The following is a 65,908-nucleotide window of genomic DNA, read 5'->3' as shown; positions in this document are numbered from 1 at the left end:
CCAACCCATTCCCTCCCAGCCCCCACCCCTTCTACCCCCCACCCCCTCCAACCCCCACCCCTTCTACCCCCACCCCCTCCAACCCCCACCCCTTCTACCCCCCCCACCCCTCCAACCCCATTCCCTCCAGCCCCCTCCGCACATCCCCCTCCTTCGCCAGCCCCCACCCCCTCCACCCCAACCCCCTTCACCCCCAGCCCCCATTCCCTCCATTCCCCTCCACCCCCAGCCCCTCTCTACCCCACTCTGTGCCCCCCTCCACCCCAACCCCCTTCACCCCCAGCCCCCATTCCCTTCACACCCCTCCACCCCCCCCCCCCAGCCCCTCTCTACCCCACTCTGTGCCCCCCTCCACCCCTCTCCCCCTTCACCCCCTCCACCCCCTCCCCAAGACAAAGATCCCCCGTGTAGCCTTAACAAACTTTCGTGTCAAGTGCTGTTAGCGAGCACCTATGAAGGCCGGCACGGCCTGCGGCAGGGTTGGGCGATTGATGGCCAGAAACTCCACGCCCGGCCGCTTCTTGCAATTCCTCGTGTCCGATGTTTTACACAGCAGGAACTCGACCTAAGGGGGAAGACCCCAGCAGCGGTTCAGATCTTCGTCGCTGGTGTTGGCCGTGAGCGGGAATCGAACTCGTTTGACCGTGGTTCGTGACCGCTACAATACCGACCTTTAACCTCCACCCTGGCTGGGCCAACACGTGGCCCGGCCAGCCAGCCAGTCTCTCTCTCTCTGTGCATCATCGACTTGTAACATCTGTTATCATAATTACACTTTTAATATAAATGTAGTTTATTTATACGCCTTAATCGTTTTAAGGGTGTGTCTGTTACTCAATAGCCGCTATTAGTGTAACTATTCATATGGCTATTAAAATAACTGGTCTTCAGCAAACTTGTTTAAATGTAATCTTTAGACTCCACGGTGGAACGTGTTGTCTATTATGTCCCACTCTATCTCGCTGGCCTCTCTATGTGCTAGACAGAAGGGCCATTGCCCGAAACGTCTATGCTTTATTGTAAGATCACATTGTTATTGGGGAATGTTGTTGTTTCTATGCATATCTGTTGCTCTTCCAAAAACACTTCAGTCCATAACGCTGACCTTAAAATAAAAAAAATACTTTTTTTGTTAATTGTGCACCACTGCTAATGCAGTATTACGACATAGTTTGTTTAATAAAAAAAACACCTGCTTATCTGCAACAGGCCACCAATCTACCAGACTGACTGGTTCGCCTCATCCATTCTGTGTACTATCTCACCCATAATATCCATACTGCCTGTGTTCAACTACAATGGGGGCCATCCATTGAGCAGGGACGCACAAATCTGTCAAAACTTGACCCCGGCTAGCACCGGCTAGCATTCCAAAAACAATCGGGGACGATTGTGTAACGCTGAGTCCTTGTCCCCTTCCATACCACGCGGCTGGCTGAGCTGGCTGGGACACCTTCACAAAGAGGGACCACGAGTGGCTCTTTTAATGGCAACACTTTATTCAAAAGTGCTCTTCTGGGTTGCTTTCGTATCTCTGCAAGGGACCAAGAGACACGACATCAGCCCACACGCCGCACAACGCAACACTGCTTACTCAATCCCCTCCGTCTTTAGTGTTGCCAACTCTGAAGAGAGCTCCAAAACACGAATCTTTATACAGCTGCCCTAATGTGCGCGTGTGGCTTAGAGTCCAATCCCCGAGTCGCTATTGCGTTACTCTGGCTGCAACATGCTGGTTCGTGCACAATTGTAAAGATCTCTAAAGTCCCCTTAATAAATCAATAATCGGCACAGTGGGGACGCAGAGGATTTGTTGAGAGATTCAGGAAGGGTAAAGAGCTGTAAAATGGGTGAGGAGGGTGGTTCGGAGGAGCTGAGAGGGAGCGTGCGACGCGATTGGTGAGAGGGAGGGGGGGCCTTGGAAAACCTGAAAGGTTTTATAGCCCCCAATCGAGGATAGGGTGTGAACACGAAGTTTTTCGGTGGAGAATATTCCACCTAGTTTGTGTTGTGTGGCTTAAACAATAAATCTCCCTTGCCAGGAAGACTCGTGTGGACTCCGTTTCACAATTACACGTGAGATTCATCACGTAATTTATTTATGATTATGGGTCAGTTCACTGAATATACCCTTTCACGTCCGTAAACCACTCTGGTGTTAATACACGTTCACTCTTGTAACACTGATTCGCCGTGTGCTTAACATATATAAAAGACTGAAATTCTATAGGCCCGACTTTTTTTATTTGATTGTTGGAAAAAAGTGTACTTAGTCTCCATTACCAAACATGGGGCAAGTTGCCAAGGCCATGTTTTGATGTAAAGCTGGCCCAGCATTGTCTTAAACGCAGTCTATAACCACACTGGTAAAGTCTAAATAACACGAGTAATAATAATAATACATTTGCACTGAAAATAAATCAAGGTGACCTGTGTACATAAACACATTCCTGCGGAGGGAGCTGGTAGGAACGTTGGGTTGCTCGGTCAATGGCCAGGGTCAACGGCGGCGTGGTGTATTCCGCAAATATGCCCGACTGTGAGGGCGGGCACAAGCCGGCGTGAGTAGGTTAAACGTTGAGTTTTATAAGGGCACCACGGGGTGACCAGCCCCTCCCCACCCCCCACCGAGCCCCGCCCTCCCCACCCAGCCCCGCCCTCCCCACCCTCCCCACCCAGCCCCTCCCCTCTCCACCCAGCCCCTCCCCACCCTCCCAACCCAGCCCCTCCCCACCAGCCCCTCTCCACCCAGCCCCACCCCTCCCATTTTTGTATGAACGACGGACGGACACAATAATCCCCTGTGGGCTGGTGGAACCAGGTGGTTCCTACCAGTAAAAATGTTATCGACAACAGTTCCACTGACCACTTCCCACCACGGCCTTGTGGACCATCAGTGATTCGCGGGCCACTGGTTGGGAGCCCCACCGAGTTCGACCACGCTCCTATTTGATTCGTTACCCTATGACTTTTATTTCTCTGTGGTCAAAATGCTCCATTGAATACACTCCAGAATGCCTCAAGGTGTTGAGTTGTCTTTCTGACCCTTTTAAAATAGACATTCATTTTCTTTTCTTTTAGCGGAGAGACTGATATATAGAGATGTTGCAACAGTAGTTGACTGATTCACCGTGGAAAAAAATCCGCGCCTCTGATTAGCACGGTTGGCTACGTACGGTGCAAAAGAAGTTGTACATCATAGCTATTTATATTCTCCACATTGACGCGAATTATTGTTTTGAGTTAAGTATTAGGATATACATTTGTGTGGAACTTGGACCCATTTACAGACCGGGTCTTTGCCTCTAAAATAGGAAGTGAATCGGCATTTATTCATGAAAACCTGGCTTTGCTGATTACTTTATTTCACCTTTATTAAACCAGGTAAAAAAAAACCTTGAGGTTAAAAACCTCTTTTGCGATGAGACACTGCATGTCAAAACTGGTCCACAGTACTTGAATAATTGCTGCTAAAAGTATGCACTACATGAAGGCCATGAGACTGTGTTAAAATACGCGAATTATTGTTTACGTCAAGACACGGATGTACGAAGGAGACGTTGTCCATACTCTTTGTTTTTTTCGATAAAGTCACGTAGGTAAAAAATAAAATAAATTAAATCAAATCACGACGTTTTGGAGGCAACACAAGCTTCCGTTTTCAGGTGGAACCGTCACAGCCACGACAGCTGTATCAAGTAAATGAGAGATTACCCTGCAGTCACGAAAACTTCAAATCGTGACGTTGTTTCCCTAGCAAGGGGAAAGGATGGGAGATACATATACTGCACGAATACATCACTGTCGGTGGTTTATGCGCATGTTTCGAGGCTGGTTGACGTTAAGCACGTGTCGGGCATCGAGACAAGTTAGCAATGATAACAATCTTCATTGCTGAAAGCGCCTTTGATGCCTCCCAAGGTTCTAGGCCACTTCGCACAAGTTGAGATAAAACCAAGCGGTGATGCGTTCATTATGTCAGGAGTGCACCGCGTGTACTTTTGGGAAGCGACCAAAAGGAGTGAGAATTGTGTGTTAAAGGACACAGAAGTAGATTAGGAAGCTGTGAATTATAAAAAGGTTACGAGCTACAGAGAGTATTAGAATAGGATGTTTTAGAAAATGTATACACTGAATACGAGATTGTTTCAAGTATGCTTCACACGTTTTTTGAAGTTGTACATTTTTTTCGACAGACTATAGTTTAAAGTTAAAGTAGAGCATTACATAAAAGCAATTACACTTAGCTCGATCTCTTTATTAGATAACTTTTTATTGATCAGTTTGTATCACACGTAACATTTGAACGAGATCAGAACGCAACAGACCAAGTTCGTCCCATTTGCAAGAGTGACCGGGGGCATTATCCTGCCAGTAGGGGGCGATGCCTGCTCCTGTGTATAATCCCAACTGAGTAATGTGGTGTCATTTAATTTGGCATGTTTAGACCCTGGCGCTGGTACACTACGTGCCCCGTGGTTCACACACACACACGCATGGCCAAACGTGTGAGGGTTCCGCCGACTCCCCGACGTCGCTGCGCTCGCCTAACCTGACATCAACTGTTCCGTCCCCAGGTGCAACAGGAGTGACGGGTCCACACCCGCCAACCCCTCCCGGAGGGGTCGGGGGTCACTCGGCAGCGACGCCTGACTCTCTTGCACCCGGACCGTCAACAACCGCCACTGAGCGTGCCGGGACGGGCCCTTGTGACGGGCCCGCCGCGAGAACGCGCGCCAAAACGCGCAGACTATTGTGAGGTCGGCCGTTGGGGGGCCTTGCGGACAGTGTGAGGGGTGGCGTCCGGAGTGTGTGTATATATGTTGGTTTTGGGGTGTTTATTCGGGGGGGTGCGTCGGGTTATTTTTTTTCTCTCTCTCTCTCTCTCTTCCTGTTGTTGTTCTTGTTAAGGTTCTCTTTGTTCTTGTTAAAAATTACGCGAGGCACACACACACGGTTTTCGTGAGGGATGCACCTTTATTTTGATTTTTTTGCAGCCGGGGACGGCTGCGAGCTGTACAGGGGGGGGGGTGATGTAGAGGTGTAATTGCGCATGGCTACGGATGTTGAGGTGTAATTATGCATGGCCACGGATGGCCAACAAACACAAGGGGCGGGGTTACGGCCGTACACAAGGGTGGCGCTCGCACCGACGTCCGCATGTGCATCCCCCACGGGCCCCCCCTCGGGGCCGAGCCCTATAAAAGGTGATGAGCTCGAGGGCTCGAGGTCGGGGCTCAGCTTTAACCAGAGAAGAAGGAAGACCTGCTAGAAGAGGCCCCAGAGCTCCCCTGGCTCGCTGTCCTTATAAGGGCCGACCAGGGCAAGCCGGTGGCGTGGCCCCGAGAGCCCAGACTAAGCTGGTCTGGAGACTCAGGGTGCCGGGATCCCAGCTTAACCAGGCTGGGACAGATAGCCTCCCCTAGCCCCGTAGTGGAGGGATTGGCATAGGTTAGCGGGGTTAGCTGTTGTGCATCCCTGTAGCCAAGTGACCCGTGATTACTGTGTTGGTGTAATAAACAAGTGTGCCTCCGATCCTGTCGTCAAGCCTCCTACATACTTTTAGTGTGTTCTGTCTCCCTCTAAGCCTGCTTACCTTACTCCCCTCCCTTCGTACTCATTGACATGTAAATGTTTTCCCTACCCCCTCCCTCTCTCTGCCTCCGCCCCCCTCTTGTCTATTTAAGGCCACCCCACAGAGACGATCACCTCTCTCTGTACCTGGGTTGCTCTCTCTATGTATCTTGGCGATATCTGTCTGCTTCTATGTCTGTCTATAGTTTTCTGGTTATATTCTATGTCGCTATTTCATTATACCTGATGATTGCTTGTGTTGCAATCGAAACGTCGTATGCTATTATTTAATTTATTATTTTATTTTTATACGTGACTTTACCGAAAAAACCAAAGAATAATACTCACTACAGTTGTAAGCAGATGCGTGCGGCGGTAGCGAGATGTTAACTACCTCGCCAGGTATACAGGTGGTAGTGGGTTCGATCCCGACCCTGACGCCTGCTGCTGTATATTTGGAGTTTGCGGTGCCTCTCTCTCTCTGTGGTCGCGTGGATATTTCTCCGGGCCCTCCAGACTTTCTCTCCGCATTTAGAAACACGCGTTTAAGAGTATTTAGCTGCTATACATTTCCACATAAGCCACTTTGTTGAGCTATCATTTGTGATAGCCAGGTCGCTACTGAAAATGTGCTATTTAGCTCAGTGGGCATACCTAGTAAAAGAAAATAATTAAGTTTAAAAAAATTGTTATTAAACCCGCACAAATAATCAGACCGGTTGCTGGATTCGTACCGCAAGCCTCTACAGCAAGCGGAGAACGTGCTGCCGCACTGCTGTGGTCGTTCATTTCTATTCCTTGCAAAGGGATCAATTGACATTGTCTTCTAAAATTGGCTGACTCCACGTTGTCACCACTCCCCCATCCATCGTCCGCCAATGGGACAATCCAACTCGCGCCTGCACATATGCCAATCTCATCAGTCCACGCTGGTCGCCCTCTCGGATGATCCTTACATAACATTGCTGCCCACTCTGTTACCAGTCTCGTCCAATAACCAACACCTTTCAGAAGTATACCAATGGTGATGCTGCTGGTTGCGTTGGCAGTGGTGCATAAACACAGTACAAAAAGTCAATACATGGCAAAGGAGGTCTAATGATGATCAATACATTCATCAATAACACTGCCTTAAAAAATTATATATGAGGCGACGTTTCTGGAAATGGGTCTTCTTCATGGGACACCACGTACTCTGACGCGTGTGCTATGAAGGACCATTGCCTGAAACGTCGCCACGGTTTTTATTTTTTAAGGCAGTGTCATATTTTGCTGAGTCTTGCAGAAATGTGTCCTACGCAAGTCGATTTTTCTGAACAGTCACTGCCATGTGTCCGATTTGCATTTCTTCTCCGATTCATGAATGATGCTTTCCAAAAAAAAACCTGGATTGTAAAAACAAAGCCATTCCTAGTATTAACTCCACATATAAACTATAGAACTCTTGCTGCATTACAATAGCTCTTCTCAATGAAAGACAGCACAAGAACCCTATCCAGTTAGAATACATCCGTTTTGTCCTCAAATTAACCCCATATACGGTACTGTATAACCCTTATCAAATAACACGTGCACATTTACTGTACTGTATCTCAATACACCCATCACATACAACCAATAGCATGTGGTGTAATCCAGCAGACTTTGTTTAAACAAGTCTGACCTTGCCAATAGGCTGAATCAAATATATACTCAAATGTTAAGAGACATCACAGAGTTCTGCTCGTTACAATTCACCCATCACAGTATATTACTGTACCTACATCCAGTCCACGTGCTGTAGAACCCTAAGAACCCTAGCTGAGGGAGAGGGGGCGGGGCATCCGGCACCCCCCCCCCCACACAAAACCTCAGACCCCTCCCCCCGCGCCCGTCTCCGACGTCACATCCGCCCGGCGGACCACCACTTCCGGCTGCCCGTGCCCCCCCTCCGCGTTTGGACTTTGGGCGCCAAAGCGAAGGCGCCTTGCTGAGGCGCGAGTGGCCGAGTCGGTGAGCGCGGCGGTGAGCGGCGGAGGCGGCGGCGAGACGCGGCGGAGGAGAGGCGACGACCTCCATGGCGCTCTGCAATGGCGAGACGAAGGTGCTGAAGCGAGCGGGCGCTAGCCGCGGCCTGCTGGCGGAGGCTCGCGGCGGTGCGTCGATTCCACGTGCGCGAGTTTAGGATGCGGAATCGATTCTTGACGTCTACGGGGGGGAGAATCGTGTTTGTGTCGAACAGCGCGATTCCGATTCCTAGCGATTGTGAGTGTGTTCGTCTTGTAGCGTTCACGCGTGCTGCTGCTGCTTTGCGTTGAGGACGCCCGACGAAGAGACCCTTCCTTGTTCGCAACACGAGGGCTCAGTTATTTATACGTCGATTCGAGAATCTTAAGGTGCGAGAGTTTGCATCTTTTTGTTAAAGGAATCGGATCGACGACGGGGCGATTCGCCTGTGCGAGAAGTCCATGTAAAAGACCCCCATCCCCATCTCCACTTCAACCGGCAATGACCAGCTTGGTGAAGTATGGTCAAACCTCCAACACCCCCCTGCCCCCCCACGGCCGACACGGCGTGGGGAGAAGGGGGCCTTCGTCCTGCAGTCGATTGGCCATGCACACAGTCCAAGTTAAAGCTCTTGCACGAGATATCGGGAGCCTGTGGACATTTTCTTAAATGCGCCTTAAATCCTACTTATACGCTTCCGCTTATTAAACTTTTGGTTATTTTAGTAAATTAATTTTAAAATGTATTTATACTATAATTTGTATGCTGAGTGTCTGCTGCTGCTGTGGCCTGCACAGCGCTTTGAGATCCCTGATGAAAAGCCGCTACATTAATGTAATTATTATTATGTCCACGCGATAACGATTAGAACATTCGTGTCGTGTTTTCCTTTGGGTGTCACGAAGCCAAGATGCGTCGGCACTGACCACTCGGACGAATCTGGCGAGAGGTGCTCTTCCGACATCAGTGCAGAGCCAGGAGTGGGAAATTACACGTTACTAGGGCGGGATTTGGGATGGTGGGACCCGTGACGATGTTTCGTTACTTCGCTGCGCTGTGACCTCGGCCCAACCATAGGGTCGATTCCCGGACACCGGCAAATAGTAACAGACGATATCTTGAACTGATGATTGAGATCCTCTTCCTCCACCAAGTCGCACTGACAATGTTGGTGGCGTTTGGTAAAAACAAACACCTAATGTACGACACGGCGTGTTGTCGAAGCCTTTAATCCAGCGGTGGAGTGGCACGAGGGCTGTGAAAACAAAAAAATTGTGGAGATATTCTTAACCACTGACTGATGTTGAATTCTTGCCGTAGTGCGACTGATCAAACATTTATTGACCACAATACCTTAGGTCAAAAATTCCACAGTATTGGACTTCACTACAGCCTAGTACAGTGTAGTATCTTGGTTTTTAAAGTTATATTTTACACGCAGTTGCATTGTTGACGATGATGCCGAAAACGTCCCGACATATATATGGGTGAGCCGGACCTTTGCGCTGGATAATTTTGCCTGCAGAGTAATATTTATCACATGGATGGTTACTCATGTGTACGTTTTGAAGCCTTCAAATCTTAACGAGGATAACACCGATATATTTTGCTCTCCTATTATATTTCACAACAAAATAAAATAAACATCCGCTGAAGACGTTTTGTTTTGGTGACAGCGGCTTAATCACTCTCAAATGGTCCAGAATTTTTACTTAAATAACAAACAAGAAAATGTGAAAAAAATGTTTTACCAGGTAAGGCCCCACTGAGCTATATAGTTCTTCAGAATTGACTTGGCCACAAATAATAGCTCAACGAAGTGGCTTATGTGGAAATTTATAGCAGCCAAATACTCAAAATGTATGTTTCTAAATATGGAGGGAAATTCCGGAAGACCCGGAGAAAAATCCACGCGACCACGGGGAGAGAGACATGCAGCGTTGGGATGGAACCCACAACATCCTGTATACCAGGCGAGGTAGTTAACATCTCACCCTAACCTCGCACTTGTGACGAATGCAAACTCTCTGTTTCAGAGTTGAACTTGGAGCGTGTAAATGGGGCCGCAAGAGAGTCAGTCTCGTGTGCTTTTTAAGGGTTGCGGGTGTCTGCAGCGCGTGATGGAGCTGCGTGAAATCGTTTTCGCTTCGTGTTTATTTTTAAGCGATCGCTTAAATTACAGCAGCGATTATACGGCTGCCGTCAGCCCTCTAGCAGCAGCCGGGCGCACACGCTCGCAGGATAAATTGTCTTTCTATTGTGAAGGAATGGACGTTTAGTGCTTATCGTGATGGTATCGGGTGACCTGTGTTAAGTGCTTTGTATCTCAAATGATTTACTATTTGTCTGAACTCGGCAGTGTGTGTCTGTTGTGTGTGCTTGTCTCAGACTTTTGGATGTGGGCTCTGTCTGTGTCTGTCTCATATTACTTATGGTTTGCACTGTGCCCATCTCAGACGATTTTGTGTGCATTCCGCATGTATATATGAGTCACATTGGTGTGCTGTGTAGTCCTGTCTCAAACGATGTGTGTGCTGTGTAACTGTCTCAGATGGTTTGGTGTGTGTGCTTTTGCGTAAGGATTAAAGGTCACCTATGTGCTAAATCAAGAGGGCATGTTTTGAGTACAGTATGTTCTGTAACACCACGCGTTTTCATAACGCGAATTGGATATAGTACGATGAATTTATGAGAGAACATTTTTTTATCACGCGGATGCGAATTTCGATATAACGCGATCGAGTGAACGGAACTACATCGCAGAGCGAGTAGGAATAAGCAGTTGTACGGCTGTCTCAGAGTAGCATCGCACAAGGCATTGGGATGCTGCTGGATGCTTCTAGATGCTACCCATGCGCCTCAGTCTTTGTTTAGCCTGCGTTACGCATCTCACGTGTTATTGCGGACTGTGCTTTAACTATATTATTTATTATAACGTGATTTTTCCATAACGCGGAGTTCTTCAGGAATGCAACAACTCCCGCCGCATTATAGAAGACCACAAATGTATTGCTGAACGTTTTGTGTTGCTGTGTTATCATCCCTCAAGTAGTAATAAAGTCCAAGCGTCTCTCTTCTCAAAGAAGCATTGGGGTGGTGCTCATCTCCATTGAAAGCCCCTGAACCTGTGGTGCTAACTCCATATTTTCTTGGTGAGGGCAAGTCATCAAAAACTGTGGACTTACGTGAAAGGGCTATAATTGTGGCCTGAGCTGGCATTCAAACTGGTAAACCTCATGATTGCAAATCAAATGCCTAACCATCGTGTGCGAAGTCAGTTATGGTTGTTGTATGGAATTTCCACCACCAATGCGGGCGAGCGCTATCCATCATCACTTGATCTAGCGGGGAATGAATTAATAATAAATACGTGACATGAAAATAACTCGGTTGGGAGTTCCATTGTCCTACACCCATTATGATGCGCACATTAGGGTAGTTGTAGGTCATTGGTGGTAACACTGGCAGAGTCAGTGGGGGGTGGGGTGGCACGTGCCCCCCTAATGATCTGATCGAAATCCCTAATTTAGATCAGATAATTGGGGTTTGTTAGTAATAAATCGGCATTTTGCGACCCCCACTGCCACTGTTTAGCATATTAGTATGTGCCAGGGACTCTATGAGATGATAGGACAATAGTCTGAGTCGATAATTGGCAATAAGTAACGGCAAAGCAGTTATAAGTGACTCAGAATTGTGCGCAGTTGCGTATACAGTACACGACTTCCCTGAAGGCATATCTTCAGCGAGCGCGATGCCGATCACACACTGTTCGAATTCGACCCTCGATCGATGGCTGCGCCATCGCCGCACATGTGTCGAATAAAAAGCAAGGGACAAGTCCTTACTTGCTAACAACTCCTATCATTCTTCATTGCTGGAGGGGTTGCCCCCACTACCTGAAAATCCTGGCTACGCCATTGGGTGGTAAGTGTTATTCATTTTATCATTTGTTTTTCAAAATATGGATTTTGAAAAAACAAGACGGATATATTTTTTATTCTAAGCATTCTGATGTCGCAGCGCTTGTTTAAATTACTGCTGGATTTTTTTGGACCGAACAACTCATTCCATTTAAACAAAAAAAACACATTCAAGTTGAAAAGGTTTCGATTTAAAGCTTTCGTGACTGCAGGGATTCATCTTCTTGGTTCTTTCGGTAAAGTCACGGAGAAGGGAAATAATAAAAAGAAACCATATATTTTTTATTTTATTATTTCCCTTCTACGTGACTTTATTTCCCTTCTACGTGACTTTACCGAAAGAACCAAGAAGTTGAAAAGGTTTCTAAACATTGAAAAACTATTACTTCTCACCTCTCTTAGACAACTCCCTTTCTTCCCTAATTTTATGTTTTATGATGCTAATTATATTTTAGTTCGAGGCTTTTCTCTGGCCCCCTAAGGGGTTATGACCTGCATCTGGGAAAATGTCTTTATTGTAAAGGGGACACAAAGTAGGTGTATGTCACCTCCAGTACAAAAGCCAAAGGATAGTGATCTCCTATTGTAATGCTAATCTTGCCGCTCAACTCGCAATCACAAGGTCACGAGTTGAAATACCAGGCACAGGTCATCGTCATTCCCATGCGGGACCGAGGTGGAGCCTGGTGTGATGGTGTGTTGATGCCTTCCAATGCTTTGGAGGCAGCGGTTGGTGGGTCACGCAGATATGTAAAGCGCTCGAGGCTGTTGGTTATCTATGAGCTTATAGTGTGTTCTTTAGACCTTTTGAAAGGCGATCCCCTCATATGTGTTTGCTTTTCTATGGTATTCTGGATTCCTTCCCCATGCAAAATAATTGTTTAAAAGCAATTGATCAAACTTTCAAGTGCAGGTTCCTCCTGAAAATTAGTACCACTTTGTAAGAAGTCTGTGTTTATTTGGTTTAACTGCCTCCTGTCATCGAAATGTGGAATTTCCATCACTATCTGAACAATGTAGATGAACTCCGCCCAACATCATTTTCATAGACTTTGGCTTGTAATAATAATCCGGCAAAATAGCAAATTTTTATATTGCACTTCCATTTTACTTCAGACCCATACATAGTTGCTCATTATGGCATTGCTTTTGCACAGTAAATATATATTGCATACATAATGTTTGGCTTGTGGGGGACACACATTTTAGTTCCCTGCAATCGTCTGCAGTTCTATTAATGTTGATTGCCTTTAAATGTCAGTTGAATTTCTGCCACACATTGTAATTCGCTGTTGATCCCTGGCTTAAATTGTTGCTAGTTGTTCAACAGGTAAGTGCTGGAAAATGTACGTGCCGTCGATAGGAATAATAATGCCATTTGTAACAAGCACATAATTTCACGGAGATAAATGAATTTAACCCTGAGGTGCAGAGCCTAATCCCGTGTCACTCGAAAGACCGGCGAAGGAAGTGAGCATTTAAGTGTCTCTTAAGAGTAGATATAGATTGAATGATGTGAATGTGAAGTTGGATGAGGTTACAAATGGCAGAGCTACCCTGGAGAAAACGACACCTTGGTGTAGAGAGGAGGTTGCGAGTGTCTGTGCGGAGAGTTCTACCATGAGCTGTAATGGGGTGAAGGGAGCGAAGAGCCATACGGTGGACGACCGAAAAGTAGAGGCATGGTGGCACAAGCAGCATATCTTGTAACACCCTGCCGGCGATGGGACGCCAGTGGAAGGAGTGAAGCGAAAGTGACGGTGCTGTGGATGACGCAGGCGAGCATGGTTTTACAACCATTGGAGTTTATTGAGGTTACTTGATGAAGATACAATAAGGATGGAGTTGAAAGGTGAGATCTGACTGCTGCAGGAAATGGTATTGCGAATTCAGTGGTGATGAGTGGACATCAATGACGAAGGGCGCTCAGGTGATAGATCCAACATCTGATGATGTGGTTGGTGTAGCTGTCAAAATGATAATGCGGATTTGAGAGTGATGCCAAGGAACTTTGGATGCAGTTGGAGAAATGGATTGCGGAGCCGGCGATCAATATACTAGAAGGGAGTGTGGACATGGCGAGACTGCCTGGGGCTGACGAGGATGGCTTTGTATTTGAAAGCATTCAAGGTGTGATAGTGGGCCAAGAACCACTGCTGTAAGGCAGTGGTGTACTCTTGAGAACCTCTGGAATCCAGAGGCGCCTGTCAAATTGGTTAGAGTGAGAATGGGGGTGGTGAAGGACTTAGCGTGTCAATGTAGCAATGGGAATAATGCAGGAAATTGTGACATTGTGAAGGGAAGGATATTTATATGTACTGCGTGAAATACTTTGGAATGGCAGAGAGACCAACTTTAGTGTGAATATACAGATGTTTGAGGCAGGAGTAATGTCTGACTTGAGACACAATGTATTGGCTGATAAGACATTGAAAGCGGGCTTAGGTGGGCAATGTCTCTTGAAGAAATGATGGTCCACAGTTGAGAATAATGAGTGTGTCAGCCAAAGGAGGGAACATGTTCGAGGGGACATCAACTGCAGAAATGGAGGGATCAGCTCTTGTCAAGGAGTTAAGTAGATTTTTTGCGTCAAGAGACCATTAGAAATACTGACGGTTTGGGGGAGACGTACATCCAGCAGTGTAAGACCACGGCTTATGATGATGTTGGTTTAATACCACATTTACACTTATGCAACACTACAGCGGGCTCACAGATGAGTGAGTATGGCGTCATCATAGTGTAACCGGCACTGCAGCTCGGAGGCACCTCGGTCCATTTATTTGTGAGGCACAAATCCATGCTTGTTTGACATCTCGCCTAAGCTACGGAGATTGCTCGATTGAGCAGAGGGGGAGGGGTGGGATCATGCTGGCACGACCCTTACTCGACTACTATACTAACTTCCTCGGTTCCAAATGCCCACTGTTAGCTAGATTCCAACAATGCTGATCTCAGCAAGCCAAACCGCCTCGGGACGCTACTTAGAATGTGGTGGCGTTGTGGTGAAAACGATTTCTAGTCAGAAACGCATCGAATCAACTGCTTTGTAACGTCGGGTTACGTTATTCTGGGAAAACTCGTGACCTCTCGTGTCAGCGCTTCACAAGCTTGTGAATCCACTAGTGTGCACTGACGAGATCTGGGCAGTCAGCGGCTGCTTCTACACAACACGTGTTGTCTGTTAACTCCTGCAACGATGATACGGAGTCTCAAATGGATACGTTTGAGATCTGCCAATATTTGTCTAGTTTTGCCTCCATCCAGCAGTGGATTTATCGTGGCTGATTGTGGTGATGAATATTTGGCTTTTATAATATGGAATGAAGTGTATAATTTATACAATACAGCTTTTATTTTTAGTGTGAAATTGCTCCTTCATTAGTATGTTGTACATAACAGTGGAATATGGATAAAATATATGTCTATATATGTATATATACAGGCTTCCTGCGCTTTGTGGGTTTGGTTGGTGCGATTTCACGTAAATGTAGCTAACCTATTTATAACCGTAGTTGGCTGTATGCGGTCGGACGCGAGACAATGTGCGTACTGTATGCGCTACTCGGCAGACAGATGTCTCTCATGCGGTTTCGCTTTGTCTTCTTAGTTGGGCGACTGGTCTCTGCTACGTATTTTTGCTTTGTGCGCTCTTCTCTTTCGAATGCATTTACCGCATAAAGTGAGGGAAACCTGTATACACAAACGTGTATAGAGGAGAAGATGAGATGGTCTTGAGCCTGAAGTTGGAACATGTGTAGTGAGTCCAACTGAGTCGCAGACGTTACTCTTTAGAGGCAACACATTTATTGTAACACGTACATACAAAGGGGTAACTGCCCCTTTACCAGATGCAGCCTGGGGTGGTGACCACCCAGCTAACTACACTATACGTAGGGGTTACAGCTACGAAGGGTCGGACCCTCACTCGGGTCCCTGGTCATGTGTTGATGGCTCGTAGGATGTAGAGCTTCCAGCTTGTAGACGTGGAGCTTCCAGCTTGTAGACTGCAGCGACCTCGATCCCTCTCAGGGACCCACCTTATATCCTCTCGGGTCGGGGCCGGCTCCGCCCAGGCCCTGCCCACCTTCTCGAGCGTTCTAGCTCCCTCTCTATCCCCCTCAAGTGCTCTCCCTGGACACGTGATCACCCCTTAGCCCCCCTACCTGGGGCCTTCTCTGTGGACACTCCAGATCACGTGTCTACAGAGTCAACCAGAGTGCCATGGCCCGGGGCAACCCTGTCCCTGGGCTGCCACTCTCCCGCTCCCCCTTGTGGGAGGCCGCACTACACGCTATGCGTGGTGCCCGCGCTATCCCAGCGCTCACCAAGCCCCACTAGGGCTGGTACTACACTCGCCTACGGGGTGTACGCGATGTCGGTGCATCGCACGCCGTGCTGTGCTAAAGCCGGCATCACACAGCAACCCACCCGGTGCTGCCCTGCGACGTAAGACCATCGCACGCCACGGCCCACCCAGGCCGGCGCCATACAGTGACATCCCTGATGTCACTACACATAACGGATGTTCACTAGGCCAGGGGTGGCCGACCTGTAATAGACCAAGAGCCAAAAAGTACCCATGAGTTCTGCAAAGAGCCAAGTGTATATATGTAGAAGTGTGTCGATATTTTTACAGTTTTTGCCATCGTACGGGAGACGTTCATTATCCTTTGCTACTATTGGGATAGTGCGTTTGACGTGCCCCTTCGATAGAGCCGCACGTGGTGGATTAAAGACCCTCATGTGGTTCGGGAGACACCGGTTGGCCACCGCTGCTCTCGGGGTTTGTTGGTTATCCATTCTGAACCAATCGAAAACACTTTTCAAAATTGATTCACAGGTGGCCCGTATGTGACAAACAGTTTGTCTTTATTCCTAATTGCTTCTCACGCAATTCAGTGCATGTACAGTGATACCTCGGTTCACGAACGCTTCGGTTCACGAACAACTCGGTTCACGAACAGAAAATTTCATAAAAATATGCTCCGGTTCACGAACTCCGCTTCGGTTCACGAACAGGAGCCGCGGCGATTTTTATGCCAATTCCAGGCTGTCACATGGTCGTTACTTCCTGTAGGAAGATCGTGGAGAGAAGCAGAGACACAGAAAGAAGTACTGTGAAGACACTTTCAGTGACTTTTTGATTTTTGGTGTGCTTTTTAGCACATACAGTACTGTACTGTACTACTGTACTGTACAATACTGTACTTACTGTATTGTACAGTTCACCCGTTTGAGTGCTTACTGTCTCCCACCCGCCTCCCACCTGCCTTCCTCCATGCCAGAAGTCATCTCAAGCAAGGTTAGTGTTCTCTCTTTATACATTACTATACTGTACAGTACTACAGTAATGTGTATTGTCATTTGTTTCATATTTTTGTGCTTCAAAAACCAAAAAAAAAGGTCAGAACGGATTAACCGGATTTACATTGAACCCTATGGGAAAATGTGCCTCGGTTCACGACCAATTCGGTTCACGACCAGAGTCAGTTCACGAATTAAGTTCGTGAACCGAGGTATCACTGTATATGGGAGCATAATCATCCGACTGAATTGATGAATCTGTGAATCGTTAAGGGCCCAATGTCAGGCGGTGGGGGGGGGGGTTGGCATATTATTTTTCTCGGGCACCACATTGTATATCTAAAGTGTGATCACCAACCGCTTAGTCACTCAATCTGGCTGTTCCCCCCTGCTCTGAAGTGGGGTCCTTTGTCTGAAATTGTATCCTATTATGTGTAGTGTTTCTTCTGTTATAAGGCACTGCTTAATGAATGGGGAGGTGAGATTGATTTTAAATGGAGCACGACTGGGGAGGGGTTCTCATTAGTACGCCCCGCAACTCGGGCACATACAGTGCGCTTTTCACTGCCGCACCCGCCCAGGATTTCTGCAGCCGCTTTGGAGTGCGTTAAATTGTGCGTGTAGAAGTGTCCAAGGCGTCTGCTTTATTCGTGGCACCAGGCAGCCTTGGGCACTTAAGAGGGGGGAGGTGGGGGAACAAGACTGGATTGTGCTCAACACAGCACACTGCTGGGTCACGGCTTCGCTTAATCTCCAGCTAGGAAGTAAAAAACGTCTACTTGCTCGAACGAATGTCGGGCGGTACTCTTGTCAGCCACCCCGAGCTTGCAGGGGGGGGGGGGATTCCACGTTAACATGACGGAGGCAGTTTCTCTGCCTGACAAGACAACCCCGCTGTTCGTTTTCTACAAGGTAGTGCTCTGTTTTACAACCCCCGAAGGAGTGATGGGTTTAGTCGACCCCCAACTGGGAAAGTAAACTCGTGTCCTTCTGATTGTGGATTGAGTAGTAGGTTAACCACAGGGCTGCACATAGTGATGTGCCTTGCAGCAGGCAGTCCAGCAAATAGGAAACATATATTTACAGAGTTCGTTTTTTTGTTTACGTGTACTTCTGACATATTAGGCGTAAACATCTCAAATTGTGACTGTCCCGTGATAGAGTCGAGAAAACTGTGATGTTCTCCAGGCTAAAATAGTGAACACGACTCCTCAGTCTTAATTGATCAATCTTGCATGTATCTGTGGAGTGTATTGCCAATCCTTTTTAGCAACTAGAGCAAGCACCAGGCCCATACCTGCTAGGTGTATGTCTCTGGGGTGGCGGTATTTAAACCACACTCTCTCAAAAACTTGTGAATGACTTTATATTTCTAACCTGTTACCTTGAAATGCGCAAACAGATTTTCAGCACTTGCACAGTTTTTGTAAACAGCGTTTACATCCGTTATTACTAGTTGAATTCCAGCTACACGAATTATAGGCGTCAGTGGAATATTGCCAAATCCATTCCTGTATGTGACTGGCTCCCACCATAGGAATGTGGAGTTTCCACCACCCTCACAGTGCCACTTGTAAAGATAATCACCACCCGACACTAAGCTTGAGAAAGGAGAGATTTTGACTTTTACATGTCAAAGAGGAGTCGTCAGGACCCGGTGTGTGAAGCTTTCTGGGTTGAACATCATCAGTTCTCCTCCACCGCCCTGGTGGATTAGGGTTTCCGCACACACCATGCAGTCATTTACCATACTTCACCATGCTTGTAAGTGCGGGTTATTGAAGGAAGCGGAGAGGTGCGTTACAACAATGGATTTTGCTGCACTGCCCACCACGTAGCCTTGCAGCCTATAGCGCCTGTTGTGCATAGTGGTCAGCCATCAAGCGCAAACCATGCTCAACCCCGTTTAGCTGCCGAAATCTGACGAGATTGGACACATTTCGGGCGAATTGATAACAGGCCTTCCTTTAATAGACCATCAAAAGTACACGCCCAATGGTACCTTTGGGTGCGCTGCTGTGTGGCGCTGTCTCGCAACTCTGTGGTTCTGAGAGCCACCGCCTTCCACAGTGGAGCTTGACATTAAGCACGCAAATGGGCAGCACTTTGATGCTTTCGGTCAGTGGAAGTCTGCCCCTACAGTCCTCTGCACGGCTGCGATGCAACCTCAAACCCATGCGCCGGATGAGGGGTTGGGATCAATTATCTCGATAGTCCAATTTAAGGCAAGGTGGGTCCCTTGCCCCAACAAGCGAAGAGGCAGTGATAATTTTTGTTGATGGTCAACGGTCACAATTTGACATTCCCATCGTAGGGATCAGTTTGTACATCTGACAACCACTGCTGACTTCACACAATCATGTGATTCAGTGGAAGTTATTTTTTTATTAACTGTGGAGAACACATGGCTGACTCGACTGTTGTCCTAGATTTGAACATGATGCAACCTTCCGATTGTGGGTCAAGCACTCTCACAGCTCCACCAGCAGCCATGTTCATAGGTGAGGGAGTAACGATGAAGCTCATGCCACCGGGATAATTACATTTTCTCTCATATTGTTAGTCGTGCGGCCTGCGCAATTCTGAACTGCTGCACTGCACATCTCACGTCATGCTCTTCGCTGCCCACAGCCGATCAAAGCCGGTTTATACAGAAGGCAAAGGTTACTTGTAGATAAATTGTGTTGGAACTCACTGTGTCGTGCGCTTCTGTCACAGTGTGTTCCACCCGTGTAAACAGTTGGTGTTGGAGATTGATGTTTGCCACAGGAGACTGTTCTATCCCATTGTGTGTAAATCGCTTTATAATGCGGTGAAAACTTGCTTGAACAATTTATCCAGTCCAGTTTTATCGGCAGTGGTCATCCTAAAGAGAGACTGGCCCCTGCCATGGGAATGTGGAATTTACACTGATATCCCAGTGTCACCAGTGGTGATGGAATTGACCCATTCTCCCGTTTTAAGAAGAGAGACACTGATATAAGTTATGTTAAATTAGCATTTTTTTTTGCCAACAAATGACAAAAAAATATGAATCTGGAAGGGACTTTTTATATATAATAACTAGTGGGAAGTACCCCGGCGTTGCCCGGGTCTTAAAAATATTTCAAAACTACTCTTAAAAATCTAACAGCAGTGCGTACTGACTGTGGTGGTACCTGCTATGATTAGAGCAGTGCATACCGACTGGTGGTACCTGCTATGATTACAGCAGTGCATACCGACTGGTGGTACCTGCTATGATTACAGCAGTGCATACTGACTGTGGTGGTACCTGCTATGATTACAGCAGTGCGTACCGACTTCATAGCAGTATTTATCGACTGTATAGCACAAAGTACTCACCTGACAGAGTGGTGTAGTGAGGCCTAGTCCCATGCAGAGCCTCTGGCCTCGCCTAGATTGTTCAGCTGGCCGAGGTGGCACCTTGGCAGGCTGGGGCTGAGCTGCTACCACTGACCCCCCCGCCCTAGCGATGATGTCCCCGGCCGCTCTGCAGTAATATCTACGGCCTATAGTGGTAGCATCTAGCGACTGTATAGTAGTGTCGTGGGTTCCAGGGAGACCGGAGAGGGAGCGCTTGAGGCAACGCTTTTATTCAATATAGCTGCGGGATACACAGATCCCTAACACAGAGGGGTGGCGGCCCCTCTTCCCGATACCCACCGAGGTATAGCTTCGGGCTAGCGTGTCCTAATCACTGGGACTACCCTCATGTTCCTCCGGCTAAAGGGGACCGAGGGGGAGGCTATCTGACCCGACCCAGCCAAGGTCCTCGGGTCCCGACCACTGGCCCACTCGGTCCCGGCCCTTAGAAGGACGTCGGGTCCCGGGGCTTCCCAGGGTCGACTACTGGCCCACTACAGTCCCGGCCCTTAGAAGGACGGTGGGTCTGGGGGTTCCCAGGGTCCTAGCCTAGCTGGTCTTCTTTCTTCAGCTTGACGAAGACGGCCAGACTCGTCCAGAGGTCCGGCTTTTATACCCGTGGCCGGGTCTCCCCGCCCCTGGCCACGCCCCCCTTCTGGAACTCTCTAGGGGGCTCTGGAATATCTCCCCCAACCCCTCTATTGGGGTTGTGTGAGCTGAGTGTCCCAATGGCCCGGCTCATCCTGCCTATCCTGGATTACCATCCCCTATGGACACGTGTGCTACTACAGGTAAGTGTGCATAACAATTCTATATACAATGCCTGACACCGACGCTACAGTAGTAATAACTGCACGCATCGGGGTGGGGGGGACATCACACAGTGAAGAATTAACGTCAGCGTTTAGTGTATTTTTATAGCATTTTTTTACGCGAAAGAAAATGTCCCCCTCACTCCCATCGAAGTCGTGCGACTTGGCATGGGCCATCTCCCCCACCAAAGGCGCGTGAGTTGGTATGGTCGTGCACGCGTCATAAATAAATAAAAGGGAAGCGCACAAAAATTGCACTAAATCGCTAATTAAACAAATTAATAGTTGACGGATGTGAAAAAGGAATGGCACTTGCTCACCGCGGGGCTTACGGCGTGGTACCTGGCTATTTATTTTTACGTTAACCCCACCGTTGGAGAGGCAAATCGTTCACAAGCACACAAACACATACAAACCCACAAACAGACAATTTTCGACTTTTTTCTATATAGATAGATTAGTCCACTCACAGCCCTGAGCCAGCTTATGACAATTCCTATTACTTTGGCAGGTACCAGTGATTATTTGACCAACCACTGTCAACTTCCTACAAGAGTCAGAATTTCTCTGCTTAACCGTGCATGGGCCAGTATCCGTCTCTTCACGGTTATGTTCCAGTGGTTGAAATTAAAAATTTCTGTGGTGGGGACCAGTCTAAAATTGTCCATGGAAATTTTTGGTTGATTCACACAGCGACACCTATTTTATGACTACTGTATAAAAAAAACTAAACATTACATTTTTTTATGAAGATTGGAGAGCCGTGCTTGTAGGCAATTGTTTTCAGATGATCTTTTCATGAAATTTGGCCTCATTTAAATAGTCCCCCCATCACGTCTTTCATGTAAATTAACTCATTGATTTTTGGGAGTTATTGGAAAGCAGGTCAGGCTAATCGCTGTACACCACAATGCAACCATTGTGTGAGAAAGTGGCAAAACTGTGCAGGAAAAATGTATTAATTACTTAGTGAAATGAAAATAATGTATATAAAACTATAAACGCTTCATTTCTTGGCTGCAGCTCCTCTGGAGGAATTAGATAAATGAAACATTTTATCCGATTTATTTTTGCATCATCGAGGTACAGAGCCAGTTGTGGAAATTCCACATTCCCTCGGCAGTGGGCGGTTCCTATCGAACAACCGCTGTTGATTTTGCGCAAAGTAAAGTCGGAGCGTCTCCCGGCTCAATCTTGCACTGGGCCGCTCATATCCATTGACGGCCCTAGCAAGTGCCAGAAATTCCACATTGCTGTAGCAGGAGCCATTCCCTCCAAATTACCACCACACCATTGACTTCCCACGAAGCGCTTCACATTTCATCATCCCCACGGCCCGTGGATGATATTTTCCGAGTCGACCCCCCCCTCTTCCCCCCCCCCACCAATTGAGACAAGAACCCAGGACCCTCCAACCTGCCAGTTTGAGCACTCCAACCACAGCGTGCCACTTTGCTTCGCCAATAAAACGCTTGTGCGTCGAAACCTCTCGAGCAGACGAAATCCTGAGTCAGTCCTCTGACGATCGGGATGCACTTTTCATGGCAAAAGAGAGCGAGAGGAGAGAGAGCATGGACGCCAGCCAACGGCAGTCATGCGCCTCCGCAAACCGATTAGGCGCGGGTCGGTATTTGCGTCTTTTGTGGACACTCGTGTAGTTGTTTGGAGAAAACAGGCGTGCGCTTAACCCCCCGCCAGCCACGATGGGAGTGGGGTTGGCGTGGGGCTGCGTTGATCCGCCTCCACTACGGCCTCTCTTAAAACGGCGGCCAGGAAAGCACACTGGGCACTCGACGAGGAGTCCCGCTCAGTTTATCCTTTCACCACGAGCCCGGAGTTCGGGTGGGGGGTGACGGTGTTCACTCAACGGCAGCTGTTTTGGCGTAGGGTAAGCAAAACGTGGGAGGTGTGATATAGAATAGCGATCGAATAGTCATAGAATGTGGGTCAAGAAACTGTAAATATTTTCACGAAGGGAGAAGGTTTTGATTGTTGGGCGATGTGTGCAGGATAGAAGAGGAGGGCAAGTTACTGAGACGGGCTTTGGAGGGACACCAAGAAGTCAGCGACCAAGGGGAAGACCTAAAGCCAGATAGCAGCGGTGGTGGCGGTGGTGGCGGTAGTGGTGGTGAGACTGGAAGAGCGGCCCTTGGAGATTCGGTGTCGACACTGGAACAGCTAAAGGATCTAGACCAGGGGTCAGCAACCTGCAGCTACAGAGCCCCATGCGGCTCTTTAAGGACCGTCTCGTGGCGTTATTTATTTATTGTGACCACCGTCTCATATTCACGTGCGCTGCGGCTCTTAGAATGTTGGGTTTTTTACCGAATTTGAGAAAAATGGCTGCTCTTGTTTTGGTTGCCGTCCCCATGATCTTAACAGAAGGAAGGAAACGTCCGTGAGGTGTGGTGGGATGAACGTCATTGACCCCCGATGAACCTCTTCCCTTAGTTTAATTTCGTTACTTGTTTAATTCCTCAATTCAATAAAAAATGTTGTATATTTTTTATTTATAATATATGCAGTTATCCTACTCGCACTCTGTAATTAAATTAAACACTTGGAGCTGTCCAATGCTGAGTCGAGCTCTAACACACCCGCGAGAAGTTGACAGCACTGTTTTTATGGAGAGACTCATCCTTTCCATGGCAAGGTGGATCTTCCACCACCTGATAAGTGCTGCTCATAGGGGATGAACGACGAACGATGCTCGTTTGTTCAAGGAGACTTTCATAAGTATCTGTCTGGAAGTGTCTCTTGTGGAATAAGTGGAAGAGGAGGAGGAGGAACAGTGGCGGAAAGGCAGATACCACACGAGTAGAAATCACAGTATTCTCTCGTTGTTCGCGAGGGATACATTTTGGACAGGCTCGTGAATAGCAAATGTCGCAGATAATGATATTTTCATGAATTACCTAAAATAATGATGTAAATAAGCTTTCTATTTCATCACTATCTCATCATTCTGTCTCGTCACATTCTCTCTCATCACTTTTTAATCACTTTTTTCATCACTTCATCACTTTTATCATCACTTTTTTCACCACTTTATCTCATCAATTTCTCTCTCTCACGATGCAGTCATGTAGAGTTCCAGATGCGATTCACAGATAGCCAATATCGTGAATAGCCAAGTTCGTGAATAACGAGGAAATGCTGTATATTCACACGAGTGGAAATAACGTGAATTTTACAAACCCAATTTCGTCGACCTGCATTACTCGTGCCAACGTGGACAATTAAAGTAATTCGGGAAAAAAGAAGCACGATACGATTTCTTGTGAAAGGATTGTATAACGCGGCTCTGCGGTTTATTTTTGTCTCGATGACCTCCATTTCATCTGCTGTTGTGTTCTGTTTGTTCGTTCGTTTCTCAGTCCGCTTGTCATGGTGAGGGTCGCGGCAGCAGCATGTTGAGTAGGGCGGTCCAGACCTCCTTTTCCCAGGCGTCCCCAGGCCAGCTGAGCGACATAGTCCCGCCAGCATGTTCCTGGGCCGGCCCCGGGGTCTTCGTACAGTGTTGTGTTTTTGTGCACCCAGGAAAGCATCGTTGCTGCGTTGGCCACTGGAGCCTTCAAATGTGGCCGGTGTGCTTAAGTTACAACGCGAGTGGCAGCAGCGGGAAGGGTAGAGTATGACCTGCGAAAAATGCCGTAATCGTCATACAGAGCCACCCGTGTATAGTCTGAATCCTAACCTATAAGCTCTAACCCAAAATCAAAGGCTGGTTCCCAGGTCTTAATACGTATGTATATTGAACTTCTTTCGCACTGTTCTTAAGAAATTAGTTTTCAATACAGAGCTCTAATATCAGAAGGAAGAGCATTGCCAACGGCCGCAGAAGCGCTTGAGAAAGCGCGCGATGCAGTGACCTTGTAAATACATCCTGAGCTCGAACTTGAGCCTCGTCCCTATTGGGAGATTTGCATTACCTTGTGGCTATCTCTGTTCACGCTTTTGTTCCCTTCGTTTTCCTGTTTCGCCACCGCCTATTTCTTCATCGAGCAGCGTTTGCTCGCATCGATTTTTCTCCCATTGAGAGTCTGGCTGGCGCTCGTGGTTTTTTAGGGTATTAATGTGTGTCATGCATGACAATGTGTTTGCCACGCTTATGTATTTGTTTACATGACCAGGTATACCTATGTGCAAGGGCTCCTGCTAGAGGGGGTCCCAGACAATGAATGCCTGTGGCCGGGCAATAATGCCACATGCTCGTATTGCAGCACTGTGGAGGAGGACATCAGGGTTGGTGGATCGCACAAATGTCGTGAAATTCCCTTCCCTTGGGCACCGAGGTGCCATACCCTGGCGGTACAGCTAATGTGGACCCCCCCCCCACCTGTTCCATCAGTATGGGAAAGAGTATTGCCCCCTTGCACAAATCGTTTATTTTTTCTAGGAGTTCCAGATTACAGAACTTGGGGGTAAATTTGGTGCTGGATCTCCGCGGAGCTGCCTTACCCCCTTGCCTATTGTTTTTCACGCCTCTGAGTCTGTCTCTGAGAACGGGCCAATACTGTGTGCTTGTTTTGTTCGAGTTGAAGTTATTATTTATAAACTCTGCGCTGCACAATATTTATGTACCTCATTTCGTTATGCTTAAAAGGCCACGTTGACCGTACATGAGTTAATGCGTGGTTCTGTGTCTCCATATTCGGGAGACAACATCACCGTTCGTAGCTAGACCCACGTCTCAACCAGTCGGGAGTTGACTCTACTTGGATAAAATGAGTGCCCACTTTGTGGGTCGTGAACAGCTATTGTCTTATGGACAAAAAACTGGACCTTGGCATGGGTCAGTGGGATTTCCACCGTTGCCTGAGAATCACCAGTCGAGGCGAGCACCACGCCGTGGTCTTGATCATTTGAGAAGTGAGATCAAGTCGAGTGTAGGGCAGGGAAACCTTCAGAGCGGCTGCCTTACAAGCAAAACGTTATCGGCTTGTATCTCGCAGCGGATCTGCTTTCAGCGACCATAACCAAAAGCATGGCTCCGTTTGCCTGCAGGTGGGTTTTGTGCAGATAGACGAGTGGACCCTTGCTCTTTGCTTTTCATACGTTTCCCTGCAACTTGCTCACATCGGAATCCTGTGTGAGAGTCACAGGTGTTGGGAGTTTACGATTATTGGCTTGCTGGCTACGTCCGGCCAATCACAGGTTCCGGGCAGAAATGTCGTAAGTGTATTGGCAACGTTGTTAGCATTACCACATTTCTGTTTATAGCGACACGTTGCCCCTTGGGTGATATCACATGTACCCCTTCACAAGAGTTGCCACTGGTGTTAAAGCACGTGCGTCTACGGTACTGATCACTTTCTTCCTTTGACATTTAGCGTAAGGCGATCTAAGTAGGTTTTAATTTAGTTACTCACGCACAGCAATAGCGCAACGAGTGTGGCATCTTGAGACTTGGTGAGGCTTTGCTGGATCATTAAACGAGATTAGGATTCATAATCTATATCAAAAGCCACCCTCAACCCTTGCTGGATGAAGGCTTCCCCGAGCCAAAGCCATCTCTCGCCATCCTGCTACTCAACAATCCATCGGGTTCCTCCACACGAGCTCCCGTCTTCAGCGGCATTACACCTCTTGGGCACGTGCCATCTTTCGGCTGCCACTCCGTCGTTAGACTTAACCACCGGCCATCGTCACTTGACGTGAGGCCTGCCCAAGCCCAGTTACTTGACCGTAAATATGGTGCCTCCGATTGGTTTGTGTTTGCTAATCCGCGCGTTCCCTGTTTGTTTTAAGTTACAATTGCAAGCATGGACCTCCTGTGCTTATTTGTGCACTTTTCAGCTTTTGTTCCATTCTCTTTGTTGATGTTTCCATGTTTCTGATCCGTATGTCATAGTCAGGTAATACACACACAGTTAAAGGCGCCCAGACTTTGGTCATTAGGTTTTCACGGCCACCAACCATTGAGCAACCTGTCCTGCCCAACGCCACATTTCTTAAAGTATATAAGAGCGGTCCTTAAAAGGTTTAATGTCTTTCTCACGTCATTCTCTCTTTGTCTTCTCACCATTCCCCCCCCTTGCCCTCACCAAAAAAAGACAGATCCCCGTATAGCCTTAACAGATTGTTGGGGGAAGTGCTGTAAGCGACCATCTATGAAGCCCGGCACGGCACACGAGGGGGTGGTTGGCCAGCAACACGCCCGACTGCCTTTGTCTCCCCAGTGGTGATGTTTACTACACACCGCACCAGGTACTCATTTGAGGATGAGTCGGCCTAGGGGAGGCAAAGGACCGATTCAGATATTCGTGACTGCTGTTATTCGTGAGTGGGAATCAAACTCGGGTTGCCGGGTTCGTAGCGCAGCGTGCTAACGCTTGCACCACCGCTCCCCACTATGCACACATACACACGCAGGCGGAGGGCGGTGGCGCGGTAGACAGAATGGCGGCGGAGGGTGTGCCGCGGTATGAGGAGGCGGTGGTGATCCTGGACGCAGGCGCGCAGTACGGCAAGGTGATCGACAGGCGCGTGCGGGAGCTGCTCGTGCAGTCCGAGATCCGGCCGCTGGACACGCCGGCCTTCGTGCTCAAGGAGCAGGGCTTCAGGTGCTCGCTGGCAACGCGCACATGCACTCGCGCTGCTAGACCCACACTCACATAAACACATACAGACACAACTGCACTTATGTATTTATGCATGTTGAACTTCTTTCGCACCGTACGTAGCCAACCGTGCTAATCGGAGGTGCACTTACATTGACATACAAAGACAAAGATCCTCCATTAAGCCTGAACAAACGTTTGAGGCAAGTGCTGTTAGCGAGCACCTATAAAGGCACACGAGGAGGTGGGTGGCCAGGTAAGGCCCACTGAGCTATATAGCTCTTTTTCAGAAGTGGCCTGGCCACAAATGAAAGCTCAAAAAATTGGCTTATCACGTGAAAATGTATAGTAGCCAAATACTCTTAACGCACGTTGATTCTAAATGTGGAGGGAAAACCGGAGGACCCAGAGAGTAATCCACGAGGCCACAGAGACACGCAAACTAGAAATATACAGCAGGCGTCAGAGATGGGTTCGAACCCACGACTTCCTGCATACCTGGCGAGGTAGTTAACATCTCGCCACCGTGGCGCCCACCTAAAGGGGGGGGGGGGGGGTGATACCCCAAGTGCCTGCCGAACGTACGAATTGAACGCTGGCATCTCTGTACGTTGTTTGTGATGCAGGGCGATCATCATCTCCGGGGGGCCCAACTCTGTGTACGCGGAGGACGCGCCACGGTTTGACCCTGCCATCTTCACGCTTGGCGTCCCCGTGCTCGGCATCTGCTACGGCATGCAGGTGCGTCGTAGCTGTTGTCGGCTGTGTTTTACCGTTCGGGAAACTGTTGTACGTTTTTGACTCGCCACCCAACTTGGACATCTGTTTCAGATACTATAAACTATAAACAAAACTTTTAACTATTTAAAATTTTACCAGGTAAGGTCCACTGAGCTTTATAGCTCTTTTTCAGAAGCGACCTGGCCACAAATGATAGCTCAACGAAATGGCTTATTGTGTGGAAATGTATAGCAGCCAAATGCCCTAAATGCACGTTTCTAAATGTGGAGGGAAAAACCGGAGGGCCTGGATGAATAATCCACAGCGACCACAGGGAGACGGATCGAAATACAAACTCCAAATATACAGCAGGTGTCAGGGTCGGGATCGAACCCATGACCTCCTGCATTCCAGGCGAGGTAGTTAACATCTCGCCAACATGACACCCTGTTCAGATGCTGAACAAGGTCTTTGGTGGCACGGTGCACCGGACCCCGACGCGGGAGGACGGGCAGTTCGCCATCAGCATCGACAACAGCTGCTCCATCTTCCGGTAACGTGGCCCCCACGGGCGCACGTCGCCACCCACGCACAGCGGCTTCTGGAAGATCCGTGACCAGTGCTTACTGGAAAGCGCAACCTGACTACGCAATCTGGCACCGTTTAATTTGTTAATCGATATTCTGAAACTATTAAGCCAGTTAATCTTTCTATCCTTATGTAGAAGGATCATCGTCTGTACAGTTAGCATACTAGTAATTTCTTGGTTGTTACCCAGTGTTAGTTGAGGGGAGTGGTGGCGCAGTGCCGTTGTCACTGGATATGGAAATTTGGCGGTGCGCGTGAAAATGACTTTACCGCGGATTACAAAAGGAAACCTTATTATAAAGACGTCAGACAGCTCGGGACGTTCACACGAAAGCAGATTGCTGTCTGCCCCGAAGAGGAGCTCGATGACGGCCTCCTGCCCCCCACTGCAGACTGACGGGGCTGCTGTGTGCGCGCGTTCCGTGCTGTTTGTCCTCGTGTAGGGGCCTGCAGAAGGAGGAGGAGGTGCTCCTCACGCATGGGGACAGCGTGGACAAGGTGGCCGAAGGCTTCAAGGTCGTGGCACAGTCCGGGAACCTCGTGGCCGGTGAGAATCCGCGACGCCGTCGCCCTCCTCCGCGTTTTTGACCGCGTACTTCGCCAGCGGTGTGCGCTCAAGGTCAAAGGCGGCTAGCCAAAGGAAGTGTGTGTGTGTGTGCATGACGCCACGTAGTGGGGCATATTGCTTAACAATAAAATTCATATATTTATCTTGTGTTTGTTTAGTCGGAGAAATAATCAACCAGACTTCCTTTAGTGTCATTGTCATCAGCCTTGATCTGTTCACTAGTGGCTGAAGACCTCCCCACGCTGCTTGCCATAAATGAACCTCGCTGAGCTCCTCAAGGGGCATAAACCGTCACGCGAACTCCGGTCATTCTCGCAGCGGATTTTGGCTACTCATCGAACAAAGACGGCCACCGCATTGCTCGCTTTCAGATGTGCTTCTGCGGCTGTCTGGAACGCTCTTCCCTCTGATATTAGGAAGCTACTGGAGCCATGCACTTTTAAACCTCGATTGAAACGAATTTCTTTTAGAGCTGCTTTATGCATTAAGTTTGTTGCCCTTCAAGTAGCATGGTTGGCTTTGTACGATGCGAAATAAGTTTTACATCCATACAAAGCGATGGCACTTGTCCTGACTGATCTCATCACTCCATCTGTGTGGTAGACGTACTCCCGAGGGTGTTCCCTCATTTGAATGCCAGTCCGTCATTTATCTCAACCACCCGCCTTCATGTTTGCCAGTGATGTGTCCTGCCTGAACCCACTTTTCTTAGTCTACATGACTCTTAATTTGCATATATTCTCTGATCCATGTGTTAGTCGTAAACTCTGACCCCGTTGTTTTATTGTCGGTGGCTACAATTCACCGAAATTGGCGTGTGGTTATAAAGCCACTAACAACTCGCCTATCATGCACAGTGACGAAGGCTGTATTGCTACTGCGAACCATACATTTACAAGTCTATTGTTGGAATAAGCAGTACTCGGTCATAAAAATAAATTTGCGGGCAGGCTATTGTAACTCACCGAAAGGAAAGCACGGATGCCAACACACGCTATTGATGTACAGTTTATTGTTTTAAATAACCGTGCCGACAAGGTTCTTCAACAGAGTCGTTATTTAACAGCGTGCGCTGCTAATTTCACACTGTGTCGGCACAAGCATTTTACAGTGTATTTCACACGCAGATAGTTGCGACAGTTTTGACAACCTACATCCCAGGAAATGCAGTCACTGGCCATCCAGCCATGAGGTCACATGGCCTTCAGCTGCCATCGCCAAGTGCATTCGTAAGAATTTGCAGAACGAGTAAATGCCATTTAGCGTCCATGACTCTCTCCTTTGTATATAACCCCCCCTGGTCCGCTCCCATTCGCATGCAGAGTTGCCCCCGACTTGGGTGCCGGTATCCTGCGTTTACGCTCCGCCCCCCCCCCCTCCGCCAGGAATTGCCAACGAGGGCAAGAAGCTGTACGGCGTGCAGTTCCACCCGGAGGTGGACCTGACGCCGAAAGGCAAGAAAATGCTGCGCAGCTTCCTCTACGAGGTGGCGGGCTGCAGCGGCCTCTACACTGTGCAGAGCCGGCAGGCCGAGTGCATCCACACCATCCAGCAGCGAGTGGGCACCTCCAAGGTGCTGGTGAGTGACTCGCGTGCACAGAGGTGTGTGGGGGGGGGGGGGGAGGTCAGAGGGAGCAGTCTCGGGCCTGCTTCTGATGGTGACCTGGCCCCTTGATGGATGCGTGGCTACTGAGGTTCCGTGATGTGAGGCGATGGTTCGGGGCGACTCGGAGGGTTGAGGGACACGTGCGAGCACCGTGAGAGCATCGCCCCCCCAGATTAAACTGGGTTATTTTTAAAGGTAAATTTTATCACAATTGCAGATGTTATGCAATGAGAAATAAATTGATAGCAGTGCACCACTTTGTTTGGGAGAATGGTCCTGGAAGATAGAGTCACGGAACTACTGAATTCACTTTTTGTCCAGACTAGGAGCATACAATTCATAACCCTTACACGCAAAGAGTGTTCGGCGCATGGCAATGAAGCCAAATGTTTAGAACTCGCAGACCTGGAATCGGCTGAATTAAGTGAAAAACCTGTATTTACTCTGATGTGCTTCAGCCACCCCTGTGAGTAGGCATTCATAGGCGGTCACTCCCCAACCCCCACCCATCCTACCATTCATACAACCATCACTGCCACGAATACCATCACCACCTGCACCTCGACTACCAGCACTACCACCTCTACCACCACCAGCGGTACCACTAACATCAACACAACTACCGCCCATGCCTGCAACCGCAACCTCTACCACCTACACCGTCGCCATGACTGCCACCGCCACGAGCACCGACACGGCTCTATCACCGCCACCGTCGCCACTCTAAGGCCACACCGGGTGTTTGTGTGGGGGGCCTTGCAGGTGCTACTGAGCGGCGGCGTGGACTCGACGGTGTGTGCGGCTCTGTTGAGCCGCGCGCTGCCCGAGGAGCAGCTCATCGCCGTGCACATCGACAATGGCTTCATGCGGCGGCGCGAGAGCAGCGCCGTGGAGGAGGCACTCAAGAAGCTCGGCCTTAAGGTTACAGGTCAGTGGGGTGGGCGGACGGGCAGGCGGGTGGGCAGGCGGGTGGGCAGGCGGGTGGGCAGGCGGGTGGGCAGGCGGGTGGGCAGGCGGGTGGGCAGGCGGGTGGGCAGGCGGGTGGGCAGGCGGGTGGGCAGGCAGGCGGGTGAGCAGTCCGGCTGGCGGGCAAGCAGGGTTGCTGCTATGTCATTTTTAATCATACGATACGACGCAATTTCAAAGTTTGCGACATGAAGATTATCGCAACGTCAGCTTCCCTTAACTGTGTAATTGTACTCTGAAATTTTATTGTACTGTTTTGCTCGGCTATACACACACAGCATGAGTGGAGATTGATTGAAGGGTAATCGATTGCAATTCACTCCTCTGTTCCCCGTGCCTCCGATTTGCACGGTTGGCTACGTACGGTACGAAAGAAGTTCTGCATACATACATGCAGTGTAATGAATTATCCACCGGGTACCTACACATGGCGTCCATTGCTTGTTGGAGCTCCTTCGTGATCAACATCAACTTTGGGGGAAACAAAGGCAGCTGGTGGGAGTGCGTGGTGCTGACTCCTCGTGTGCTACGCCGGCGTTAACGGGCGCTTGCTGGCACCGATGGCGCCGCCGGCTCTATGTACCCAGGCTGACGGGTGGTGTGCTGTGTCATTGCGCCGTGGCGTCCGTTGCAGTGGTGCGCGCCATGCACACGTTTTACAACGGCACGACGACGTTGCCCATCTCGGAGGAGGACCGCACATCCCGCAAGCGCATCAGCAAGACGCTCAACACCACGAGCTGCCCGGAGGAGAAGCGCAAGATCATTGGCGACACCTTCGTCAAGGTCCGACGGCTGAGCGCTCGCAGCCTTGCCGAACGATAAAGTGGGGGGGTGGGGGGGGAAGCCTCCGGCAGGGGGGGGGGAAGCCTCCGGCAGGGTGTTTTCAAATCCTTGAGATTGAGTCTCTTTGTCGCTGTGGCTGGGTGCCTTTGTGGGTGAGAGTACGTCTGTGGAGGTGTGTCTCTACGACTAGGCTGAGAGTCCGTGTGTGGATGAGTGCCTGTGTTAATGAGTTTGTGTGTGGATGTATATGTGTGTATGCATGTTGAACTTTTTTCGCACCGTACGTAGCCAACTGTGTTCATCGGAGGTGCAAATCGGAATATATGTGTGTATGAGTGTGAGGAGCGGTAGTGTAGCATTTAGCAAGCCATGCCTTGAACCCGGAGACCCGAGTTCGATTTCTTCTCACGGCCAACACCAGTGACGATTATCTGAACCTAGGTCGACTCAGCCTCAAATTATTACCTGGTGCAATGTGTAAGCAATTGTCACTATGTAGACAAAGGTGGCCGGGCTTGGTGCTTTCCACCCCCACCCCCTCGAGCACCATGCCGGCCTTCAAAGGTGCTCACTAGCAGCACTTCCCGCAACAGTGTGTTAAGGCTATACGGGGGAGCTTTGTCTTTGTGTGCATGAGGGCCTTTGTGGCCGAGTGTTTGTGTGGCAGCACTGCTGTCAAGTGCACATGGTGTGTTGTGCAAAATATTCTTAAGCATTTGTGACACGGGTGTGATGTGGTGATTTGTTGTGGCTGGCATGCAGTAATGTGGCTGTGCGCCTATCTGGTTACCTATCCCCCGCGGCTGTGCACGCGTCCGACTCCACGATCGTGGATTTCCATACCAGACATCATGACGCGTCCGTCACACGTGCCCGCCGTGCAGGTCGCCAACGACGTTCTGGAGGAGATGAACCTCAAGCCGGAGGAGGTGTTCCTGGCGCAGGGCACGCTGCGGCCCGACCTCATCGAGAGCGCTTCCCTGCTGGCCAGCGGCAAGGCTGACCTCATAAAGACGCACCACAACGACACGGAACTCATCCGGCAGCTGCGAGACAAGGCACGGCTCCGGGTGGTGGTGTTAGAGAGGGGGGAGGGGGGCGCCCGGCTTATGCCGGCACAATCGTTCGTTGCTTGTTACCTGCCATCGCACGTCGATTGGAAAACACGCACGTCGACAAGTAAAACGGAGCTGAAGCTGTAATATGTGCGCAAAGAAGCGCGGAGAGGGAGGGGAGCCGTGCTTGGAATTGCACTGAGAGACAGCAAGAGGAAAAACATTGATTGGAGAATGACAAAAGTTAAGAGACATGATGGTGTCTGTTGAGTAACGAAAAACTGAACGTATTCGTCAAGAACACTGCCTTATAAAAGAGCGTATAATCGAGCGGCCAGAGAGCACAATTGTAAATGTTGTGGGTTTACTCTCCAACACACCGATGTAATGATCTCACTCAAAACACCTTTATTATAGAGCACACAGAGAGAGGCCACAGAGTTACCTCTCTGGCCTATCTCTGTGCTGTGAATAAGCGGCATTGCCCAAAATGTCGCTTAAGCCATACTTTATTTTAAGGCAGTGTTATAAGATTAGGTTTGACCCTTTCTGGCAATAAAACAGGTGTTAAGATGTTAAAACACCAATCTGAAACCTTTTGCAAGGAATTATATCTGCTTAAACCACATATATTCGTGGTGAACATGCATTGTCTTTAAAACTGATTGGTCCACACCAGATTTCTTTAGAGCCTCGTCTCAAACAGACAAGTGCTGTTCCATTGTTTACTTCACCGTAGAGAAACTGAGCTTCGATATCACTTATTGCGCCGTGGCAGCGTTGTTGTTGCCGCCGCCGCTCATGTGTCTCGCCGTTACCGTTGCTCACGCTCGTTCCCTGATCCGCCACCCAGGGCCGGGTGGTGGAGCCTCTGAGGGATTTCCACAAGGACGAGGTGCGGGCGCTGGGCCGGGAGCTGGGCCTGCCCGAGGAGATCGTGTCGCGACATCCATTCCCAGGTTCGCGCCACTATGGCCACCAACATCCGGGGTGCCCGCGTGCATCGGTCAGAAAATTTGGGATTTATGCCGTGAAGGACTGGATGGCTCGCAGATTGGAGAGTGATGAGCTGGGATTTATGCCGTGGGGGGCTGGGTGGCCCTTGGTTCCTTTCCCTGCGGTGAGCTTGCTTTTACTGCCGTGCGATGAATGTTGCCCTCAAGTTGCAGTGTGAGTGGGAAAGTGCTGCATCCCACGGTCCATCTGCTCATGATCTGCTTGTGCGCAGGACCCGGGCTGGCGATCAGAGTGATCTGTACGGATGAGGCGTACATCTGCAAGGATTTCCCCGAGACGAATCTCCTCTTAAAAATCATCACGGACTTTGCTGCCAGCATAAAAAAGGTGTGGCCCCCAGCCCTGCCGTTCGGACTGCGCAACGCGCCCTTCCCACTCGCGCGATAAGTGTGTGGCATGGTGCAGGCACGGATGTCAACTCCTGGTCACGCAACAGCTGTGGCATTTGGCCACGGTCCCCCCATAGGGTGCCGCGGTGGCGAGATGTTAATGACCTCGCCTGGTATGCAGGAGGTCGTGGGTTCGATCCTGACCCTGATGCCTTTATATTTGGGGTTTGCATGTCTCTCTCCCTATGGTCGCGTGGATTTTTCTCCCGGTTCTCCGGTTTTTCCCTCCAAATTTAGAAACACGGATTTAGAGTATTTGGCTGCTATAAATTTCCACATCATAAGCCACTTCATTGGGCTGTCATTTGTGGCCAGGTCGCTTCTCAAAAAGATCTACGCAGATCTCTCCGTACACCTATCCTGTTAGCGCCCACATTCTCACTCGCCCCTGCCATCCCTTCCCTTGCCCTCTTGCGTGTGCCCTCGCTCTCCCTCCTCCCACAGCCTCACGCGTTGCAGCAGAAGGTGAAGGACTGCACGACAGAGGACGAGCAGGAGAGGCTGACGGAAATCACAGGACGAAACTCGCTGCACGCCTTCCTGCTCCCTGTCAAGTCCGTGGGCGTGCAGGTCTGTACACACTCACACAAAAGAGGCACACAGACGTTTGTTCATTTGAGTGACGGGGTGTTAATCAGCAGCATGACATTTTTTTTATTTTGCTCAGGGAGACACACTCACTCTGGGGTGGGTGCTGGGTTTCAGATGCTAAACTATAAAGAGTATGAGCTATTTTTTTTTTTACCAGTTAAGGCCCGCTGAGCTAATAAGGCTCTTTTTCAGAAGCGAACTGGCCACAAATGATCGCTCATCGAAGTATCTATGGGGATAATGATGCAAACTCCAAATACATATTATGTGTTCATGGGGAGGTTGGTGAGTGATCCAGTAGTGGACGGTTTAAGGAGTAGCCTGGTAAATATCTGAAACGCTGCTGGCGAATGACCGAATGGGGCAGTTGGCGGTATTATGTGGTCCATGGTTGGAGATTAGTCACTCCGGAGACGCACTGTTGGCTCGTCTTAATTTGCACATCGGCGTAAGAGATGGACGCATTTGCCGTGTGATGTTCTGATGCGGTTCAGCACAGGAGCCTTTTATTAAACTTCGATTTAGCGTGATGATTGGGCATCGGCGGTGTTGTGTGGTTGACGTGGGCACTGGCGCATGGAACAACATGATGGGCAACGTCATAAATCTTTTATGCTTTTGAGACTGGTGGCTATTGGGGCCCTGGTGTAGCCTAGTGGGAGCGAGTATCCTACGACTACCGATGGTAGTTAGGCCTACAGGAGCCTTTGCCACCACAAGAGGGTAGTGGCATCCTGGATAAATAATGGCATTACTCAAGACAGATGAGCCATCGATGGGTTAACTGCATCCACAATTGCTGACAGATGAATACCTGCTTCATAGGTGCGCTCTTCAGAGTCCAACCAGCTACGCAGCACCACGCAACCCTACAATGTGGCATCGTTGCCAGCGTTTCTGATGACCTCGACGATCACCTGGCCTTAACTGGTTGTGGCGTGCGTGCTCGCACATGCAGGGAGACTGCCGCACCTACAGCTACGTGTGCGGCCTCTCCTCCAAAAGCCCCGTGCACTGGAAGTCACTCTTATACCTTGCCAAGCTCATCCCCAGGATATGCCACAACATCAACCGGTGAGGAACACGGGCCCCTCCACACTAGCACCATTTCATCATGAACTCCCGTGCGTGCCGTTGGCTGCTAGGCAGACGGCGTGAGGCTCAGGAGTGGATAGGGGATATCTCTGCACCTCTGATTAGCACGGTTGGTTATGTGCGGTGCGAAAAAAATTCAACATGCATACATGTGCCAATCTGTTACTGTGAATTAATAAATAACACCTCCCTCCCCCCAGCTGTGATTGGGTGAATTGTCGCGATTCACGGTCACGATTCGTTTAAAATATAAGATCCTATTTAGTTTTTTGTCCCCATGCTGCATTGAGAATATAGTGGCAGTTGGGTTTCACTGAGCCTATATATATATAAGTTTGGTTTTAAGTTTATATAAACCTACCCTTCCTGCACATCTATGCAAAAGAGCTTTATAGCTCCTCGGATTCCTCCAGTATAAAGATTCTTATTCTGATATATGAAATAGGTGGAAGCTGTGACGCAGTGGTTAGCAAACTGTGCTATGAACCCTGCCAATTGAGGTCGTGCTGAGGGCCCAATGCTTTGTGGCAAAGTCGCCTGAAGCCAGATGGTCGTACCGATGAGTCTATAAGAGTGGACAAGTACGAGGTACTGGGTGTGTTAACAGCGCAACAACTACGAGGTCTGGCAGAAAGACAAAAAGGCGATTGTGTGGTGCGGTGGCATCAGCGGGATTGGCCGTAGATATGACCTCTTGATCCGTGACTTATCTATTTTTATTTTACCTGGTAAGGCCAACTGAGCTACATCGCTATTTTTCAGAAGCAACCTGGCCACAAATGATAGCTCAACGAAGTGGCTTATCATGTGGAAATTTATGGCAGGCAAATAATCTTAAACGCATGTTGATTCTAAATGTGGAGGGAAAAACCGGAGGACCCGGAGAAAAATCCACGCGGCTATGGGGAGAGAGACACACAAACTCCAAATATACAGCAGGCGTCAGGGTTGGGATCGAACCCACGGCCTGCTGTATGCCAGGCGAGGTGGTTAACGTCTCGCCACTGTGGCGCCCCTTGACCAGTCCTTGACCAGTCCTCCCCGACTGGACAGGCCGTGAGTTTTTCCACGTTTTCCTTCGCTACCCATTCCCCCCCCCACCCCTCCGCCACTGACCAATGTGCTCGCTGCCCATCATCGTCGTTGTGTCCCCGTGGGCAGGGTGGTGTGCGTGATGGGGGATCAGGTGAGGGAGCCACCCACGGATGTGACGCCCACCTACCTCACCTCGGGGGTGCTCAGCACGCTGCGGCAGGCTGACCACACGGCGCACACCATCCTGAGGGAGTCTGGTGAGCGTGAAGCCGGGTTGTGTGCAGGCGTGGGGCATCTTGCTGGACGCACAACGGCCGTTATACGGGCTGGAGTATGTATGTTTAGATTATTTGGTGCCGTAAATTTCCACATGATAAGCCATTTTGTTGAGCTATCATTTGTTGCCAGGCTGTTTCTGAAAAAGCTGTATAGCTCAGTGGGCCTTACCTGGTAAAAAAAAAATTGTTTATACAAAAGATTTATAGGGAAGAACAGAAGTAGATGGGTCCAATAACAGCACCGACGATGAGCACGGTTGGCTATGTACGGTGCAAAAGAAGTTAATCATACAACAGTAGCAGTCGTAATGAGTGGTGGGCAGCCAAATGATAATGCAAACTTATGGCACGAAAGAAAGAAACAAAAGAGAAAGTGGGCATATGGGAGATTATTGACATGTATTTGTGCGTGTTTATATGGGTGTTTGTTTTTCAATGTGTGTGCTTGTGTGTGTGCGCCGTGCCTCTGATCAATAACGGCGGCGAATATTTTTACTGGACCTGGGCCTCCCCCAGGTCGGCTCGGCCTCAAACGAGTACCTGATGTAGTGTGTAAACATTGCCACTGGGCAGACAAAGGCGGCCAGCTGCGATCCTGGCCACCCACCCCCCACCCCCTCGTGTGCCACAGTGCCGACATTTGTAGGTGCTTGCTCAGAGCACTTGCCCCAACAGTCTGTTAAGGCTACATGGGGGGGGGTGGATCTTTGTCTTTGTGCCTCCACGCAGGCTACACGAGCAAGCTGAGCCAAATGCCGGTGATCTTGGTGCCGCTGCACTTTGACCGCGAGCCGCTGCTCAAGCTGCCCTCGTGCCAGCACTCGGTGGTCGTCCGCACCTTCATCACCAACGACTTCATGACAGGGACGCCCGCCCTGCCCGGCAAGCACCTGCCTGAGGAGGTGTGCACCCTTTGTGGGATCGTGAAGAGCGGACCGAGTTGTGCGACTCGCGTGCCCAGTAAACACCGCGTGCCCGAGCAGCTTCTGTGTGGCGGGATAGAGGGGGGGGATAAACGGGTGTGGGCACGGCTGGAGCAGGGGTCGGCAACTTTTCAAAGAAGAAGATACTTTTTTTTTGTCTTTGGTCAAAATAGTTTGAGGGCCGCGTTGCACGCAGAGCTACTTGTACACAAACACAGCAGCAGGTGAACAGCAAGATGACCCAACAAATTATTACTTAAATATATTTGGTGATGGAATAAGTTGCGTCTATTTAGTTCCCCCCCCCCCCCCCCCGAGTTATTCTTTGACAATAACAGTTTGACTGTTGCACATGTTGTAGTCAAAGACAATCCATCGTGACCCATTTCCCTACCATTTTTTAAAATCAATTATCTTAATATTAAATCATGTTTAACATTTAAGTAAAATATGTATGTTGTTGATCTACTTTCGCGCCGTATGTAGCCAACTGTGAAACAGAGGTGCAGCGAAAGGACAACAGAGGAGATGGGCTGATAGTGGTGCAGGACTTGCAGCTGAACAGACTTTGCCTATGACTGGTACCAGCTGTTTCAAGATCAGCTTCGATGGAAAAGGCTCAGTTGGAGGCAGCTGCCCATTGGCTACAATAGAGGAAAAGGCACTGCATCATCTCTGCCTGAGTAGAGTTGCGACTTTACAATTGTGAGTTAATCGTTCTGCCACAGTGGCCACTCATTGGAAGGTTGCTCATCCTCCTCTGCTGCCAATATGGTCTCCCTTCCTCCAGCCATCTGTCGACTCCCCTGCCCTTTGTCGAAGTCCAGGCTCAAGACCTACATCTTTACCTCTGCCTATGACCGACCGTCTCTCTAAATCAAACACGCCCACTGTGTCTGTGAAGCATCTTGAGACGCGGTTGCATTTAGACGCTAAATTGTGTGAACAGCTGTGTGTGTGCGCTTTGCCATTTTAGCAGCATTAATTTAACGGTTAACGTGGGACGTCCGTCCGGCAGGTGGTGTACAAAATGGACGAGGAGATCCGCAAGATCCCGGGCATCTCTCGGGTGATGTACGACCTGACGGCCAAACCTCCTGGCACCACGGAGTGGGAGTAGCGCCGGCGACGGCTTGAAAATCCTCACCGACTCAATAATAAAATACCACACATTCTCAGGCCCTTTCATTGTTCGAATGGATGTACAGGAGTGCATTGTGTATTTTAGTTTTTAATAACTCTGTGTTATTATTCTCTTGTCTGTTTTTAAAGTGCAGAGGCAGAGTGAGTAAGGGGGGGGGGGGTGATTGGGTACGGGGTGAGAGGTGCACACGTGGTGCCTATTATTTTTGCAAACCGCAGAGCTGGGATGGGTACGTGTTTTTTGCCAGTGAGCTTTTTGTTTTTGTGCGCATTGTTGCGCCCCGCTCACCGAGATATCGAACTCAGTGTTTGTCGCGAATTAGTCCCGGGAAAGTCAAGAGGATCACATTTTCTAAATGACGTGGCAAGCTTGACTCTCTATGGTTTTTATCTACAGGACTCATGTTGCTTGTGTCCGCAAAACTGTATGCAGCAGAACATGAGATGGGACGTTTATAAATCTACAAAGTCCCAAACGTAGCGCTGCTGTTCCTGCATTGGCTTTATAAAATATATATAATAAAGTGAATTCAAAAGTGCCGAAAGTTACAGAATGTTCGATGGGAAAATTGAATGTTGCCAAGAAAGACATGGACGCATATAATATTACTTTATCCCCAATTTAGCCTTACATATCATCATCCAGGCACATATTGTTAGTGAGTGCCTATGAAGGGCCAACAGGGGTGTTATGGCAAGGACCACATCCACCCTCCTTTGTCTCATCAGTTCTGACCTTTGCAGAGCACCGCGTGCACTGTCATGCAAACCACTGCTCCACAATTTACACGCCCGTTGGAGGGTTGACATAGAAAGCTCGGCTATGAGCATTCCTCGGTAAGTTCAGCACAAATAAATGGCCAGTGCCACAGTGTTATTTTCAGGACTGGGAAAGACAAAGGCTGCCAGGGCCTGGCATGTTGCCACATGCCTGCAAATTGGTGCTTTGAGAAACCATTGCAAGAATTGCGGGGCGACCATGCGGTGTGACGGTGCAGCAGCGAGGGTTGTGTTGTATCCCCGCGTATGCCATGGGTCTTTTGATTTCGTCCCACCTTGCAAGACGCCCATAATTGGGAGTGACCAAACAGCCCCCGCAGGAGCCTCCGGGAGAAGCTCTCGAGACTCTGGGACTTTCCGTTATAAAATAACATGGTCATCTTTTTGTATTATATTGCTGGTGACATGACTAGTCCCTTGTGTTAATCATGCAAGCCTTAATAGGTGCTCGCTAACATTTTATTGGAGGATCGTATTTCACTCGCATACACAGGGACCATGGTTTTGGTAGATGCCCTTAAGGTATTATGGGGTAGGGCTGAACAAAGTTGGTCACTACTGACGCCCTTATTTTGCAAAGTCTTTAATTAATGCTGATTAACAATAAAAGTTTAAAACTGAAAGAAGTCCTGTTATTTATCGTATCGTGCTAAATCTATATTCTTTGTTTAGCTATCATGGTTTGGGCGCCACACTGGCGAGATGTTAACTACCTCGCCTGGTATACAGGAGGACGTGGGTTCAATCCCGACCCTGACGCCTGCTGTATATTTGGAGTGTGTGTGTCTCCCTGTGGTCGTGTGGATTTTTTCCAGGTCCTTCGCTTTTCCCCTCCACAGTTAGAATTAACGCGCGTTTCGAGTATTTGGCTGCTATACATTTCCACGTGATAAGCCACTTCGTTGGGCTGTCATTTGTGGCCAAGTCGCTTCTGAAAAAGAGCTGTGTGGCTCAGTGGCGCCTTACCTGGTAAAATAAAAAAATGCTTTTAGATTATTCTTTTTGCCTTTTTATAATACATTTAATCTCTGATGCTACCTTTTGAGCCCCTCCACAGGGCACTTGGGCCACGCGTTAACAACGTGCCGGTTGTGTGTGGGGTGGGGGCTCACCCAATTGAATTCACCGCAGCTGGAACTACCGAAATACAGGAGGATTGAGTACCGTGATGTGATGTGTCCAAACTGGGGAGGGGGGTCTACTATCTGAGGAAAGGTTAATCTTATTGCAATGGGAAAGTCATGTTTTATACATGTTACATATACACATGGTTTGTTTGGGTAAAGAGATTAATCTTGATTTGAAGCTTTCGTGACTGCAGGAATCCATACTCTGGTTCTTTCGGTAAAGTCACGTAGCTAGAAAATAAAAGAAATGACGTTTCGAAAAATATAATTTTGAAGGCAGTTTATATTTTTTCTGCCTGAAGACGACCGCTTGTGTTGCCATCGAAACGTCGTGATTTATTTTATTTTATACCCACGTGACTTTACCGAAAGAACCAAAGAGTCGAGATAGATTAAGTTTAACCTCGATAGGAAAAGGCAGTTTCTTCCATTCTACTTCGTTGCATGGAGTAAGCGTTTGCCCCCATCCAGCCCTGTCAGCATTCATGGCTTTTCTTATTCTCCCGTGAGAACATGACAGCTGGGTGCTTGTGAACGAGCAGGGCTGTGTTGAGAGAAATACGAGCGATGTATGGAATTGAGTAAAGGTAGAGAGCCGTGGAACAAGCTGTAATAAATCACGTGGTGCCGGTTATCCAGTCTCGGCCAAACTTTCTTGCACCGGAACAGGACAAGCATCACCCACCTGCCTTGTCAATCGGCTAAAATACATTGCGAATAAATGATACTCAAGATGAAGAAGGTGTAATCATGACAGAAGCCGCAGCTGCTGCACAGTCGACCTGCAACCTCCCAAAGTTTTGCCCGAGCAGTATCCCATCTCCTGGACTTGCCCCTTGGGTTATCGGACTTGTCGAGGCCACTCCCGATCCCGGTCTTGGCAGTCGGCCGCTCCTCCCTTCCTGCACCACCGGATAGCAAGGTTGGCTACGTACGGTGCAAAAGAAGTTCACATGTCTCACGCAGCACAACCGTTTTTGCCACGTTCTCTTCCAGGCGTGTGCATTGCTTATCCCGTCCTGCCACGAAATTCCGAGCATTCATCTGGGACGCCTGTGCTCAAATGCTACAATTGTTTTTTTTTATTGTTTTGGATGTATGTACGTACAAGTATGTTGAATTTCTTTCGCACCGTGCGTAGCCAACCGTGATAATCGGATGTGCGGGGGAATGACAACAAACAAAACAAGAAGCAGTTCTAAAATATTATTTATTTTTTCATTCTAGATTTAAAAGTGCGTCGCTTTAGTGGCTTCCGAATATCGGAAGGAAGAGCGTTCCAGACGGCCGCAGAAGCGCATCTGAAAGGGCGCGATGCAGTGACCGTCTTTGTTCGATGGTTAGCCAAAAGCCACTGCGAGGATGACCGGAGTTCGCGTGCTAGTTTATGCCCCTTGAGATTAGCAAGGCATTGTGGTCCATTTGTGGCAAGCATTTTGTGTGTAATGAGTGCGGCCTCTCATCCATCCATCACTCCTGACTCACACCCCACCCTTGACTCCGATTAATCTCTCGTCTCCAAAGTGCTAATGAATGATCCTCGGTCATGTATATGTTAAAAACCAGCAACTCTAAACAAAGAACCGGAATTTACCCTCTGATCTTAAGGAATGTGTAACTGCTGGGGGCTTGTTTTCGCACTTTTCCGGGTCGCTGTATGGTAGAACAGAGTCGGCACGTGGATAGCAGTTACAGCTATATGAAGAGGGTATACTGTATGTGGTGTACCGGGTACATACATTTTCTGGTCTTTCTGAAATGAAGACTTGATTACAACTAACACAATTGCTGTAACGGGATTACTACTGCTCTACCAACATTAGAAGCATGTACACCACACTGTAAGATGCTGATATTTTGCCCAGGCCAAATTCGAATCCGAATATGTATTTATACTAGAGGAATATTTTGCTGGTACCGCCTGAGGTTGCATAGCTTTAGTGGTTCGAATTTCGTTGTGGCCAATAACAGCGAATTATGTGATAAACCATTATCCAAAACTCCACTCTTATTGGTGGTGAGATGTTCGCTCCATCGCCCGGTATACAGGAGGTTGTGGGTTCGAACCCGACCCTGACACCTGTATATTTGGAGTTTGCATTTTCTCCCCTCGGTCGCGTGGATTTTTCTCCGGGTCCTCCCGAGTTTACCCTCCACGTTTAGAATCCATGTACGTTTAGAGTTATTTGGCTGCGAAAAATGTCCGCGTGATAAGCCACTTTGTTGGGCCATCAATTGTGGACAGGTCGATTCTGAATAAGAGTTATTTTTCCCAGTGGGCCTTACCTTGTAAAATTAAATTAAATAATAATAAAAAGCCTACGTGTTAAACTTAAATGTAAAAAAATTGTCGTTTTTATTTACAAGGGGCATGACTAAAGTTGTGTTACGTTTGAGGTGGTGCCATTATCTTCTCTGGCCCACGGACTATTCGTCAGTCCTGTGGCGTTATCACCAGCACCACGTGTATGTTGGAACTTCGTTCGCACCGTACGTAGCCAACCGTGCTAATCGGAGGTGCGTTCGCGAGCCGTGCCAACCATTCGCAGCATCTGCAGTTGGAGATCACCGCTGTGGGGCCTGACGGGGTCACCGCTGGAAGAAAACAAAGCATCAGCCTCGTCTACGTTTGCTTTAACGAGGTAGAATTATGAATGACGTGTCACGGTTTTTAAATATGCAGTATCCGGAGCTGGAACGCGCCACTGCCGGAGCTCAGCAAACCAGAAGCGACTGCCAACCCTAAATCATAGTCAACACAAATAATAGAAGCTGACGAGTCGCCTCCTCCACACATCTGTCTTTTCACGTGATACCTACACGGGGGTGTACCCTACCCACCCCATCAGCCACATGGCCTTTTGTTGGGAGTGTATAATTTCAGCAGAATTGGTTTTCTACATGGTTTCGACATTCAGCACAGTGTTGTTATTTCCCATGTGAATTTATATTAATGTCAGAAAAAAATGATCGGCACCACATTAAAGCATCAGCTCTCACACCTGTGGCCGCGGTGACGCTGGAGGGCCGCTCAGGTGAGCACAGGTACGCGGGGGCTGGCCCCCGTAGCTCCCAGGGGCTCGGTTGTGCTCCGCGAAGATGGAGTTCTGGCTTGGGGGTTCCAAACCCAAGTCGCCTAACTGGAGTCGAACCCGCCGCGTGGATCTCGGGGGCGACCTTTAACTGGAGCTGTGGGGGCTCGGCGCTCGGAGCCCGAGACCCCGCACGTGGAATAAGACCCAACGCACATGGAGCTAACAACTATCCGCTCAAGCTGCGAATAGTTGTTAGGTCCAGTCCTTTGATTCCTTCTACGATGGGACACAACTGCCCGGTGGGAAACAAAAATTCACATTGTACGAATTTGATCACAAATTAAAAGGGAGCAAAAATTATCGCGGCTCAAGCTTATTCTCAATCACAAATGTGAATGTTTGTTTTTAAACGTTGATGTTGGTTGGAACATCATCCGCCTCGTCATCACGGGGGTGGGGGGAGCTCATTCCGATCTTGGGCTGTACGAGTCAGAAAAGCGGTCTTCTTCTGCATCACAAATCACGTGTTTTAGAAAATGATGTCGTTATCATGCTCCAGTCTGTTGAATGTTCATCTTAAGTTCAGTCCAAACTCCATTTGGTGTCGATTCCCAGACATGCATTTCAGTCGGCGGTGAAGTCTACGTGTAGATGGATAATTAGGTTAATGAGTTTGTGAACCAAGCCAATGTTTTTTTTTTAAACGTAGCAATGGCATATTTTAGAACCTCGGGCCTTGCTATATCAGGGATACATCAACGACTCTTGCTTTATAGGCCCTTATTCCTTTCATATCCTTTGCACTCAAATCGTTTGTTTCTATTGATTGTTGTTGCAACGTACCGACCCGCCCCTACTGCAACAGAGCTTTATAGCTCATCGGATTTGTCAGGGATAAATAAAGATTCTGATTCTGAAATATGACCTCATCATGCACCCTCCCAGTACGCCTTGCGAACCAACCAGCATCAAGGCAGCATCCGTTTAAACAGATCGACCCTGGGCCGGTCTGGGTTTGATGAGCAGCCCCTGTGGATCAATGTTGGGCTGGGCGGTGGAGCGGTCAATCCGAGGTAGCCAGATGTTCACTACCTCGCCTGGTACACAGGAGGTCGCGGGTTCGATCCCCACGCCTGCTGCTGCTGTATATTTAGAGTTCACGTCTTTCTCCCCGTGGCCGCGTGGAATTTTCTCCGGGTGCTTCGGGGTTTTCCCTCCACGTTTACGATTAACATTACGCGCTCAGAATTGATCTGGCTGCTCTACATTTCCGCATGACGACAAGCCACTTCGTTGGCCTTTCATTTGTGGCCAGGTCGCTTCTAAAAAAGAGCTGTACAGCTCAGTGGGCCTTATAATAATAATCAATAATCAATCAACAAAAGTGCCGTTTTTAGTTTACGCGTCGCCACAGCTGCCACTAGAGGCGGCGATGGCGCAAAATACGACGATCGCGACAAGAATCATTGTCGTCGAAGGGAGCCCGTTGTTATTCCACGAGACCGCAGTGTGACAATGGGAGCAGAAACTGATACAACATCGAAACAGAATTCTGCCACAAGCAATCATGTCACAGCAGGAGTTAGGGGCCGTCCATAAATGACGTCACGCACCTAGGGGGAGGGGGGGGTCAGATATTTGTGACGATGTGTGACGAGGGGGGGGGGGGTTGAGAAATGTGACGTCACATCAAAATGCGCAACTTTAGAATTGTTATAACACTAATTGTTATAACAACACTCCTACAACATCAGAGTGCAGCGCCACATTAAATACGCACTACAATGACAATAGTTTAAAGCGATTTGAAGCGTGTTTTATTTTCAAAATGGAAACATGGTTTTGGGGGGGCAGAGCTTTGTGACGTCATATTTGAGGGGGGGGGGGGGTTCTGACTTTTTGTGACGCCGTGTGACGCGAGGGAGGGGGGTCAAGAGTCATCAAAAATCGCGTGACGTCATTTATGGACGGCCCCTTAAGGACGGGGCGTGGAGGGGGACGCAAGGACACGTGGGACACCGGGTGGTATTCACTCTGGACGCAGCAAGCAAGAGTGAGGCTTCGCATTGCGGATACAAATCGCATTTACAGACTTGTAAAGTAGGAGCCGACACCAGATTGCAGGGGTCTCGTCCTTTATTCCTTTCCTTCCATCCACATCTGTCCCCCAGCCGTCCCAATCTCGTTCCCGCCAAAGGCCCCTTCTTCCCGCCCGTTCTCTCCTTATATCTCCTCGATCACCCCTCCCACTAACCCATCTATTGGTGGGAATCCTTCCCCTGACACCCCTACATCACCCCCCCCCCCCCCCCCCCGGAGAAAAAATAACCGTCCTCGGTTCTGCCTCCCCCATGGACCATTTAAATCTCCCCATGCCTCCCACCACTGACAGTGACGACAGCCCTTACCCCCCCCCCCACAACCATACAATGCAACATAACACAACGAAATCAATTGCGCGGCCTGCCCAGGTCTCCAGCCAGCATCCCGTAACAGCCCGGACATCCACAGGCAGCAGATGACCGTGGCGGCCCCCTCCTTCGAAGGCCCTCTCGTCGCGGTCCCTGGTTCGGTGGTGCCGGTGTCGCCTTGCCTGGCGCCGCTGTCTCTCCGGCCCCCGCTCGTGCTGCCGCTCCGTCAGGCCTCACATGGGGTGCTGTAGGTGACAACGGAACACAGGGCACCGAACCCCCTGCCGGTTGGCGCGTGGTGCTCGGCGACCTTGGCCTGGGTAGGGATGATGATGATGTTGGCAGTGATGTTGGTGGTGATGTTGGTGAAGATGACGGTGGAGAGATGTATGGCTTAAGGCGGGTGGGGTGTACAAACCATCGTCGCTTACCCAGTTGGACCTGGACGCACTGCGGTCGGAGTGCTTTAATGACCTCGACCGGCCCTTTCCAGGGTCGGTGCAGCTTTGGTGAGAGGCCAACCGGCACCTGAGGACAGTGTAGCCATGCCTAGTCCCCGACTTTAAAGGGCTTGGCTGTCACTGTCCTCTCCCGTATCCGTACATTACTCTCTTGGCTCGTGGCCGATGCGGCCTCGGCTGCTTGGCGGGCCTCTCTCAAATAAATGAGGGAGGTCTTTAGTGCCTTCGGCCATGCATCGGCTCTTGCGGGAATGTCCGTCAGCTGCACCTCAATAGGCGGAACGGGATCCCGTCCGTACATCAGGAAAAACGGCGAGAACCCCGTCGCCGCGTGTGGGGCCACCCTGTACGCCGCTAAGACAGATGGAATGTGGAGGTCCCAGTCGGAATGGTTTTCGTCCACCACTTGGGACAGCATGGCCGCTATGGTGCGGTTAAGCCGCTCTACCATCCCATCGGTCTGGGGATGATACGGAGATGTTCGGACCTTTTTAGTGCCCAGGATAGAGCAGACGTCCTTCAATAGCTGTGAGGAGAAATTCCTGCCCTGATCCGTGAGCAACCGCTCCGGTGCCCCCTTATCAAGGACATAGCCTCCCACGAAGGCATCGGCGATGGTCTGTGCCGTTTGGTCCGGGAGGGCCCACGCCATCGGCCACCTCGTGCAGTACTCGACTCCGACCAACAGGTATTTATTTCCCCGTGGCGTGACCGGCAGTGGTCCCAGGATGTCCAACGCAACCAATTCGTTGACCCTGGTCACCGTGATGGGCTGTAGGGGCGCCCGGCTTAACCGGGGTGGCGGCTTTCGCCGCGCACATTCGACGCAGGTAGCGACACATCGATGCACGTCAGCGGTCATACCTGGCCAAAAGTACCGACTCTGTAATGTGTACAGTGTCTTCCGCCCCGCCAGGTGCAGCAGCTGGCGGCCGTGTACGTCCATAACCAATTGTTGACGCAGCGACTCCGGAACTACCAGGCATCGTCGGCGCCCTGTCGGGTCCCATCGCATGAGGAGGTCCTCCCATACGATGTACTCCTCCCCCCCTGCCTCTGCTGAGGCGCGTAGCGTTCGCAGTGGGGCTTCCTCCAGCTGTAGCCGTCGCCAATCGTCCAAGATCAGCCCCAGGTCGTGGTCGGTCAGCTGGACCTCACCCTGTGCGTCCTCCGCCGTGCGTACGGGAGCGATGACTGTCCCCTCCGGCCTCGCCTCCTTGCAGCGTGCCCCGCCTGTAGTGCATGCACAAGGGCCCTGGGGCGCCAGTCGGGACAATGCGTCTGCGTTGGCATGTCTGGTCCCTTTGCGATGCACTACTTGGTACCTGTACTCCTGCAAGCGCTCTATCCATCTGGCCAGCTGGCCCGAAGGCTGGTCGATGCGGAGCGAATACTGCAAGGCCGCGTGGTCAGTGCGGACCGTAAATTTGCGACCATACAGGTAGGGTCGAAATTGCTGCACGAAGTGAACGACTGCCAGGAGTTCCCTACGTGTGACGCAGTAGCGCTGCTCTGCTGATGAAAGCACGCGACTACCATAGGCGATAACCACCTCGCGACCCTGCTGGACTTGCGACAAAACACTGCCGATGCCCACATCGCTGGCGTCCGTGTCCAGGATAAAGGGGAGGCCAAAATCCGGAAAGACCAATGGTGGTGCATCTGTCAGACGTGAGCGCAGCTGCTGGAATGCCTCTTCCTCCAGAGGGCCCCAATAAAACCTCTGGTTCTTCGCCGTCAACACGTGCAAGGGCTTGGCAATGGTTGCGAAGTTGGGTACGAACCGGCGGTAATAAGAAACGAAACCCACAAACCGGCGTACCTCTGGAACCGTTGTGGGAACAGCCCAGGCCCTCACGCAGGCCGTCTTTTCCGGGTCTGTAGCCACTCCAGACTCACTGACGACGTGGCCCAAGTAGCGTACCGACGACTGCATAAGGTGGCACTTCGACGGCTTGAGCTTCAAGTTCGCGTTCCGGAACCGCAGGAATACCTGACGTAATCGGTCAATGTGTTCCTCGAATGATCGGCTGAAGACAATGACGTCATCCAAGTAGATGAGGCACGTTTCCCATTGGAGGCCTGCTAAGGCCAACTCCATTATGCGTTGGAACGTCCACACAGAATCTCAGTGACCCGTCTGACAACATGTCGACAGGATGCCTTGGGTTGGGGGTAGGGTTGGTGTTATGGATATGGTTGGTGTTAGACAGAGGTTGGTGTTAGACAGAGGTTGGTGTTAGACAGAGGTTGGTGTTAGACAGAGGTTGGTGTTAGACAGAGGTTGGTGTTAGACAGAGGTTGGTGTTAGACAGAGGTTGGTGTTAGACAGAGGTTGGTGTTAGACAGAGGTTGGTGTTAGACAGAGGTTTGGTGCAGGGACGTGCGGTCAGGGGAGGCAGGGGAGGGCAGAGCCTCACCTGTCAAACTCCAATGAAAATAGCTGTTACGAAAAGTAAAAAAAAAGAATAATCAAATAAAATAAATATTTAGATTTTTCCACTGATCTGTGATATAACTGTCATTTCTGTACGATTCCAATAATTTGTATAGTAAAAATCGCCAAATTTGCGGAGCTCCGCTGCAAATACAGGAAGAGACGAGAGGTGAGGCAGCGACGAGCTCAGCCTCCCCTCTGATTGTGCAACCCCTCAGTAACTGGATGGAGCGTGGGCAATAAGCGTGTGCCTGTTACTATCTCAGTATGTCACCAATGTAATGTTTGTAGACCCCTTAATTTCATGTCCTCGCCTTCCATACTCCAGGTAACTTATTTCACGTATGTGTATAAAGACATTTAGGCTCGCTGGTCTCGTCATGAAACTGCAATGAAAAAGCACCAGGGGAGGCAGCTATCACATCTGCCTCACTGAGGGGGACGTGTCTAACACGCCCCCCTCGGTGTGTGAATCTGGCTCTGACACGAGCCAGTGCCTCCCCAGCCATTGACCCCACCGCACGTCACTGGTTTTGTGTTAGTTCTCGGTTTGCTTCAGTTACAGAATTGGCGATAAGTTTCGGGATAATTATCGATTTGGCTGCAACTCCCCTGTGCGTGTAGTCTGTGACAGAGCAGCAGCAGCAGCAGCAGCAGGCGGGGCGTGTCCACACTCTGGACGCCTGGGCCACGAGGCTGGGGTTGGTGGGCCGCGTTCAGGACGGGGAGGGAGGGTGGCGTGACTCCCTCCTCTCACCGTGCGTCCGTGGCTCGCCGTCGGCTGGGCCCCGATGTTTGTTTCTTGGCGAGGAGTCGGAGTCGTCTCCTTGCAGTGTTTTTTCTCCGTAAATGGATGATTGTGTTCATCCATGCAATGCGTTTTCGTTATTTCAGAATGCGATAAAAATGATATTAAAAAGGCCCCGTTTTGTAGCTGCTCATTCCGAGCTATGAATGCCCTGACAGTGCCATGGTCCTTGTGGTGTTCTACCGTCTGACACTCGTGAGACGAGGCCCCCCCGAATAAGGATGTTTGGTGTAGCCCAATCAGTTTCGAAGACAATGCATTTATTATATTATCAGAGTATATTTGTGTTTGCGTGTTCAGCACAAGTACCGTGTGTGGTTAATGCAGACTTGATTCATTGCGAAAGAAAGGGTAAAACCTATTCTTATTTTTTCATAATAAGGATGTTATTTTTTTTAAAGATATATATTTTAGAGCGTTGAAATAAATACAACTTGTGTCCACGAAGGGGCGCTGTGTCACCACCTGAGTTTACACAGGGTACGGCAATACGCTCATTTAAACATGTATCGTTTAATCACAGACACATTTAAGCTGGAAGCCGTGGCATTGTGCAACAAGATCACTGTGAAACTCGAACGCTGAGATGTTTTTTTGAAAAAAATCAATCGTGATTTAGTTTTTCACGTTTTGTAATCGCTCTGAATACTTTTATTATATTGTTGCCTCAAGCCAGCGGTTTCAATGCGCGTTCCTCACAAAAGAGGAATTACACAAAATAACCCCCCCCCTGTGTGGCGAGGAAAATATCAAAGCACATTGACAGCTCTTGTGGCGCCCTTCTATATGTGCAGTGCTTGGAAGGTTTCACGGTGGCTTTGAGTGAAGTCGCGGTGAAGCAGCGACAATCGATTCCCGAAAAAAACGTTCAGCTGCCTGGACTGACCCGACTCTTCACCTTCAATACACAGCAGCGGTATTTCTGTGTCAGACAAACCCTAATGCCCACCTACAGACCCAACCTCATGCCCACCTACAGACCCAACCTCATGCCCACCTACAGACCCAACCTCATGCCCACCTACAGACCCAACCTCATGCCCACCTACAGACCCACCTCATGCCCACCTACAGACCAACCTCATGCCCACCTACAGACCCACCTCATGCCCACCTACAGACCCAACCTCATGCCCACCTACAGACCCACCTCATGCCCACCTACAGACCCACCTCATTCCCACCTACAGACCAACCTCATGCCCACCTACAGACCCACCTCATGCCCACCTACAGACCCAACCTCATGCCCACCTACAGACCCACCTCATGCCCACCTACAGACCCACCTCATGCCCACCTACAGACCCACCTCATGCCCACCTACAGACCCACCTCATTCCCACCTACAGACCAACCTCATGCCCACCTACAGACCCACCTCATGCCCACCTACAGACCCAACCTCATGCCCACCTACAGACCCAACCTCATGCCCACCTACAGACCAACCTTATGCCCACCTACAGACCCAACCTCATGCCCACCTACAGACCCAACCTCATGCTCACCTACAGACCAACCTTATGCCCACCTACAGACCCAACCGTATGCCCATCTGCAAACAAACCTCATGATCATTTGCAGACCAACCTTATGCCTTATGGCATCATTTTTATTCTTGGTTCTTTCGGTAAAGTCACGTAGAAGGGAAATAATAAAATAATACAAATCTAACAATACAATTATCACGACGTTTCGGCCACAACGCAAGCAGCCGTCCTCAGATGAAGAACAGAGCTGTCCTAATGAACACTGCTAAGCTTGGCAGCGTATTTTAAGCTGGGTGGGAGGAGCAGAGAGCCTTGACAAAGAAGTTTACATAACAGAGGAATTTAGTGTCCTATTTTAGCGTCATTCTATTCTAGTTTCATGTGTGTTGTACCTCACGTTTTATAATCTCAGAATGTCTCCGCCTCGGCAGGGCAGGGGTAAAAGCCTTTCATTGAGCACCGGTGGTGACTGGGTCAAGGAAATCATTGCTGGGTGGATTGCACCGTGACCTCACAAAGAACAAATCTTCCCACAATGCATTGTGGACAATATTTTATAATTGTACGTTTAATGAGCTCATTTAGTCGTTAGTTTTGAAAATGAAACGTGTCTGTTACTTAATAGCATAACTGGTCATCAGAATTAATAGTATTAATATTATACTGGTAGGAACCTCCTGGTTACACCAGCCCACAGGAGATTATTTGGTCCGTCGTGCAGGGAGGGGCTGGGTGGGGAGGGTGGGGAGGGGCTGGGTGAGGTGGGGCTGGGTGGGGTGGGGCTGGGTGGGGAGGGGCTGGTCACGCCGTGGTGCCCTTATAAAACTCAACGTTTAACATACTCACGCCGGCTTGTGCCCGCCCTCACAGTCGGGCATATTTGCGGAATACACCACGCCGCCGTTGACCCTGGCCATTGACCGAGCAACCCAACCTTCCTACCAGCTCCCTCCGCAGGAATGTGTTTAATTCTAATAAAACCCCATGATTAACGTCTCTAATGATTAATATCCACGTCATCTCTGGGTTCTCTATTTGTGCTATGAACTGCCAGAACCGTCGCCTCGTATATATATATTTTTGACCTTTTAAAGCCACAGTGCAAGTTACGAATTTATTAAATGTTTTTTTTTGTCATTTGTGCACCACTGCCAACGCAGTAGTAGCAGCAGCAGCAGCATCAATCATCACCGACGACTTTGATTAACGGTGAGAATCCTTCCCCTCGGCGGTTCTACAGATTCATACCCACAATGGGCTCGATTGATTTCACTCACAGGTAGCGAGGGGAGTGATGATGGCGTGGGTTGACGGGGGAGAAGGGGGGTTGTGGGACGGAGTGCGAAGCCTGTGAATGTAAAATATTACACATTTGAATTGAAACTGTGAACATACTTATTATTTAAAAAAAGGTTTGGTTTGAACCTATCTTCACAAACTCAGACGCCTCGGCACTACCCACTCGGCTACCCGAGTCGTGGGTGGCTGTGCCGGAGTTTCTGTTTGTTGAAACTCAGATGCGACTGGGGACATCAACTCACTCGTGGCTTAACTGGGGCTCGAACCTATGTTGTGTGAACTTGAGCATCAAAACGGTGTTAACGTTTGCATTGAACATGAGCACAGAGCGAGTTGTGAGTTGGGAGACAAAACAAGAGTTCTCTCTCTCACAACACATCCCACGCTACGCTCATATTGTGAAGGTATTGGACGAAGATGCGCCATCTCCATGCAGTTAGCCAGTAGTACCGACCACATGCCAATAGGGGGCAGAAGAGGGGGGCTGAGCCCCAGTGTTAAGGGACTATGGCCGACAAGCCCAACGGTAACCCGTATGGAGCAGCATGCAGACCCCAGGAGGGGGCTGGGAGATGACGTCACCCCCAGGTCTTGCTGGAAGGTTCGAGAAGAAAGGCGTGGCCGGGGGGGCGGAGCGAGCCACGGCTCTGTATAAAAGCCGGACCTCTGCACGGTCCCGGCAGTCGTCGTTCGCCTGAAGACTGAAGAGACTCCTGGAGAGAAGAGCCCAAGGGACAGAGCCGAACCCGTGGCGAGGGTCGGCTCCAGCTGATAGCAGTGAAGACTCAAGCCGCACTCACGAAGGTGGATATTAGTCAGCGGGAGGCGTAATTGTCCGGAGGGGCTACCTCAGCGTATCGGGTGTAAGGGGCCGTCACCGCTTTGTGTGTTACGCAGTTACTGTTCATACACCGCGTTGCCGCAAAGACACTCTCCTACAGTTATGTACCCACTACACCACCATATGCATTGCAGTAATATGACATCTACATACAAGCCAGTGGCCAGACCGGCCGAGGGACGGCTTAAAACCTTTTTCAAGCCACGACCCCTTTAAAAAACACATTGCACAAGTGACATGAAGCCTCCTTCAGCTACTAAACGAATAAACCTTTTATTTTATTTTACGAGGTAAGGCCCATGGAGCTTCATAGCTCTCGTCAGAAGCGAACTGACCACACGTGACAGCTCAACGAAGTGGCTTATCATGTGACATCTCAGGCAGCCAAATATTCTAAACGCGTGATGTTGATTATAAATATGGAGGGAAAGAACCGAAGGACCTAAAGACAAATCCACGCGACCAAGGGGAGAGAGACACCGCAAACTCCAAATATACAGCCGACCCTGACGCCTGGATCGAACCCACGACCTCCTGTATACCAGGCGAGGTAGTTAACATCTCCGAGCCACCGTGGTGCCCTCTAACACACGATCAGTCACTGCACATACGTGTTTTCCATCGATATTTGTTTCCAAGTTATTTGTAACGGTACCTGCAGACGCTACAGGCCGCTACATTCACCGCATTGTTTACATATTTTAGATGCAATCGTGGGGTATGGGTGAACGTGGTTGCAGCCTCAACGTGCACCGTGTCTGGCACAATCACCGTGGTGATGTCACTGCCGCTTGATGTTGTTGGCTCGTAGCTACACGGATTCGTAACACGCTCGGGGCTGGACGCGAGATTTGCTTTTAATGTCAATGCACACGGTCGATCCACTGCTGGATTAGAGGAGCCTCCCCCACACCCTGTAGGAATACGTCGGGTGTATTCGACCATACTTCACCACGCTGGCCGGTGCTGGTTGGCGAAGACGAGGAGCGACAACAATGGAGGTTTGTGCACCGTCCGCTGTAGACAATGCAGCCCCTGGTAGCCTGTTGAAAGCGCAAGACTATTTGCCGTCAAGCGGCAATCGGACATGGAGGGACATATTCTCAATCCAACAGGAGATGGAGTGGTAACCGTGGATTGGAGAACAAGCTCTGGTTTAAAGACATAATTTCAAACCTAACCAATTCCCGTTCCGATGACGTACGTGCACATCATCAAAACGAAACTGGAAGAAAAGCGAAAATAAAATAACTATCCGCACCGAGGCTCCCACAAGGGCATGTGGCACAGGTTGGCGCCAGCTATCGCAGAGTGCGGTGGTCGTGTCGCCACAGTTCTCTGCGGTGAGTAACGATGTCTTTAACACCAACGGGCGCTGCTACGTCTCTATCACTAAAATGAACGTTGAGCCGCTTGCGAGTTCCGAAACTCAGCGGCGAACGGGGACACCCAGCCTGCAACTTGCAGACCGTCTCTGGATGGGAGAGGGTTAATTGCGAGCCAGTGGGCCGCTTGTGCTGGACGTGTTCGCTTGGAAGGGTTCATGACCGATGGCGAAGAAAAGCGATACAGGGGAAGCCACGGAACACCGCCGAGAGCAAACACGACTTCGCCATGGGCGGATTGCTGCGTCGCAAGATTGCGATACTGTGAGAGACGGCGAGACCCCTGGGGTTGGTCGGAGGTCTACATCCAGCAGTTGATCCAGAACTGGCCCTAGACCTTTGGGGGCCCTAAGCAAAATTTGGTTGGAGACCCCTTTTATGTATGATTTTTTTTCACGCACTAGCTAGCAGTGACTCTAGGGGGCCCTCTGCTGGCCACGGGGCCCTTTGCAATTGCAAGGGTCGCTTAGTGGCTGGGCCGGCTCTGAGTTGATCGATCACGGCCGATGGCGATTTCGATGACGCCGAGATGACTTTGCAAACACACGCGGGACACGCGCGCACATGGCGAGCGCGCGAGCGCAAAGGAACGACGACTCGTCACCAGTCGTGTGGCAGGTCGGTTCCTGTCAACGCGCGTGGGGGACGTGAGACTCGTGCCACCCGGGACCCACGCGAGAGCCGAATGAACACACGCAGTAACATCGCTGCATACACGTTGTATACACGTTGCACGCCTTTATGTAAACGTCAACCATAATAAACGCGTTCACAAGTCTCCCCGCCCCGCCCGACATACAGCAATGTGTGTGCGCGCACACCAAGGCAGGAACGCTTGAAGACACCGAGTGGCGTTTTGCATCGGCGCGGAGTCGGAGTTGGGGAGGCGACGCGCACGACAGCCTCACGCGGCGCCCACATCGGATGACCAAAGGCGATTGCCGGCAACGCAGCCGTGTCGAGTAGAGCCCCTCCTAGCGACTCATCGTGTAGAGCCCCTCCTAGCGACTCATCGTGTAGAGCCCCTCTTAACGACTCACCCGTGTCGAGTAGAGCCCCTCCTAGCGACTCGTCGCTTAACGACGGACTTCCATAGAGCCCAATGTGTAGTGTATAGCAGAGGTGTGGACTCGAGTCATGTGACTTGGACTCGAGTCAGACTCGAGTCATGAATTTGATGACTTGAGACTCGACTTGGACTTGCATAACAATGACTTTGTCCCACCTCTGGTGTATAGTAGTGTAGTGTATAGAGTTGTAGTGTATAGTGTAGTGTATAGTGTTGTAGTGTATAGTATTGTAGTGTATAGTGTTGTAGTGTATAAGTGTCGTGTATAGTAGCATCTCCATAGAGCCCAATGTGTAGTGTATAGTGTAGTGTATAGTATTGTAGTGTATAGTGGTGTATAGTATTGTAGTGTATAGTATTGTGGTGTATAATAGTGTAGTGTATAGTAGTGTATAGTATTGTAGTGTATAGTATTGTAGTGTATAAGTGTAGTGTATAGTGTATAGTAGCGTCTCCATAGAGCCCAATGTGTTCGCTTACCGACCATTGCCCCGTTCATGACGGGCTGTTGTAGGTACAGTAAATATAAATTAATGCATTGACTAAACCATATTTATTTTATTATTATGCGTGTATGTTAGTATCTTTGTGTATTAATATAAATTGTTTAAACATAAAGCACGTTTTTTTTGGTGAAAAGGGGTAACTTTCGATACTATCGGAACTAATTAAGTCTTTAACGTGAAATTCCTCTACTCGCTTAACGACTAAAACACTTAATGACCGGTTTGGTGGAAGCAATTACCGTCGTTAAGAGGGGTTCTACTGCTGTCCTTTAACTTTAGCATCGCCTTTGATTCACAAACACCAATGATAGGAACGATGGAGCCCGCAGCTCGGGGCTAATGCAGTCAAAGTGCACACAGGAGCCCATGTAGACCAGGGCAGCAACTGGAATCGGGCCCAGGTGGCATATCACAATTATTCGTAGCGATTCATTAACATGGCTGGTGCGGGTGAATTATGAAGGTGAACCCCACTCACTTGAAATGGGTATCACAGACTTCACCGCTGTTGGCCCCGTGAAGAAATGAGAACGAGGAACGCGATGTCATCTCAGGTGGCGCTGACAAGTGAAAAGATGTCTAAACTATTGCTAAACTTTTATTTATTTATTTTATCAGGTAAGGCCTCACTGAGCTATGTAGCTCCTTTTCAGAAGCGACCTGACCACAGATGATAGCCCAACGAGAAGTGGCTTATCACGTGCAAATTTATAGCAGCCAAATACTCGGAACGCACGTTGATTCTAAATGTGGAGGGAAAAACCGGAGGACCTGGAGACAAATCCAGGCGACCACGGGGAGAACACCAAAACTCCAAACATACAGCAGGCGTCAGGGTCGGGATGTAACCCACGACCTCCTGTACACCAGGCGAGGTAGTTAACATCTCATAGCCACCGTGGCTCCCTGGTCTGGTCTCATTGCCCACAGATTTAGTCACTGCCACATGGCGAGAGCTGTAGCACAGCGCTGGATTTTCTTAGGTCAAGCCAGATTACATTACTTGTAATGGAACAAAAATCAGGATTACATTAAGTTCATCAATAGTAATCGAAGGCGGACTGCTTTTCAAGTCGTGCGCCCCACACTACTGCATTGCTCAGGCAGGGCTGAAATTCACCGGCGTCTGTCCGGGTCAATGACCCAGAAAACATTTTTCAAAAATCCGGCACACCGCATCTCAACTTGCGGCCAAGAGGCTCGTGTGCCACCACCTGCTCCAGTCTACCCGAGAGATATCTCCGCACGCGCAACACCGCATCCAGCAAGTGCGTCCATCTCCCCTCTCGTGGCCTGTGAGCCACGCCCCGCCGCCCGACTCCCGAGTCGAACCGGCGAGAATTCAAAGCCCTGCGCTCGGGACACCACTGGCAAGCGTGAACGTGCAGGAGGCGTGCCCGGCAGCGGACGTAGGTTGCACACGCTGGCTTTACTGAACAACAACAACAACAATAATAAGTTACGATGGCCGAGAGCCCCCCTCCCCCCCCCATTCGCTTACCCTGTGGAATATCACCCCCGCCCCCCCAAAAAATCTTCCCTGCGCATGGGACAGTCGTGGGAAATGCAGTCCCCTTTCACACGACCCCGCCCGCCGCGGGCCCTTGACACGCAAAAGAAGAAGACCGCTCGAACCCACGACCTCCTGTATACCAGGCGAGGTATTTAACATCTCGCCACCGTGGTGCCCGGTAGCGGTACTCACCGATTTCCCAACCCTCCGCGTAACACCAAGTCGACTTCACCGCAAATCATTGTCGTTTAATAACCCAGTGCTCCCTTGGTAAACTTTCTGAATTTACCTCCAATTCGATTTTAATATAGGCGCAATATACAAACGTACGACAAAACGTGTCATTCTGCTAAGCCAGACTCATCAAGGCACAAGGGTTCGTGGTCGCGCTTAAGGAAATCATTTAACGTCATGGTCTTTGTGGTGCCGACGCACGTGGTCTATTGTTGTGATGGTGCATTTGATGATGATGATGACGATGAGGACAATGCTGTCGATAGTGAAGGGTTGTTGGGGGCGGCGATGGCCTATTTTGGTGGCGTTGATGGCGAGGTTGGTGGAGGGAGTTCCCCGTGGTGCTGCTGCTGCTGCTGCAGGTTGTGATCCAGTCGCTTTTGTTAATTTGACGGTGGCAGTGAAAGTGAATCCCAGTGGAAGTCGTGGTGCAGGTTGCTGTAGCATGTTAACAATGACGCTTGTGCATGACACCGGTAGAGTAATTCACTGTTGGTGACGGTGGGTTTGGCAATCCTTGAAGTTTACCGCGGTCGGTTTACAGAGGTGATAACAGTGCCGCTGCCGCCGCTGTAGGTGATTGGGGCAGCTGTTGCTGGCGGCGGCGGCGATGACATTGAGACAAAGATGCCATGATCATGTACCAACTTTCTGTTTGGCTATCCATCGAACAAAGACGGCCACTCCATCGCGCGCTTTTAGATGCCCTTTTGCAGCCGTCTGGGACGCTCTTCCGTTCGATATTAGAAAGTCACAGGGAGCTACGCATTTTTAAATCATCGAGACTGACAAAACTCATTTCTTGAGAACTGCTTTGTGTGTTTAGTTTGTTGTCCTTCACCCGCACCTCCGTTTGCATGGTTGGCTACGTACAGTGCAAAAGAAGTTAAACATACACACACACACAACACCACCATCACGAACAATAACACCACCACCACCGCGGTCATCATGGCAGCTGCCGCCGCCACCATCGTGGTCGTCGAGGTCCCGTGGTCACCACACGGAGCACCTGTCGGCGGGGTTCATGGGAGTGCCGGGAGCGCAGGAGAAGTGGCGCGCAAACTCCTCCGAGTTGGAGACGGAGCCGGCGACGCGGAGGTGCGATGGGCTGTGCGGGTCGGCGAGCAGCCCCTCGTGAGCGCTCTCCGCCGTCCGCACCGCGCACCACATCTGCGGGGCGACGGCGGCAAGCGGGTGGCGATGGCACCAGGGGAGGGCGGGAGGAAGGGAAGAGGGAGGAGGTGGTGATGGGTGGGAGGCGAGTGCAGAGTCGGGAGGGGGAAGGGAAGGTCACCGTCAGTGTTACCAATTAAAGAGATCGAACGACTCTTTTGAGTTTCCCTGGCGACAAAACCTTTAAAATAACCAAGAACTATTTTACCAGGTAAGGCCCCATTGAGCTCTTTTCCAGAAGCGACCCGGCCACAAATGACAGCTCATCGGAGTGGCGTATCGCGTAAAAATGAATAGCAGGAGTCAAACATTTCAACGTGACAGAATATGGCGACTTCCTGGGACGAGGAACATTGCCAGCTGCGTAACAAGCACGTTGATTAACCGTGAGGAGCCAATAATAGGGACCACATAAAGAGTCTGCATACTCTCAGATCAACACAATGTCTGTGTGTGTTGAGCTTCTGTCGTGCCCTGCACGTGGCCAAATGAGACAACAAACTAAACAGTAAACCTTTCCATTGTATGTTGTTTAACTGTGGATAACCCAACCAATAATAGGTGCTACATGTTCTCAGATCAACATGATCCATTGTCATTTATATGACATAAACCCTCGCCCCTCTGGTCTTCGCACATGATAGGCCCACGGAGACGACATCACCTTTACTCCCGCTTGTGAAGAATTTCTTCCTGTTTTTGGCCTTAAATATTCTGGCTAATCGACTGATGATGCCGGTTGTTGTGATCACCGGCGAAACGTCGTACCCCGAATTGTAAATCTTGTGGGTTCACTCTCCAACATACCGGTATGCCGTACTAGTAACGCATTGCCACCTTTTGTTTACGTGACCAACCTTACGAATTGGCCGTGTCAGGTGGTGGTGGGTTCAACGACGCATCTATCATTTACGCGACCGAACACCAAAACAAAAAGAAAACCTCAAGTTTATCGTGGATAATATTTGTCACGAAAAGCCCACGACGACCACTCCGACAGCGCCGCGGTCCGCGATGCCTGGCGGCCTCATGACACCGTTCCCGGGCGCACGTCAAACGCATCCCCGGCACCGTCGCCCCGCTGGGGACACGCGCGCCGGGCAGCCTCGTGTCACCTGCGCGAATCCCACGAAGAAGAGCTGCGAGTTGGTGAGTCCCACGCCGGGCAGCAAATCCTCCTCCCCGTGCGAACTCACCCAGCTCTCGTAAGCCTGGCTCACGCGCACACACAGAGACAGAAAAGTGTTGTTCGCGAGGAGCACCCTATGAAGGTCGGAACGGCACACGAGGGGGTGGGTAGCCAGCACCACGGTGCTTATACACCACACTAGGTACTCATTTGAGGCTGAGTCGACCTAGGAGAAGCCGTGAGCGGGAATCAACTTGGATCGCCAGGTTCGTAGTGCAGCGCGCGCTAACTCCTACACTACAGTTCCCCATACAGAAATCTACACACATATATACACGAAAAAAACCACGTGACCACGGGGAGACAAAGAGACACGCAAACTCTCCAAATATATAGCAGCAGGCATCACCAGGGTCGGGATCAAACCCACGACTTCCTGCGTACCAGGCGAGCTAGTTAACATCTCGCCACTGTGGCAGATTCCCCCCGATTCGTTAATCGCACGGGGCGCGCTCGTCCACCGCCCGTCGTCCCCTCCACATCGTTCTAACCGCCGCTGCGCTCGGCCCACGCGCGAGGCCCATGCACAAGGCCCACGCACAAGGCCCACGCACAAGGCCCACGCACAAGGCCCACGCACGTGGTAGGCCGACTTGAGGCCGCCGTTGTCGGCGATGTTCTCCCCCAGCGTGCGGCGGCCGTCCACGTGCTCCCCGGCCACGGTGAAGGAGCTGTACTGGCGCTCCATGCACGCCGTGTGGCTGTGGAACGCCGTGAGGCTCTCGTTCCCCCACCACGAACGCAGGTTCCCCTCCGCGTCGTACTCACGGCCTGCGGGGCGGGGCGGGGCGGGCGGGACACGCGGCGGAGACGTCTGTCCCTGTCTCTCCACAACACCTTCGCTGAGCTCGTCAAGGAGCATAAACCGTCAAGCCAACTCCGGTCATCCTCGCAGCGGCTTTTGGCCGGCCATCAGCTAAGGCTGTCTTAAGTCACGCGAGGTTAGGCGAGGCTGCGTGTGCGTTAGACTGGGCCGCCAATCCAGGTTTAGGTGAACCGAGCCTGGGTGTGGGGGCTGCTGCGCTACGGCCGGGGGGCGTGCGAGGCGCGTGGCTGGGCCTGGCAGGGTGTCGCGGCACGAGCGCGGCCCTACCCTGATCGTCGAACGCGTGCGTCAGCTCGTGTCCCATCACCATTCCGATCCCACCGAAGTTCAGCGCTCTGCACCGGAACAGGGGACACGAGAACGCACACACAGATACACACACACACACCAACACACGGTTAACTACAAAACAAAACACGCACGCGGACAACTACAAAACGTATAGCGAGTGCACACCGGCACGTACGTTGTACTCTTTACAAGTACGCGCGCACGCTACCGAGTCGTACAGATGATGCACTCCTCACTTGGGGAAGTCGCTGCTGTAGAAGGGGGGCTGCAGGATGCCCGCGGGGAATACGATGACGTTGCGGCTCAGCCCGTAGTACGCGTTCACCGTGGGGGGGGTCATGCTCCACCTGGGGGGTGGGGGCGACGTGCGAACAAAGACGAAGATCCCCCACAGAGCCTCAACGAACTGTTGGGGCAAGGGCTGTTCGCGAGCAGCGCCTAGGTGGCCAGCACCACGCCCAGCCGCCTTTGTCTCCTTAGTGGCGCACCAGGTACTGTACTCATTTGAGGCCGAGTCGACCTCGGGGAGGCCCAGGACCGGTTCAGTTAATCGTCACTGGTGTTGGCCGTGAGTGGGACTCAAATTCGCGTTGCCGGGTTCCTAGCCAAGGGCGCTAATCACTGCACTACCGCTCCCCGGGAACACACGCGCACACGCACACACAAGCATTAATCCCTTGTGGAGCCTTCATAATTTTTACTAATTACACTTTTTTTACCCAGGGAATCCTCACTGAGCAGCATGACTATCTTTCAGGAGGGTCCTGCCACGTTTTCGCAGAAGGGGACGACGTTGCGACTTGTCTTTGTGTGGGTGATCCCAATTACCTCTTGAGAACCAAGGTCACAATCCCGGTTCCACGTACCCACTCGTTCCTTGCAGCTCACTCCTCCACACCCCAGCATCGTCCATCACTCCCTCTCACGACCCGAACCCTGACCTTTATCCTGCACGTGCGTGCATCATGTTGGGTGCCGCGGTGGCCAGATGTTAACTTCTTCGCCCGGTATGCAGGAGGAGGTCGTGGGTTCAATTCCGACCCTGACGCCTGCTGATGTATATTTGGAGTTTGCGTGTGTCTCTCTCTCTGTGGTCACGTGGATTATTCTATGGGTCCTGCAATTTTCCCTCCACATTTAAAAACACGCGTTTAGAGCATTTGGCTGCTATAAACTTTCACGTGATAAGCCACTTCGTTGGGCTATCATTTGTGGCCAGGTCGCTTCTGAAAAAGAGCTATGCAGCTCAGTGGGCCTTACTTGGTAAAATAAACAAGTTTCCTCTTTTTAGTTTCATGCGTGCACGTACATGCCTGCGTGTGCGTGTGCGTGCGTGTGCAAGGGTTCGCGCGCGTGCGAGCGCGTACGTGTCTCTCTCGGGAGTTTTCCGCAGTTGCTTGGCCATCGTTCGTGCCGAGAAGTTGAAGAAGCTGAGGACGTTTGCGAAGTAGTCGTCTTCGCTCACTTTGTACTACACGCGGCACAGCAGAGACAAAGGCCCCCCCCCGTGTAGCCACACAGACTGCCGGGGCAAGCGCTGTAAAGGCCGGCACGGCACACGAGGGTGTCGCCAGCTCTACACTCACACCTGCCTTGGTTTCCCCCGTGCTGATGTTACACCAGCTGCTCATTTAACGATGAGCTTACCTAGTTGAGGCCCAGGACTGATTTTCACATATTATACTCCGTGGCCAGTTGTATGTACGTACGTTAAACTCCCCCCTCCTCTACCCCCCCTCCTCTACCCCCCCCCCCCCTCATCTACCCCCCCACCACCCTCTACCCCCACCCCCCGAGTTAAGAAGTGCCCCGCCCGTCAACCGGGCACGGGACGGGAAAGGTGGAATGGAGCGGAGTGGAGCGGCGTGGAGTGGCGCGGAGCGGAACGGAGTGGAATTGAGTGGAGCGGAGTCGCCACTCACCCCGGTGTAGACGCCGTCCAGCTCCGTCTGGTTGTTGAGGAAGTCGGGGAAGCCGATCATGTCGTGGATCGCGTTCGCCTGGACACGACACAGAGACCCCCCGTGTAGCCTCAACAGACTGTTGGGGCAAGTGCCGTTAGCGAGCACCTATTGAGGCCGGAACGGCGCTCGAGGGGATGGGTGACCAATACCACGCCCGGCCGCCTTTGTCTCTGGCGATATTTACTACACACCACACCAGTCGACCTAGGGGAGGGCCCAGGACCGGTTCAGATAATCGTCAGCGGTATTGGCCCGTGAGCGGGAATCGAACTCGGGTCGCCGGGCTCGTAGCGTGGCGCGCTAACCGCTGCACCACCGCTCCCCCCACATACACACACACATACACACACACATACAAACACACACACGGACACGCGTACTCACACGCAACGTGGTCCTGCCCATTGTGGGCACTGGAGAGAGGCCCCCCCCCCACCCTCCTCACCTTCTGCTTGGCGGCCACTCTGGTCTCCGGATCCATCCACTGGAGCGAGTCCAGGTTGTGCGTGAACGCCTCTCGGATCTCCGCGATCATCTGTTGGGCCTGGGGAGGGGGGGGAGGGGCAGAAGGGGGAGGGGGGTAGGGACGGTGAGGGGGGGGGTCGAATGTTTGGACGGATCTCACAGTTGGCTCCAATTAGCAGCGTTGGCCACGTACGGCGCAAACGAAGTTCGACGCACGTACAACCCGCTAACACCAGTGGGGCGTACGGTAGCAGCAGCAGCTGTCGTGAGCTTACAGAGGGAACAGACACAAGGATCCTGCTGAGGG

The 65,908-nt window shown here is 50.3% G+C and overlaps 2 protein-coding genes across 6 annotated transcripts in view; one reads left to right on the top strand and one right to left on the bottom strand.

The window, feature by feature from the left end:
• The first annotated feature begins 7,473 nt into the window (after window positions 1-7,473).
• GMPS (guanine monophosphate synthase) lies at window positions 7,474-44,354 on the top strand. Of its 3 annotated transcripts, XM_061565926.1 has the most exons (17): window positions 7,474-7,657; window positions 10,613-10,712; window positions 27,344-27,534; window positions 28,158-28,272; window positions 28,707-28,804; window positions 29,283-29,386; window positions 30,793-30,986; window positions 31,776-31,941; window positions 32,614-32,765; window positions 33,650-33,823; window positions 34,674-34,779; window positions 35,049-35,164; window positions 35,671-35,796; window positions 36,776-36,891; window positions 38,074-38,204; window positions 38,955-39,127; window positions 40,167-44,354. In XM_061565926.1, the coding sequence occupies exons 3-17, from the start codon at window positions 27,371-27,373 to the stop codon at window positions 40,266-40,268; spliced, it is 2,037 nt and encodes a 678-aa protein (XP_061421910.1). In that variant the 5' UTR covers window positions 7,474-7,657; window positions 10,613-10,712; window positions 27,344-27,370; the 3' UTR covers window positions 40,269-44,354. The 3 variants fall into 3 exon arrangements, with proteins under 3 accessions (XP_061421910.1, XP_061421909.1, XP_061421911.1); XM_061565925.1 differs by lacking the exon at window positions 10,613-10,712 and having other exon boundaries at window positions 40,167-44,353; XM_061565927.1 differs by lacking the exons at window positions 7,474-7,657; window positions 10,613-10,712 and adding an exon at window positions 26,576-27,178.
• Window positions 44,355-57,082: 12,728 nt separating this feature from the next.
• The window catches only part of LOC133351284 (endothelin-converting enzyme 2-like), a 69,889-nt gene continuing 61,063 nt past the window's right edge, over window positions 57,083-65,908 (bottom strand). For all 3 annotated transcript variants that reach the window (XM_061566382.1, XM_061566383.1, XM_061566384.1), the window contains 8 exons: window positions 65,582-65,680; window positions 65,095-65,172; window positions 64,540-64,643; window positions 63,409-63,519; window positions 63,149-63,216; window positions 62,636-62,826; window positions 61,982-62,077; window positions 57,083-60,863 (listed from right to left, as the gene is read on the bottom strand). In XM_061566382.1, coding sequence (XP_061422366.1) covers window positions 60,687-60,863; window positions 61,982-62,077; window positions 62,636-62,826; window positions 63,149-63,216; window positions 63,409-63,519; window positions 64,540-64,643; window positions 65,095-65,172; window positions 65,582-65,680 — 924 coding nt within the window. In that variant the 3' untranslated portion in view covers window positions 57,083-60,686. The remainder of the gene's footprint in view (window positions 60,864-61,981; window positions 62,078-62,635; window positions 62,827-63,148; window positions 63,217-63,408; window positions 63,520-64,539; window positions 64,644-65,094; window positions 65,173-65,581; window positions 65,681-65,908) is intronic.

Source organism: Lethenteron reissneri, chromosome 36 (genome assembly GCF_015708825.2).
Source record: "Lethenteron reissneri isolate LAM-NWPU_2019-01 chromosome 36, ASM1570882v1, whole genome shotgun sequence".
NCBI classification, from domain to species: Eukaryota; Metazoa; Chordata; class Hyperoartia; order Petromyzontiformes; family Petromyzontidae; genus Lethenteron; species Lethenteron reissneri.
The sequence above is the reverse complement of the archived record's forward strand: the minus strand, read 5'-3'. Positions and strand labels throughout refer to the sequence as shown.

What these genes read in the sequence shown, in the direction of transcription:
- GMPS (XM_061565925.1), top strand. Translation starts at nt 7,631, where the DNA reads ATGGCGCTCTGCAATGGCGAGACGAAG. An exon ending in GTCGCGACATCCATTCCCAG is followed by an intron (nt 34,780 to 35,048) that starts GTTCGCGCCACT and finishes GCTTGTGCGCAG; the next exon opens with GACCCGGGCTGGCGATCAGA. An exon ending in TCAAGTCCGTGGGCGTGCAG is followed by an intron (nt 35,797 to 36,775) that starts GTCTGTACACAC and finishes TCGCACATGCAG; the next exon opens with GGAGACTGCCGCACCTACAG.